The sequence below is a fragment of the Cyclopterus lumpus genome, chromosome 13 (assembly GCF_009769545.1).
Source record: "Cyclopterus lumpus isolate fCycLum1 chromosome 13, fCycLum1.pri, whole genome shotgun sequence".
Taxonomy (NCBI): domain Eukaryota; kingdom Metazoa; phylum Chordata; class Actinopteri; order Perciformes; family Cyclopteridae; genus Cyclopterus; species Cyclopterus lumpus.
In genome coordinates, this window is record NC_046978.1 from 17,806,608 (window position 1) to 17,868,535 (window position 61,928).

Below are 61,928 nucleotides of genomic sequence, written 5' to 3' on the forward strand. Positions count from 1 at the left end.
GGTATGTTTTCACAAGCCATTTGAAGAATCTTTAATAAATCAGACTTCAACTTTTCAGCTTTAGGGCCAAATTACCTTTTTTTACACTGTAGACAACTGGTGCTTCATTAAATCGATAGCTGAGATTGTTATGCAATTTTTTTAATGTATATCACATGTATCAAATGCAAGTACCTCTAAAAAAAAAAAAGAGGTGAATTAAAAAAATTATGTAAAGGGGGTTAAATTGTATGCTCATACACGTAGTATTGAATGTATTCAGTGGATACCTCCATGTTTACGTATAAACACACAGAATTTACCCTCATTTGCATATTACGGAACACGGTGATGTCACAGGCTGTGACCTCAAAGGCCCGGAATGTACAGCACTTGAACATTCCGTGCCAGTTCCATTATATATAGTCCATCCAGCCTTGCAGCAACAAACACTAACGTTTTTACGAAAGCTCTTCAGCCATCTTCAGTTATAATGGGTAAAGTATTTGGAAAGCTCTTCACAGCTGTGGAGAAGGAGAAGGAGTTGCCTTCAAACTCAGAAGACATTGGTGTCGTCGCTGGAGGAGGGAAGAGGAAACGGACAGAAGATGGGGAAAGCCTACCGAGGAAAAGAAGTAGGAAACGGGACTCCTCCCCGCAGAACGATGAGTTGCCGTCCAGCTCAGAAGACATTGGTGTTGTCGATGGAGGAGGGAAGAGGAAACAGACAGAAGATGGGGAAAGCCCACCCTGGAAAAGAAGCAGGAAACCGGGCCCCTTCCCGTGGAGCGGTGAGTTGTTCAGCTCAGAGGACACTGGTAAGCTTTATGCCGATATTTTAACCATTATTCTGCTATAAATGATTTAAGAGACATTGAATGATTGTCTTGTCTTTTAGTTTGAGGGACTCTTTGTCCTCGCTCGTGTTGTGAATGCCGGTAAATTCATGTCGTGATGTTTTTTCTCCCATCTCTAGAAAGCAGAAACACACCCGAGGCGGCTCTGAGCGAGGGAAGCGCTAAGAGGAAGGCGGTCGACGATGAAGGACCGGTTGAGAAGAAGTACAGGCTTCTAGACGAGTCAGACGTGTTTAAGGCCAAGTACCAGCAGCTGAAGAAACTTGGCCAAGGATCGTTTGGATGCGTGTTTGCTGGCTACCGCAGAGCGGATAATCTACCCGTAAGTGTTCCTCACATTTTCTTGCACACACATGCAGACACACACATGCAGACACACACATGCACAGTACGGTCAGAAAGTGTAACCAAAAAGTCTTGTTTCTATCTCTTAGGTCGCCATCAAGCATATCGACAGGAAACACCATCTCACCCTTTACCAAGAAGATGATGGGTACACGATCCCCATGGAGGTCGCTGTCCTAGAGCATCTACAGGCCAACTCAGAGCGGCATTCAGCACCAGTTGACCTACTGGACTGGTACGTTGAGGAACAGGGGCTGATCCTGGTGCTGGAGAGACCGTTGCCGGCCGTAGACCTCGCCAACTACATCCAAGGCAAAGGAGGCCACTTGATAGAAACGGAAGCCAAGGTAAGCTGCTGTAGTCATCTCAGAGTCACAGCCATGAAAACATGTCCAAGCATCATCTCTGATCCCTCAACTCTCTCTTTTTGTCTTTCAGATTATAATTAATCAGCTGCTGGATGCAGCCATTGACCTCAAGCAGAAGCACATTTTCCACCGTGACATTAAACCCGAAAATCTTCTTATTGAGACCTGCATGAAGTCGCCGCGAGTTCGCCTCATCGACTTCGGTTTGAGCTGCTTCGACGGAGACGGAGACACCTATAGCAACTTTTATGGTAAGAAGTCCAGCTTCACTCCTGCTCTTTATTAACATTATTTATCGGTGACTTTTACATTGAAACAAAGCTCCTCCTCCTCCTCACTGTCTCTTTATTATGTCTGTATATTTTAGGTTCTTTCGTCCCCCCAGAGTGGCACCGTCGGCAGGAATACGAAGCCGGACCCTCGACAGTATACCAGATCGGAGTGGTCCTGTTCGCCATGCTCCAAGGCGTGGCATCTAGCGGGCACCTGTCCTTTCAGAAGCTGAAGAACAGTTGGTGGCTTTCCGAATGTAAGAGAAACATACACAAATATGTCGGCAGACACAAATCTATTCACGTTGTGATGGATCACAGGACCTCACCCTTTCTTCTCTTTCTTTCTCTCCAGATTGCAAAGATTTCTACAAGGCGTGCATGCATGTGAATCCGGATCAGCGGTTCACCCTGGAGCAGATGAGGAATCACCCGTGGCTGAGATAGTATCACACTACACCCACACACACACAAACACACGCATACATTGAAATGTCCAAGTGTCCTTGAGCAAGACACTGACCCTAAATTGCTCCCGAGGGTTGAGCCCTCTGTGTTTTAAATTGGAACATATGTGATATATGTGATATATATGATATATGTGATCTTATGATTAACATAATTAAGAAGTGTGTGACGAAAGAGAGGTGTGACGAGGACCAAACTTTAACTTTAACGTGATGCATGCATACGGACCCGGATCAGCGGTTCCCCCTGGAGCAGCTGAGGAATCACCCGTAGCTTAGATAGTATCACACTTAACAAACACCTACATTTAAATTTAAACATAAACTACACAAACGTAGATTTAAATGTCCAAGTGTCCTTGAGCAAGACACTGAACCTAAATTGCTCCCGAGGGTTGAGCCCTCTGTGTTTTAAATGGGAACATATGTGATATATGTGATATATATGATATATGTGATATATATCATATATGTGATCTGGTGCCACCTTGTGTGACAGTTATTAGTTCAATCACTTCACACAAACAAACGCCTACATTTAAATATAAACTACACACACATAGATTTAAATGTCCAAGTGTCCTTGAGCAAGACACTGACCCTAAATTGCTCCCGAGGGTTGAGCCCTCTGTGTTTTAAATTGGAACATATGTGATATATGTGATATATATGATATATGTGATCTTATGATTAACATAATTAAGAAGTGTGTGACGAAAGAGAGGTGTGACGAGGACCAAACTTTTACTTTAACGTGACACATGCATACGGACCCGGATCAGCGGTTCCCCCTGGAGCAGCTGAGGAATCACCCGTAGCTTAGATAGTATCACACTTAACAAACACCTACATTTAAATTTAAACATAAACTACACAAACGTAGATTTAAATGTCCAAGTGTCCTGGAGCAAGACACTGAACCTAAATTGCTCCCGAGGGTTGAGCCCTCTGTGTTTTAAATTGGAACATATGTGATATATGTGATATATATGATATATGTGATCTGGTGGCACCTTGTGTGACAGTTATTAGTTCAATCACTTCACACAAACAAACGCCTACATTTAAATATAAACTACACACACATAGATTTAAATGTCCAAGTGTCCTCGAGCAAGACACTGAACCTAAATTGCTTCAAGTTAAACACCCCAAAAGATAGATAAGGCCCATAAGTCAAGTTTTAGATCAGGAACTAGGGATTAAGAAGTGGTCCCGTTGGACCAGGAAAAAAGACGTGTGACGAGGACCAAACTCTAACTTTACGTGACGAGGTCCAAACTTTTAATTTAATGTGTCGAGATCCGAACTTTTACATTAATGTGACGAGGTCCGAACTTTTAAGGTGACGAGGTCCGAACCTTTAATTTTACTTTAACGTGATGCATGCATACAGACCCGGATCAGCGGTTCCCCCTGGAGCAGCTGAGGAATCACCCGTAGCTTAAATAGTATCACACTTTACACAAACAAACGCCTACATTTAAATTTAAACATAAACTACACAAACGTAGATTTAAATGTCCAAGTGTCCTTGAGCAAGACACTGAACCTAAATTGCTCCCGAGGGTTGAGCCCTCTGTGTTTTAAATTGGAACATATGTGATATATGTGATATATATGATATATGTGATCTGGTGCCACCTTGTGTGACAGTTATTAGTTCAATCACTTCACACAAACAAACGCCTACATTTAAATATAAACTACACACACATAGATTTAAATGTCCAAGTGTCCTGGAGCAAGACACTGAACCTAAATTGCTCCCGAGGGTTGAGCCCTCTGTGTTTTAAATTGGAACATATTGGAACATTCAAGTTAAACACCCCAAAAGATAGATAAGGCCCCTAGTCAAGTTTTAGATCAGGAACTAGGGATTAAGAAGTTGTCCCGTTGGACCAGGAAAAAAGACGTGTGACGAGGACCAAACTCTAACTTTAACGTGACGAGGTCCGAACCTTTAATTTTACTTTAACGCGATCCATGCATACAGACCCGGATCAGCGGTTCCCCCTGGAGCAGCTGAGGAATCACCCGTAGCTTAAATAGTATCACATACAAACAAACGCCTACATTTAAATTTACACACACACTACACACACGCCTACATTTAAATGTCCAAGTGTCCTGGAGCAAGACACTGAACCTAAATTGCTCCCGAGGGTTGAGCCCTCTGTGTTTTAAATTGGAACATATGTGATATATGTGATGTATATGATATATGTGATCTGGTGGCACCTTGTGTGACAGTTATTAGTTGAAACAAACACGTACATTTAAATATAAACTACACACACATAGATTTAAATATTGAAGATTTAAAACGTGTCCTTGAGCAAGACACTGAACCTAAAATGCTCCAGAGGGTTGAGCCCTCTGTGTTTTAAATTGGAACATATTATTATTAACATTAACATAATTAAGATGTGTGTGACGAAACTTTAACGTAACGAGATCCGAACTTTAACTTTAACGTGACTTTTTATTTACCTACCTACCTCCCGACAGCCCGGAGCTGCTGCTGCTGCTACCTACCTACCTAGCTATCTACCGACCGACTGACCGGAGCTGCTGCTGCTTCTACCTGCCTGCTGCTGCTACCTAGCTACCTAGCTATCTACCAACCGACTGACCGGAGCTGCTGCTGCTTCTACCTACCTGCTGCTGCTACCTAGCTATCTACCGACCGACTGACCGGAGCTGCTGCTGCTTCTACCTACCTGCTGCTACCTACCTACATACCTAGCTATCTACCAACCGACTGACCGGAGCTGCTGCTGCTTCTACCTACCTGCTGCTGCTACCTAGCTACCTAGCTATCTACCGATCGACTGACCGGAGCTGCAGCTGCTTCTACCTGCCTGCTGCTGCTGCTACCTACTTACCTACCTACCGGAGCTGCTGCTACTTCTACCTACCTGCTGCTGCTACCTACCTACCTACCTAGCTATCTACCAACCGACTGACCGGAGCTGCTGCTGCTTCTACCTACCTGCTGCTGCTACCTAGCTACCTAGCTAACTACCTACCGGAGCTGCTGCTGCTTCTACCTGCCTGCTGCTGCTGCTACCTACTTACCTACCTACCGGAGCTGCTGCTACTTCTACCTACCTGCTGCTGCTACCTACCTACCTACCTACCTAGCTATCTACCAACCGACTGACCGGAGCTGCTGCTGCTTCTACCTACCTGCTGCTGCTACCTAGCTACCTAGCTATCTACCGACCGGAGCTGCTGGTGCTTCTACCTGCCTGCTGCTGCTACCTACTTACCTACCTACCGGAGCTGCTGCTACTTCTACCTGCCTGCTGCTGCTACCTACTTACCTACCTACCGGAGCTGCTGCTACTTCTACCTGCCTGCTGCTGCTACCTACTTACCTACCGGAGCTGCTGCTACTTCTACCTACCTGCTGCTACCTACCTACCTACCTAGCTATCTACCAACCGACTGACCGGAGCTGCTGCTGCTTATACCTACCTGCTGCTGCTACCTAGCTATCTACCGACCGACTGACCGGAGCTGCTGCTGCTTATACCTACCTGCTGCTGCTACCTAGCTATCTACCAACCGACTGACCGGAGCTGCTGCTGCTTATACCTACCTGCTGCTGCTACCTAGTTACCTAGCTATCTACCGACCGACTGACCGGAGCTGCTGCTGCTTATACCTACCTGCTGCTGCTACCTAGCTACCTACCTGCCTACTGCTGCTTCTACCTACCTGCTGCTCCTATCTACGTACGTACCTACCTACCTGCCTGCTGCTGCTACCTACCTACCGGAGCTGCTGCTGCTTCTACATACCTGCTGCTGCTACCTACCTAACTACTGGAGCTGCTGCTAGTTCTACCTACCTGCTGCTGCTACCTACCTACCTACCTACCTACCGACAGACTGACCGACCAACCGGAGTTGCTGCTGCTACCTATCTAATAGAGGTATTGCTGCTTCTACCTACCCTCTGCTGTTACCTAGCTACCTACCTACCGACCGACCGACCGGAGCTGCTGCTGCTTCTACCTACCTGCTGCTGCTACCTACCTACCTACCGACAAATTGACCGACCAACCAGAGTTGCTGCTGCTACCTATCTAACGGAGCTGCTGCTGCTTCAACCTGCCTGCTGCTGCTACCTACCTACCTAGCTATCTACCGACCGACTGACCGGAGCTGCTGCTGCTTCTACCTGCCTGCTGCTGCTACCTACCTAGCTACCTAGCTATCTACCAACCAACTGACCGGAGCTGCTGCTGCTGCTACCTACCTAGCTACCTAGCTATCTACCAACCGACTGACCGGAGCTGCTGCTGCTTCTACCTACCTGCTGCTGCTACCTAGCTACCTAGCTATCTACCGATCGACTGACCGGAGCTGCAGCTGCTTCTACCTGCCTGCTGCTGCTACCTAGCTACCTACCTACCGGAGCTGCTGCTGCTTCTACCTGCCTGCTGCTGCTGCTACCTACTTACCTACCTACCGGAGCTGCTGCTACTTCTACCTACCTGCTGCTGCTACCTACCTACCTACCTAGCTATCTACCAACCGACTGACCGGAGCTGCTGCTGCTTCTACCTACCTGCTGCTGCTACCTAACTACCTAGCTATCTACCGACCGACTGACCGGAGCTGCAGCTGCTTCTACCTGCCTGCTGCTGCTACCTAGCTACCTACCTACCGGAGCTGCTGCTACTTCTACCTGCCAGCTGCTGCTACCTACTTACCTACCGGAGCTGCTGCTACTTCTACCTACCTGCTGCTACCTACCTACCTAGCTATCTACCAACCGACTGACCGGAGCTGCTGCTGCTTATACCTACCTGCTGCTGCTACCTAGCTATCTACCGACCGACTGACCGGAGCTGCTGCTGCTAATACCTACCTGCTGCTGCTACCTAGCTATCTACCGACCGACTGACCGGAGCTGCTGCTGCTTATACCTACCTGCTGCTGCTACCTAGTTACCTAGCTATCTACCGACCGACTGACCGGAGCTGCTGCTGCTTATACCTACCTGCTGCTGCTACCTAGCTACCTACCTGCCTACTGCTGCTTCTACCTACCTGCTGCTCCTATCTACGTACGTACCTACCTACCTGCCTGCTGCTGCTACCTACCTACCGGAGCTGCTGCTGCTTCTACATACCTGCTGCTGCTACCTACCTAACTACTGGAGCTGCTGCTAGTTCTACCTACCTGCTGCTGCTACCTACCTACCTACTGGAGCTGCTGCTAGTTCTACCTACCTGCTGCTGCTACCTACCGACAGACTCACCGACCGACCGGAGTTGCTGCTGCTACCTATCTAATAGAGCTATTGCTGCTTCTACCTACCCTCTGCTCTTACCTTGCTACCTACCTACCGACCGACCGGAGCTGCTGCTGCTTCTACCTACCTGCTGCTGCTACCTACCTACCTACCTACCTACCGACAGATTGACCGACCGACCAGAGTTGCTGCTGCTACCTATCTACCGGAGCTGCTGCTGCTTCAACCTGCCTGCTGCTGCTACCTACCTACCTAGCTATCTACCAACCAACTGACCGGAGCTGCTGCTGCTGCTACCTACCTAGCTACCTACCAACCGACTGACCGGAGCTGCTGCTGCTTCTACCTGCCTGCTGCTGCTACCTACCTACCTACCGACAGATTGACTGACCAACCAGAGTTGCTGCTGCTACCTATCTACCGGAGCTGCTGCTGCTTCAACCTGCCTGCTGCTGCTACCTACCTACCTAGCTATCTACCGACCGACTGACCGGAGCTGCTGCTGCTTCTACCTGCCTGCTGCTGCTACCTACCTAGCTACCTATCTATCTACCAACCAACTGACCGGAGCTGCTGCTGCTGCTACCTACCTAGCTACCTAGCTATCTACCAACTGTCTGACCGGAGCTGCTGCTGCTTCTACCTACCTGCTGCTGCTACCTAGCTACCTAGCTATCTACCGATCGACTGACCGGAGCTGCAGCTGCTTCTACATACCTGCTGCTGCTACCTACCTAACTACTGGAGCTGCTGCTAGTTCTACCTACCTGCTGCTGCTACCTACCGACAGACTGACCGACCGACCGGAGTTGCTGCTGCTACCTATCTAATAGAGCTATTGCTGCTTCTACCTACCCTCTGCTCTTACCTTGCTACCTACCTACCGACCGACCGACCGGAGCTGCTGCTGCTTCTACCTACCTGCTGCTGCTACCTACCTACCTACCTACCGGAGCTGCTGCTGCTTCTACCTGCCTGCTGCTGCTACCTACTTACCTACCTACCGGAGCTGCTGCTACTTCTACCTGCCTGCTGCTGCTACCTACTTACCTACCGGAGCTGCTGCTACTTCTACCTACCTGCTGCTACCTACCTACCTACCTAGCTATCTACCAACCGACTGACCGGAGCTGCTGCTGCTTATACCGACCTGCTGCTGCTACCTAGCTATCTACCGACCGACTGACCGGAGCTGCTGCTGCTTATACCTACCTGCTGCTGCTACCTAGCTATCTACCAACCGACTGACCAGAGCTGCTGCTGCTTATACCTACCTGCTGCTGCTACCTAGTTACCTAGCTATCTACCGACCGACTGACCGGAGCTGCTGCTGCTTATACCTACCTGCTGCTGCTACCTAGCTACCTACCTGCCTACTGCTGCTTCTACCTACCTGCTGCTCCTATCTACGTACGTACCTACCTACCTGCCTGCTGCTGCTACCTACCTACCGGAGATGCTGCTGCTTCTACATACCTGCTGCTGCTACCTACCTAACTACTGGAGCTGCTGCTAGTTCTACCTACCTGCTGCAGCTACCTACCTACCTACTGGAGCTGCTGCTAGTTCTACCTACCTGCTGCTGCTACCTACCGACAGACTGACCGACCGACCGGAGTTGCTGCTGCTACCTATCTAATAGAGCTATTGCTGCTTCTACCTACCCTCTGCTCTTACCTTGCATCCTACCTACCGACCGACCGACCGGAGCTGCTGCTGCTTCTACCTACCTGCTGCTGCTACCTACCTACCTACCTACCTACCGACAGATTGACCGACCGACCAGAGTTGCTGCTGCTACCTATCTACCGGAGCTGCTGCTGGTTCAACCTGCCTGCTGCTGCTACCTACCTACCTAGCTATCTACCGACCGACTGACCGGAGCTGCTGCTGCTTCTACCTGCCTGCTGCTGCTACCTACCTACCTACCTAGCTATCTACCAACCGACTGACCGGAGCTGCTGCTGCTTCTACCTACCTGCTGCTGCTACCTAGCTACTTAGCTATCTACCGACCGACTGACCGGAGCTGCAGCTGCTTCTACCTGCCTGCTGCTGCTACCTAGCTACCTACCTACCGGAGCTGCTGCTGCTTCTACCTGCCTGCTGCTGCTACCTACTTACCTACCTACCGGAGCTGCTGCTACTTCTACCTGCCTGCTGCTGCTACCTACTTACCTACCGGAGCTGCTGCTACTTCAACCTACCTGCTGCTACCTACCTACCTACCTAGCTATCTACCAACCGACTGACCGGAGCTGCTGCTGCTTATACCGACCTGCTGCTGCTACCTAGCTATCTACCGACCGACTGACCGGAGCTGCTGCTGCTTATACCTACCTGCTGCTGCTACCTAGCTATCTACCAACCGTCTGACCGGAGCTGCTGCTGCTTCTACCTACCTGCTGCTGCTACCTAGCTACCTAGCTATCTACCGATCGACTGACCGGAGCTGCAGCTGCTTCTACATACCTGCTGCTGCTACCTACCTAACTACTGGAGCTGCTGCTAGTTCTACCTACCTGCTGCTGCTGCTACCTACCGACAGACTGACCGACCGACCGGAGTTGCTGATGCTACCTATCTAATAGAGCTATTGCTGCTTCTACCTACCCTCTGCTCTTACCTTGCTACCTACCTACCGACCGACCGACCGGAGCTGCTGCTGCTTCTACCTACCTGCTGCTGCTACCTACCTACCTACCTAACGGAGCTGCTGCTGCTTCTACCTGCCTGCTGCTGCTACCTACTTACCTACCTACCGGAGCTGCTGCTACTTCTACCTGCCTGCTGCTGCTACCTACTTACCTACCGGAGCTGCTGCTACTTCTACCTACCTGCTGCTACCTACCTACCTACCTAGCTATCTACCAACCGACTGACCGGAGCTGCTGCTGCTTCTACCTGCCTGCTGCTGCTACCTAACTACCTACCTACCGGAGCTGCCTAGCTATCTACCGACCGACTGACCGGAGCTGCTCCTACTTCTACCTGCCTGCTGCTGCTACCTACCTACCTAGCTATCTACCGACCGACTGACCGGAGCTGCTGCTGCTTCTACCTACCTGCTGCTGCTACCTACCGGAGCTGCTGCTGCTACCTACCGGAGCTGCTGCTGCTTCTACATACCTGCTGCTGCTACCTAGTTACCTAGCTATCTACCGACCGACTGACCGGAGCTGCAGCTGCTTCTACCTGCCTGCTGCTGCTACCTACCTACCTACCTACCGGAGCTGCTGCTGCTTCTACCTGCCTGCTGCTGCTACCTACCTACCTACCTAGCTATCTACCAACCGACTGACCGGAGCTGCTGCTGCTTCTACCTGCCTGCTGCTGCTACCTACCTACCTACCTAGCTATCTACCGACCGACTGACCGGAGCTGCTGCTGTTTATACCTACCTACCTGCTGCTGCTTCTACCTACCTGCTGCTCCTATCTACCTACCTACCTACCGGAGCTGCTGCTGCTTCTACATACCTGCTGCTGCTACCTACCTACCTACTGGAGCTGCTGCTAGTTCTACCTACCTGCTGCTGCTACCTAACAACAGACTGACCGACCGACCGGAGTTGCTGCTGCTACCTATCGCTACCTATCTACCAGAGCTATTGCTGCTTCTACCTACCCTCTGCTGTTACCTAGCTACCTACCTACCGACCGGAGCTGCTGCTGCTACCTACCTACCGACAGATTGACCGACCGACCGGAGTTGCTGCTGCTACCTATCTACCGGAGCTGCTGCTGCTTCAACCTACCTACCTGCTGCTGCTACCTACCTACCGACCGACCGGAGCTGCTTCTACCTTCCTGCTGCTGCTACCTACCTATCTACCGACCGACCGGAGCTGCTTCTACCTTCCTGCTGCTGCTACCTACCTACCTACCGACCGACCGGAGCTGCTTCTACCTTCCTGCTGCTGCTACCTACCTACCTACCGACCGACCGGAGCTGCTTCTACCTTCCTGCTGCTGCTGCTACCTACCTACCGACAGACTGACCGACCGGAGCTGCTGCTGCTACCTACCTACCTGGTGCTGCTACCTACCTACCGACCGACCGGAGCTGCTTCTACCTTCCTGCTTCTGCTACCTACCTACGTACCTACCGACCGACCGGAGCTAATTTTGCTTCTACCTACCTGCAGCTGCTGCTCCTAGCTACCGACCAACCGACCGGAGCTGCTGCTGCTACCTACCTACTGACCAACCGACTGACTGGAGCTGCTTCTACCTACCTGCTGCTGCTTTTGCTACCTACCTACCGACAGACCGACCGGAGCTGCTGCTGCTTCTACCTACCTGCTGCTGCTACCTACCTACCTACCTACCGACAGACTGACCGACTGACCGGAGTTGCTGCTGCTACCTATCTACCTGAGCTGCAGCTGCTTCAACCTACCTACCTGCTGCTGATACCTACCTACCTACCGACAGACGGACAGACTGACCGGAGCTGCTGCTGCTTCAACCTACCTACCTGCTGCTGCTACCTACCTACCGACCGACCGGAGCTTTTTCTACCTTCCTGCTTCTGCTACCTACCTACCGACCGACCGGAGCTAATTTTGCTTCTGCTGCTCCTACCTACCTACCTACTGACTGACTGGAGCTGCTTCTACCTACCTGCTGCTGCTTTTGCTATCTACCTACCTACCGACCGACCGGAGCTGCTGCTGCTTCTGCCTATTTGCTGCTACCTACCTACCGACCAACCAGAGCTGCTGCTGCTACCTACCTACCGACCAACCAGAGCTGCTGCTGCTACCTACCTACCGACCAACCAGAGCTGCTGCTGCTACCTACCTACCGACTGACCGGAGCTGCTGCTGCTTTGAAAATAATAAAATGGAAACTAAATAAATGTATCTTTTCTTTTGAAATGTTTTACTTGAAATGTTTTAATACTGTTAATCTTGCACATGTTGAAACATGTCAATAATCCTGGAAGGTCGGTATCAAAAAGGTCTGTATTTCACATCAACTGTGACGGACGACGAGGGCAAAGAGGAGAGTGGGAAAGAAGATGAGTCTGCGAAGGGGGAGGAGACGGGCAGAGGGCGAGGATCCGAGTGGGAATCGGCAAGACGTGACGAGGGGCAAGCGGGAAGATGGACGGACTCTATGCACGGAAGGAGAAGAGGATCACAGATGATCGTAGAGTGGCCCCCTTCATGGGTCATAACCCTCCTGGGACGAAAACCACCGGCAGAGATCCCTCTATTCTAATAGTCCATACTGTTCGAGAGCACCGAGTATTATTATTATTATTATTATATTTATATGGGAGCAAATAATAGTTAAAGCTGTTTGGAGGCTATTAGGTTTTGTACGGTGCAGCATGAGTTTGATTTGTAAAGATTTTTTTAATACGCAAATTCTTTGATTTGTAAATATTAACATGAAAGTAATAAATGAGCAAAAAAAGAGGACATTAATAAAACCGATTAACAGTTTTGATTCCCTCTTAATTCCATTTGCAGCAGCAGCTCTGTCTTTTATTATTATTATTTGCATACATCACATGATGCTTGATCTGTAATATGAAGTCATTCCTCAGTCCCATTTTATCCCAGTCCCTCTCACATTTGGTGAAAGTAGAACACTTTTACCCAAAAAAACGATTAAAAGAAATTTGGTTTTAGACATTTATTACATGTATTTACTATTGTATTCATATATTCCACGACTTTTGTGAACCTAAGGTTTTTTCGTAAACCAGTTTCCAGCACCAAAACAGTTCATCCACATGAGTAAAGGTATGTTTTCACAAGCCATTTGAAGAATCTTTAATAAATCAGACTTCAACTTTTCAGCTTTAGGGCCAAATTACCTTTTTTTACACTGTAGACAACTGGTGCTTCATTAAATCGATAGCTGAGATTGTTATGCAATTTTTTTAATGTATATCACATGTATCAAATGCAAGTGCCTCTAAAAAAAAAAAAAGGTGAATTTAAGAAATTATGTAAAGGGGGTTAAAGTGTATGCTCATACACGTAGTATTGAATGTATTCAGTGGATACCTCCATGTTTACGTATAAACACACAGAATTTACCCTCATTTGCATATTACGGAACACGGTGATGTCACAGGCTGTGACCTCAAAGGCCCGGAATGTACAGCACTTGAACATTCCGTGCCAGTTCCATTATATATAGTCCATCCAGCCTTGCAGCAACAAACACTAACGTTTTTACGAAAGCTCTTCAGCCATCTTCAGTTATAATGGGTAAAGTATTTGGAAAGCTCTTCACAGCTGTGGAGAAGGAGAAGGAGTTGCCTTCAAACTCAGAAGACATTGGTGTCGTCGCTGGAGGAGGGAAGAGGAAACGGACAGAAGATGGGGAAAGCCTACCGAGGAAAAGAAGTAGGAAACGGGACTCCTCCCCGCAGAACGATGAGTTACCGTCCAGCTCAGAAGACATTGGTGTTGTCGATGGAGGAGGGAAGAGGAAACAGACAGAAGATGGGGAAAGCCCACCCTGGAAAAGAAGCAGGAAACCGGGCCCCTTCCCGTGGAGCGGTGAGTTGTTCAGCTCAGAGGACACTGGTAAGCTTTATGCCGATATTTTAACCATTATTCTGCTATAAATGATTTAAGAGACATTGAATGATTGTCTTGTCTTTTAGTTTGAGGGACTCTTTGTCCTCGCTCGTGTTGTGAATGCCGGTAAATTCATGTTGTGATGTTTTTTCTCCCATCTCTAGAAAGCAGAAACACACCCGAGGCGGCTCTGAGCGAGGGAAGCGCTAAGAGGAAGGCGGTCGACGATGAAGGACCGGTTGAGAAGAAGTACAGGCTTCTAGACGAGTCAGACGTGTTTAAGGCCAAGTACCAGCAGCTGAAGAAACTTGGCCAAGGATCGTTTGGATGCGTGTTTGCTGGCTACCGCAGAGCGGATAATCTACCCGTAAGTGTTCCTCACATTTTCTTGCACACACATGCAGACACACACATGCACAGTACGGTCAGAAAGTGTAACCAAAAAGTCTTGTTTCTATCTCTTAGGTCGCCATCAAGCATATCGACAGGAAACACCATCTCACCCTTTACCAAGAAGATGATGGGTACACGATCCCCATGGAGGTCGCTGTCCTAGAGCATCTACAGGCCAACTCAGAGCGGCATTCAGCACCAGTTGACCTACTGGACTGGTACGTTGAGGAACAGGGGCTGATCCTGGTGCTGGAGAGACCGTTGCCGGCCGTAGACCTCGCCAACTACATCCAAGGCAAAGGAGGCCACTTGATAGAAACGGAAGCCAAGGTAAGCTGCTGTAGTCATCTCAGAGTCACAGCCATGAAAACATGTCCAAGCATCATCTCTGATCCCTCAACTCTCTCTTTTTGTCTTTCAGATTATAATTAATCAGCTGCTGGATGCAGCCATTGACCTCAAGCAGAAGCACATTTTCCACCGTGACATTAAACCCGAAAATCTTCTTATTGAGACCTGCATGAAGTCGCCGCGAGTTCGCCTCATCGACTTCGGTTTGAGCTGCTTCGACGGAGACGGAGACACCTATAGCAACTTTTATGGTAAGAAGTCCAGCTTCACTCCTGCTCTTTATTAACATTATTTATCGGTGACTTTTACATTGAAACAAAGCTCCTCCTCCTCCTCACTGTCTCTTTATTATGTCTGTATATTTTAGGTTCTTTCGTCCCCCCAGAGTGGCACCGTCGGCAGGAATACGAAGCCGGACCCTCGACAGTATACCAGATCGGAGTGGTCCTGTTCGCCATGCTCCAAGGCGTGGCATCTAGCGGGCACCTGTCCTTTCAGAAGCTGAAGAACAGTTGGTGGCTTTCCGAATGTAAGAAAAACATACACAAATATGTCGGCAGACACAAATCTATTCACGTTGTGATGGATCACAGGACCTCACCCTTTCTTCTCTTTCTTTCTCTCCAGATTGCAAAGATTTCTACAAGGCGTGCATGCATGTGAATCCGGATCAGCGGTTCACCCTGGAGCAGATGAGGAATCACCCGTGGCTGAGATAGTATCACACTACACCCACACACACACAAACACACGCATACATTGAAATGTCCAAGTGTCCTTGAGCAAGACACTGAACCTAAATTGCTCCCGAGGGTTGAGCCCTCTGTGTTTTAAATTGGAACATATGTGATATATGTGATATATGTGATATATATGATATATGTGATCTGGTGCCACCTTGTGTGACAGTTATTAGTTCAATCACTTCACACAAACAAACGCCTACATTTAAATATAAACTACACACACATAGATTTAAATGTCCAAGTGTCCTCGAGCAAGACACTGACCCTAAATTGCTCCCGAGGGTTGAGCCCTCTGTGTTTTAAATTGGAACATATGTGATATATGTGATATATATGATATATGTGATCTTATGATTAACATAATTAAGAAGTGTGTGACGAAAGAGAGGTGTGACGAGGACCAAACTTTAACTTTAACGTGATGCATGCATACGGACCCGGATCAGCGGTTCCCCCTGGAGCAGCTGAGGAATCACCCGTAGCTTAGATAGTATCACACTTAACAAACACCTACATTTAAATTTAAACATAAACTACACAAACGTAGATTTAAATGTCCAAGTGTCCTTGAGCAAGACACTGACCCTAAATTGCTCCCGAGGGTTGAGCCCTCTGTGTTTTAAATTGGAACATATGTGATATATGTGATATATATGATATATGTGATATATATGATATATGTGATCTGGTGCCACCTTGTGTGACAGTTATTAGTTCAATCACTTCACACAAACAAACGCCTACATTTAAATATAAACTACACACACATAGATTTAAATGTCCAAGTGTCCTGGAGCAAGACACTGAACCTAAATTGCTCCCGAGGGTTGAGCCCTCTGTGTTTTAAATTGGAACATATTGGAACATTCAAGTTAAACACCCCAAAAGATAGATAAGGCCCCTAGTCAAGTTTTAGATCAGGAACTAGGGATTAAGAAGTTGTCCCGTTGGACCAGGAAAAAAGACGTGTGACGAGGACCAAACTCTAACTTTAACGTGAAGAGGTCCAAACTTTTAATTTAATGTGTCGAGGTCCGAAATTTAACTTTACGTGGCGAGGTCAAACTTTTAAATTAATGCGTCGAGTTTCGAACTTTTAATTTAATGTGTCGAGGTCCACACTTTTAACGTGGCGAGGTCCGAAATTTTAGTTTGCGTGACGAGGTCTGAACTTTTACTTTAACGTGACACATGCATACGGACCCGGATCAGCGGTTCCCCCTGGAGCAGCTGAGGAATCACCCGTGGCTTAGATAGTATCACACTTAACAAACACCTACATTTAAATTTAAACATAAACTACACAAACGTAGATTTAAATGTCCAAGTGTCCTGGAGCAAGACACTGAACCTAAATTGCTCCCGAGGGTTGAGCCCTCTGTGTTTTAAATTGGAACACATGTGATATATATGATATATGTGATATATATGATATATGTGATATATATGATATATGTGATATATATGATATATGTGATCTGGTGCCACCTTGTGTGACAGTTATTAGTTCAATCACTTCACACAAACAAACGCCTACATTTAAATATAAACTACACACACATAGATTTAAATGTCCAAGTGTCCTCGAGCAAGACACTGACCCTAAATTGCTCCCGAGGGTTGAGCCCTCTGTGTTTTAAATTGGAACATATGTGATATATGTGATATATATGATATATGTGATCTTATGATTAACATAATTAAGAAGTGTGTGACGAAAGAGAGGTGTGACGAGGACCAAACTTTAACTTTAACGTGATGCATGCATACGGACCCGGATCAGCGGTTCCCCCTGGAGCAGCTGAGGAATCACCCGTAGCTTAGATAGTATCACACTTAACAAACACCTGTTATGTGCAGCTCGACAGGAACACTGGACCCAAACGCCGTCAACGATGGCAAAGCAACTTTTATTGCTAAACAGGATTCCAAAACAGGATTCCAAAAAACCAGGATACAAAACATGCACACAAGATCTTCCACGATCTAGACAAGACGAACCGACAAAGGGGAATGACATGAACAGGACTTAAATACAGAGGGCTGGTGCAGGTGATTGGACACAGGAGGAAACAATCAGGAACAGGGCAGACAATCACAGGGACAGGAAGTGAAGAGAAACAGAGGACACGAGAGACAAGGACTTCAAAATAAGACAGGAAACACGAAACAACACTACAGATCCTGACATAACCCCCCCCTCAAGGGGCGGATTCCAGACGACCCAACACAGTCCCCCAGGGTGGGTGGAGGGGAGCCGGAGGCGGGACCAAAAGCCTGGCAGAAGAAGTCCGGGGGACGGGCCGGAGGACGACCACCAGGAGGACTGACCTGCTCCGGAGGACGGGCAGGAGGACGGCCACCAGGAGGACTGACCTGCTCCGGGGGATGGGCAGAAGGGCGACCACCAGGCGGACGGAAGGGCTCTGGGGGACGGGCTGAAGGACGGCCACCAGGCGGACGGAAGGGCTCCGGGGGACGGGCAGAAGGAGGACAGGCAGAAGGGCGACCACCAGGCGGACGGAAGGGCTCCGGGGGACGGGCAGGAGGATGGCCACCAGGCACATAGACCTGCTCCGGGGAACGGGCAGAAGGGCGACCACCAGGCGGACGGAAGGGCTCTGGGGGACGGGCTGAAGGACGGCCACCAGGCGGACGGAAGGACTCCGGGGGACGGGCAGAAGGAGGACAGGCAGAAGGGCGACCACCAGGCGGACAGACGGGCTCCGGGGGAACCCCAGGAACAGAAGCCGGAAGCGGCCATGGTGGCGACCGAACACAGGGAGCCTGAGTCGGCCGGGGCGGCGACGTGACCCGGGGAACCGGGGTCTGCCGGGGCGGCGACGTGACCCGGGGAACCGGGGGCGGCGACAGGACAAGGGGAGCCGGGGACGGCCGGGGCGGCGACGGGACACAAGGAGCCGGGGTCGGCCGGGGCGCCGACGGGACACGAGGAGCTGGGATCGGCCGAGGCGCCGACGGGACACGAGGAGCTGGGGTCGGCCGAGGCGCCGACGGGACACGAGGAGCTGGGGTCGGCCGGGGCGCCGACGGGACACGAGGAGCTGGGGTCGGCCGGGGCGCCGACGGGACACGAGGAGCTGGGGTCGGCCGGGGCGCCGACGGGACACGAGGAGCTGGGATCGGCCGGGGCGCCGACAGGACACGGGGAGCTGGAGTCGGCCGGGGCGCCGACGGGACACGAGGAGCTGGGATCGGCCGGGGCGCCGACGGGACACGGGGAGCTGGAGTCGGCCGGGGCGACGACGGGACAGCAGGAGCCGGGGTCGGCCGGGGCGCCGACGGGACACGAGGAGCTGGGATCGGCCGAGGCGCCGACGGGACACGAGGAGCTGGGGTCGGCCGGGGCGCCGACGGAACACAGGGAGCTGGGGTCGGCCGGGGCGCCGACAGGACACGAGGAGCTGGGGTCGGCCGGGGCGCCGACGGGACACGAGGAGCTGGGGTCGGCCGGGGCGCCGACGGGACACGAGGAGCTGGGGTCGGCCGGGGCGCCGACGGAACACAGGGAGCTGGGGTCGGCTGGGCCGCCGACGGGACACGAGGAGCTGGGATCGGCCGGGGCGCCGACAGGACACGAGGAGCGGGGGTCGGCCGGGGCGCCGACAGGACACGGGGAGCTGGAGTCGGCCGGGGCGCCGACAGGACACGGGGAGCTGGAGTCGGCCGGGGCGCCGACAGGACACGAGGAGCTGGGGTCGGCCGGGACGCCGACAGGACACGGGGAGCTGGAGTCGGCCGGGGCGCCGACAGGACACGAGGAGCTGGGATCGGCTGAGGCGCCGACGGGACACGGGGAGCTGGAGTCGGCCGGGGCGACGACGGGACAGCATCGGCAGGAACCGGCGGGGACTGCGGCCGAAGCAGGACCCTGTCTAACGCCTGGAGGGACTCCATCATGTCCCGGAAAGCGTCCTGGGACAAGGCAAAGGAAGCAAGGGCCGGCCGGAAGTCCAATAGGTCCCAGGAAGTTGGGGTTGGCCGGAACACGGAGGCGGCAACAGGAACAGGCGAGGGCTGCAGCACGGAGGCGACTGCGGGAACCGGAGTAGTCTGCGGCACAGAGGCGGCAGCCGGAACCCTCCACCGACACGGTCCGGAGGTTTGCGCCCCCCACTCCGGGGCTGGGCCTGCGTGACCTCTGCCACTGGGGCTACGAGCCCAACGGGTCCCTTTGAAGGGGTCTGGTGCCGAGACCCTATGGGGGTTGTAGTTCCCCTTCTGCAGGCTACGAGGGCCCCCATAGGCCAAGCGGGTCCCTTCGAATGGGTTTGGTGCCGAGACCCTATGGGGGTTGTAGTTCCCCTTCTGGAGGCTACGAGGGCCCCCATAGGCCAAGCGGGTCCCTTCGAAGGGGTTGTAGGCTGGGTCCATCTTTGGTCGGTTCGTTCTGTTATGTGCAGCTTGGAACACAGGACCCAAACGCCGTCAACGATGGCAAAGCAACTTTTATTGCTAAACAGGATTCCAAAACAGGATTCCAAAAAACCAGGATACAAAACATGCACACAAGATCTTCCACGATCTAGACAAGACGAACCGACAAAGGGGAATGACATGAACAGGACTTAAATACAGAGGGCTGGTGCAGGTGATTGGACACAGGAGGAAACAATCAGGAACAGGGCAGACAATCACAGGGACAGGAAGTGAAGAGAAACAGAGGACACGAGAGACAAGGACTTCAAAATAAGACAGGAAACACGAAACAACACTACAGATCCTGACAACACCTACATTTAAATTTAAACATAAACTACACAAACGTAGATTTAAATGTCCAAGTGTCCTTGAGCAAGACACTGAACCTAAATTGCTCCCGAGGGTTGAGCCCTCTGTGTTTTAAATTGGAACATATGTGATATATGTGATATATATGATATATGTGATCTGGTGGCACCTTGTGTGACAGTTATTAGTTCAATCACTTCACACAAACAAACGCCTACATTTAAATATAAACTACACACACATAGATTCAAATGTCCAAGTGTCCTCGAGCAAGACACTGAACCTAAATTGCTCCCGAGGGTTGAGCCCTCTGTGTTTTAAATTGGAACATATTGGAACGTTCAAGTTAAACACCCCAAAAGATAGATAAGGCCCCTAGTCAAGTTTTAGATCAGGAACTAGGGATTAAGAAGTGGTCCCGTTGGACCAGGAAAAAAGACGTGTGACGAGGACCAAACTCTAACTTTACGTGACGAGGTTCAAACGTTTAAGGTGACGAGGTCCGAACCTTTAATTTTACTTTAACGCGACCCATGCATACAGACCCGGATCAGCGGTTCCCCCTGGAGCAGCTGAGGAATCACCCGTAGCTTAGATAGTATCACACTTCACACAAACAAACACCTACATTTAAATTTATACACACACGTCTACATTTAAATGTCCAAGTGTCCTCGAGCAAGACACTGAACCTAAATTGCTCCTGAGGGTTGAGCCCTCTGTGTTTTAAATTGGAACATATGTGATATATGTGATATATATGATATATGTGATCTGGTGGCACCTTGTGTGACAGTTATTATAAACACGTACATTATTAAATATAAACTACACACACATAGACTTAAATATTGAAGATTCAAAAAGTGTCCTTGAGCAAGACACTGAACCTAAATTGCTCCAGAGGGTTGAGCCCTCTGTGTTTTAAATTGGAACATATTATTATTAACATTAACATAATTAAGATGTGTGTGACGAAACTTTAACGTAACGAGATCCGAACTTTAACTTTAACGTGACTTTTTATTTACCTACCTACCTCCCGACAGCCCGGAGCTGCTGCTGCGTCTACCTCCCTGCTGCTGCTGCTGCTACCTAGCTACCGACAGATTGACCGACCGACCGGAGTTGCTGCTGATACCTATCTACCGGAGCTGCTGCTGCTTCAACCTACCGACCGACCGGAGCTGCTTCTACTTCTACCTACCTGCTGCTACCTACCTACCTACCTACCTACCTAGCTACCTAGCTATCTACCAACCGACTGACCGGAGCTGCTGCTGCTTCTACATACCTGCTGCTGCTACCTACCTACCGACAGACTGACCGACCAACCGGAGTTGCTGCTGCTACCTATCTACCAGAGCTATTGCTGCTTCTACCTACCCTCTGCTGTTACCTAGCTACCTACCTACTGACCGACCGACCGGAGCTGCTGCTGCTTCAACCTACCTACTGCTGCTACCTACCTACCGGAGCTGCTTCTACCTTCCTGCTGCTGCTACCTACCTACCTACCGACAGACCGACCGGAGCTGCTTCTACCTACCTGCTGCTGCTACCTACCTACCTACCTACCGACAGACTGACCGACCGGAGCTGCTGCTGCTACCTATCTACCGGAGCTGCTGCTGCTTCAACCTACCTACCTACTGCTGCTACCTACATGCTGACCGACCGGAGCTGCTTCTACCTTCCTGCTGCTGCTACCTACCTACCTACCAACCGACCAGAGCTAATTTTGCTTCGACCTACCTGCAGCTGCTGCTCCTACCTACCGACCGACCGACCGGAGCTGCTGCTGCTACCTACCTACTGACCGACCGACTGACTGGAGCTGCTTCTACCTACCTACTGCTGCTTTTGCTACCTACCTACCGACCGACCGGAGCTGCTGCTGCTTCTGCCTACCTGCTGCTACCTACCTACCTAGCTACCTAGCTATCTACTAACCGACTGACCGGAGCTGCTGCTGCTTCTACCTGCCTGCTGCTGCTACCTACCTACCAGAGCTGCTGCTGCTTCTACCTGCCTGCTGCTGCTACCTACCTACCTACCTACCAGAGCTGCTGCTACTTCTACCTACCTGATGCTGCTACCTACCTACCTACCTACCGGAGCTGCTGCTGCTTCTACCTAGTTACCTAGCTATCTACCGACTGACTGACCAGAGCTGCAGCTGCTTCTACCTGCCTGCTGCTGCTACCTACCTACCGGAGCTGCTGCTACTTCTACCTGCCTGCTGCTGCTACCTACCGGAGCTGCTGCTACTTCTACCTACCTGCTGCTACCTACCTACCTACCTAGCTATCTACCGACCGACTGACCGGAGCTGCTGCTGCTTATACCTACCTGCCTACTGCTGCTTCTACCTACCTGCTGGTCCTATCTACCTACGTACCTACCTACCTGCCTGCTGCTGCTACCTACCTACCGGAGCTGCTGCTGCTTCTACATACCTGCTGCTGCTACCTACCTACCTACTGGAGCTGCTGCTAGTTCTACCTACCTGCTGCTGCTACCTACCTACCAACAGACTGACCGACCGACCGGAGTTGCTGCTGCTACTTATCTACCAGAGCTATTGCTGCTTCTACTTACCCTCTGCTGCTACCTACCTACCTACCGACAGATTGAACGACCGACCGGAGTTGCTGCTGCTACCTATCTACCGGAGCTGCTGCTGCTTCAACCTACCTACCTGCTGCTGCTACCTACCGACCGACCGACCGGAACTGCTTCTACCTTCCTGCTGCTGCTACTTACCTACCTACCGACCGACCGACCGACCGACCGACCGGAGCTGCTTCTACCTACCTGCTGCTGCTACCTACCTACCTACCTACCGACGGACTGACCGACCGGAGCTGCTGCTGCTACCTATCTACCAGAGCTGCTGCTGCTTCAACCTACCTACCTACTGCTGCTACCTACATGCTGACCGACCGGAGCTGCTTCTACCTTCCTGCTGCTGCTACCTACCTACCTACCAACCGACCAGAGCTAATTTTGCTTCTACCTACCTGCAGCTGCTGCTCCTACCTACCGACTGACCGACCGGAGCTGCTGCTGCTACCTACCTACTGACCGACCGACTGACTGGAGCTGCTTCTACCTACCTGCTGCTGCTTTTGCTACCTACCTACCGACCGACCGGAGCTGCTGCTGCTTCTGCCTACCTGCTGCTACCTACCTACCTAGCTACCTAGCTATCTACTAACCGACTGACCGGAGCTGCTGCTGCTTCTACTTGCCTGCTGCTGCTACCTACCTACCAGAGCTGCTGCTGCTTCTACCTGCCTGCTGCTGCTACCTACCTACCTACCTACCAGAGCTGCTGCTACTTCTACCTACCTGATGCTGCTACCTACCTACCTACTTAGCTACCTAGCTATCTACCAACCGACTGACCGGAGCTGCTGCTGCTTCTACCTACCTGCTGCTGCTACCTAGTTACCTAGCTATCTACCGACTGACTGACCAGAGCTGCAGCTGCTTCTACCTGCCTGCTGCTGCTACCTACCTACCTACCTACCTACCGGAGCTGCTGCTGCTTCTACCTGTCTGCTGCTGCTACCTACCTACCGGAGCTGCTGCTACTTCTACCTGCCTGCTGCTGCTACCTACCGGAGCTGCTGCTACTTCTACCTACCTGCTGCTACCTACCTACCTACCTACCTAGCTATCTACCGACCGACTGACCGGAGCTGCTGCTGCTTATACCTACCTGCCTACTGCTGCTTCTACCTACCATCTGGTCCTATCTACCTACGTACCTACCTACCTGCCTGCTGCTGCTACCTACCAACCGGAGCTGCTGCTGCTTCTACATACCTGCTGCTGCTACCTACCTACCTACTGGAGCTGCTGCTAGTTCTACCTACCTGCTGCTGCTACCTACCTACCAACAGACTGACCGACCGGAGTTGCTGCTGCTACTTATCTACCAGAGCTATTGCTGCTTCTACTTACCCTCTGCTGCTACCTACCTACCTACCGACAGATTGACCGACCGACCGGAGTTGCTGCTGCTACCTATCTACCGGAGCTGCTGCTGCTTCAACCTACCTACCTGCTGCTGCTACCTACCGACCGACCGACCGGAACTGCTTCTACCTTCCTGCTGCTACCTACCTACCTACCTACCGACAGACAGACTGACCGACCAGAGCTGCTGCTGCTACCTATCTACCGGAGCTGCTGCTGCTTCAACCTACCTACCTGGTGCTTCTACCTACCTACCGACCGACCGGAGCTGCTTCTACCTTCCTGCTGCTGCTACCTACCTACCTACCTACCTACCTACCGACAGACTGACCGACCGGAGCTGCTGCTGCTACCTATCTACCGGAGCTGCTGCTGCTTCAACCTACCTACCTGGTGCTGCTACCTACCTACCGACCGACCGGAGTTGCTTCTACCTTCCTGCTTCTGCTACCTACCTACCTACCGACCGACCGGAGCTAATTTTGCTTCTACTTACCTGCAGCTGCTGCTCCTACCTACCTACCTACTGACCGACCGACTGACTGGAGCTGCTTCTACCTACCTGCTGCTGCTTTTGCTATCTACCTACCTACCGACCGACCGGAGCTGCTGCTGCTTCTGCCTACCTGCTGCTACCTACCTACCTAGCTACCTAGCTATCTACCAACCGACTGACCGGAGCTGCTGCTGCTTCTACCTGCCTGCTGCTGCTACCTACCTACCTACCTACCGGAGCTGCTGCTGCTTCTACCTGCCTGCTGCTGCTACCTACCTACCGGAGCTGCTGCTACTTCTACCTGCCTGCTGCTGCTACCTACCGGAGCTGCTGCTACTTCTACCTACCTGCTGCTACCTACCTACCTACCTACCTAGCTATCTACCAACCGACTGACCGGAGCTGCTGCTGCTTCTACCTACCTGATGCTGCTACCTAGTTACCTAGCTATCTACCGACCGACTGACCGGAGCTGCTGCTGCTTATACCTATCTACCTGCTGCTGCTACCTAGCTACCTACCTGCCTACTGCTGCTTCTACCTACCTGCTGGTCCTATCTACCTACGTACCTACCTACCTGCCTGCTGCTGCTACCTACCTACCGGAGCTGCTGCTGCTTCTACATACCTGCTGGTGCTACCTACCTACCTACTGGAGCTGCTGCTAGTTCTACCTACCTGCTGCTGCTACCTACCTACCGACAGACTGACCGACCGACCGGAGTTGCTGCTGCTACTTATCTACCAGAGCTATTGCTGCTTCTACTTACCCTCTGCTGTTACCTAGCTACCTACCTACTGACCGACCGACCGGAGCTGCTGCTGCTTCTACCTACCTGCTGCTGCTACCTACCTACCTACCGACAGATTGACCGACCGACCGGAGTTGCTGCTGCTTCAACCTACCTACCTGGTGCTGCTACCTACCTACCGACCGACCGGAGCTGCTTCTACCTTCCTGCTGCTGCTACCTACCTACCTACTTACCTACCTACCGACAGACTGACCGACCGGAGCTGCTGCTGCTACCTATCTACCGGAGCTGCTGCTGCTTCAAGCTACCTACCTGCTGCTGCTACCTACCTACAACCCGACCGGAGCTGCTTCTACCTTCCTGCTTCTGCTACCTACCTACCTACTGACCGACCGGAGCTAATTTTGCTTCTACTTACCTGCAGCTGCTGCTCCTACCTACCTACCTACTGACCGACCGACTGACTGGAGCTGCTTCTACCTACCTGCTGCTGCTTTTGCTATCTACCTACCTACCGACCGACCGGAGCTGCTGCTGCTTCTGCCTACCTGCTGCTACCTACCTACCGACCAACCGGAGCTGCTGCTACCTACCTACCTACCTACCGACCGACCAACCGACTGACCGGAGCTGCTGCTGCTTTGAAAATAATAAAATGGAAACTAAATAAATTCATCTTTTCTTTCGAAATGTTTTACTTGAAATGTTTTAATACTGTTAATCTTGCACATGTTGAAACATGTCAATAATCCTGGAAGGTCGGTATCAAAAAGGTCTGTATTTCACATCAACTGTGACGGACGACGAGGGCAAAGAGGAGAGTGGGAAAGAAGATGAGTCTGCGAAGGGGGAGGAGACGGGCAGAGGGCGAGGATCCGAGTGGGAATCGGCAAGACGTGACGAGGGGCAAGCGGGAAGATGGACGGACTCTATGCACGGAAGGAGAAGAGGATCACAGATGATCGTAGAGTGGCCCCCTTCATGGGTCATAACCCTCCTGGGACGAAAACCACCGGCAGAGATCCCTCTATTCTAATAGTCCATACTGTTCGAGAGCACCGAGTATTATTATTATTATTATTATATTTATATGGGGGCTGCACGGTGGTGTAGTGGCTAGCACTGTCGCCTCACAGCAAGAGGGCCGCGGGTTCGATTCCCGGTCGGAGCGGTCCTTCTGTGTGGAGTTTGCATGTTCTCCCCGTGGCAGCGTGGGTTCTCTCCGGGCTCTCCGGCTTCCTCCCACAATCCAAAGACATGCTGCAGGTTAATTGATCTCTAAATGTCCCGTGAGAGTGAATGGTTGTATGTCCCTACATGTGCCCTCGATGGACTGGCGGCCTGTCCAGGGTGTCCCCTGCCTTCGCCCTATGTCAGCTGGGATAGGCTCCAGCGCCCCGCGACCCTAATGAGGATAAGCGGTATTGAAAATGGATGGATGGATGGATATTTATATGGGAGCAAATAATAGTTAAAGCTGTTTGGAGGCTATTAGGTTTTGTACGGTGCAGCATGAGTTTGATTTGTAAAGATTTTTTTAATACGCAAATTCTTTGATTTGTAAATATTAACATGAAAGTAATAAATGAGCAAAAAAAGAGGACATTAATAAAACCGATTAACAGTTTTGATTCCCTCTTAATTCCATTTGCAGCAGCAGCTCTGTCTTTTATTATTATTATTTGCATACATCACATGATGCTTGATCTGTAATATGAAGTTATTCCTCAGTCCCATTTTATCTCAGTCCCTCTAACATTTGGTGAAAGTAGAACACTTTTACCCAAAAAAACGATTAAAAGAAATTTGGTTTTAGACATTTATTACATGTATTTACTATTGTATTCATATATTCCACGACTTTTGTGAACCTAAGGTTTTTGGTTAACCAGTTTCCAGCACCAAAACAGTTCATCCACATGAGTAAAGGTATGTTTTCACAAGCCATTTGAAGAATCTTTAATAAATCAGACTTCAACTTTTCAGCTTTAGGGCCAAATTACCTTTTTTTACACTGTAGACAACTGGTGCTTCATTAAATCGATAGCTGAGATTGTTATGCAATTTTTTTAATGTATATCACATGTATCAAATGCAAGTGCCTCTAAAAAAAAAAAAAGAGGTGAATTTAAGAAATTATGTAAAGGGGGTTAAATTGTATGCTCATACACGTAGTTTTGAATGTATTCAGTGGATACCTCCATGTTTACGTATAAACACACAGAATTTACCCTCATTTGCATATTACGGAACACGGTGATGTCACAGGCTGTGACCTCAAAGGCCCGGAATGTACAGCACTTGAACATTCCGTGCCAGTTCCATTATATATAGTCCATCCAGCCTTGCAGCAACAAACACTAACGTTTTTACGAAAGCTCTTCAGCCATCTTCAGTTATAATGGGTAAAGTATTTGGAAAGCTCTTCACAGCTGTGGAGAAGGAGAAGGAGTTGCCTTCAAACTCAGAAGACATTGGTGTCGTCGCTGGAGGAGGGAAGAGGAAACGGACAGAAGATGGGGAAAGCCTACCGAGGAAAAGAAGTAGGAAACGGGACTCCTCCCCGCAGAACGATGAGTTGCTGTCCAGCTCAGAAGACATTGGTGTTGTCGATGGAGGAGGGAAGAGGAAACAGACAGAAGATGGGGAAAGCCCACCCTGGAAAAGAAGCAGGAAACCGGGCCCCTTCCCGTGGAGCGGTGAGTTGTTCAGCTCAGAGGACACTGGTAAGCTTTATGCCGATATTTTAACCATTATTCTGCTATAAATGATTTAAGAGACATTGAATGATTGTCTTGTCTTTTAGTTTGAGGGACTCTTTGTCCTCGCTCGTGTTGTGAATGCCGGTAAATTCATGTCGTGATGTTTTTTCTCCCATCTCTAGAAAGCAGAAACACACCCGAGGCGGCTCTGAGCGAGGGAAGCGCTAAGAGGAAGGCGGTCGACGATGAAGGACCGGTTGAGAAGAAGTACAGGCTCCTAGACGAGTCAGACGTGTTTAAGGCCAAGTACCAGCAGCTGAAGAAACTTGGCCAAGGATCGTTTGGATGCGTGTTTGCTGGCTACCGCAGAGCGGATAATCTACCCGTAAGTGTTCCTCACATTTTCTTGCACACACATGCAGACACACACATGCACAGTACGGTCAGAAAGTGTAACCAAAAAGTCTTGTTTCTATCTCTTAGGTCGCCATCAAGCATATCGACAGGAAACACCATCTCACCCTTTACCAAGAAGATGATGGGTACACGATCCCCATGGAGGTCGCTGTCCTAGAGCATCTACAGGCCAACTCAGAGCGGCATTCAGCACCAGTTGACCTACTGGACTGGTACGTTGAGGAACAGGGGCTGATCCTGGTGCTGGAGAGACCGTTGCCGGCCGTAGACCTCGCCAACTACATCCAAGGCAAAGGAGGCCACTTGATAGAAACGGAAGCCAAGGTAAGCTGCTGTAGTCATCTCAGAGTCACAGCCATGAAAACATGTCCAAGCATCATCTCTGATCCCTCAACTCTCTCTTTTTGTCTTTCAGATTATAATTAATCAGCTGCTGGATGCAGCCATTGACCTCAAGCAGAAGCACATTTTCCACCGTGACATTAAACCCGAAAATCTTCTTATTGAGACCTGCATGAAGTCGCCGCGAGTTCGCCTCATCGACTTCGGTTTGAGCTGCTTCGACGGAGACGGAGACACCTATAGCAACTTTTATGGTAAGAAGTCCAGCTTCACTCCTGCTCTTTATTAACATTATTTATCGGTGACTTTTACATTGAAACAAAGCTCCTCCTCCTCCTCACTGTCTCTTTATTATGTCTGTATATTTTAGGTTCTTTCGTCCCCCCAGAGTGGCACCGTCGGCAGGAATACGAAGCCGGACCCTCGACAGTATACCAGATCGGAGTGGTCCTGTTCGCCATGCTCCAAGGCGTGGCATCTAGCGGGCACCTGTCCTTTCAGAAGCTGAAGAACAGTTGGTGGCTTTCCGAATGTAAGAAAAACATACACAAATATGTCGGCAGACACAAATCTATTCACGTTGTGATGGATCACAGGACCTCACCCTTTCTTCTCTTTCTTTCTCTCCAGATTGCAAAGATTTCTACAAGGCGTGCATGCATGTGAATCCGGATCAGCGGTTCACCCTGGAGCAGATGAGGAATCACCCGTGGCTGAGATAGTATCACACTACACCCACACACACACAAACACACGCATACATTGAAATGTCCAAGTGTCCTTGAGCAAGACACTGACCCTAAATTGCTCCCGAGGGTTGAGCCCTCTGTGTTTTAAATTGGAACATATGTGATATATGTGATATATATGATATATGTGATATATATGATATATGTGATCTGGTGCCACCTTGTGTGACAGTTATTAGTTCAATCACTTCACACAAACAAACGCCTACATTTAAATATAAACTACACACACATAGATTTAAATGTCCAAGTGTCCTGGAGCAAGACACTGAACCTAAATTGCTCCCGAGGGTTGAGCCCTCTGTGTTTTAAATTGGAACATATGTGATATATGTGATATATATGATATATGTGATCTTATGATTAACATAATTAAGAAGTGTGTGACGAAAGAGAGGTGTGACGAGGACCAAACTTTAACTTTAACGTGATGCATGCATACGGACCCGGATCAGCGGTTCCCCCTGGAGCAGCTGAGGAATCACCCGTAGCTTAGATAGTATCACACTTAACAAACACCTACATTTAAATTTAAACATAAACTACACAAACGTAGATTTAAATGTCCAAGTGTCCTGGAGCAAGACACTGAACCTAAATTGCTCCCGAGGGTTGAGCCCTCTGTGTTTTAAATTGGAACATATGTGATATATGTGATATATGTGATATGGTGGCACCTTGTGTGACAGTTATTAGTTCAATCACTTCACACAAACAAACGCCTACATTTAAATATAAACTACACACACATAGATTTAAATGTCCAAGTGTCCTGGAGCAAGACACTGAACTTAAATTGCTCCCGAGGGTTGAGCCCTCTGTGTTTTAAATTGGAACATATTGGAACATTCAAGTTAAACACCCCAAAAGATAGATAAGGCCCCTAGTCAAGTTTTAGATCAGGAACTAGGGATTAAGAAGTGGTCCCGTTGGACCAGGAAAAGAGACGTGTGACGAGGACCAAACTCTAACTTTAACGTGAAGAGGTCCAAACTTTTAATTTAATGTGTCGAGGTCCGAAATTTAACTTTACGTGGCGAGGTCAAACTTTTAAATTAATGCGTCGAGATCCGAACTTTTAATTTAATGTGTCGAGGTCCACACTTTTAACCTGGCGAGGTCCGAAATTTTAGTTTGCGTGACGAGGTCTGAACTTTTACTTTAACGTGACACATGCATACGGACCCGGATCAGCGGTTCCCCCTGGAGCAGCTGAGGAATCACCCGTGGCTTAGATAGTATCACACTTCACACAAACAAACATCTACATTTAAATTTAAACAAAAACTACACAAACGTAGATTTAAATGTCCAAGTGTCCTTGAGCAAGACACTGAACCTAAATTGCTCCAGAGGGTTGAGCCCTCTGTGTTTTAAATTCGAACATATGTGATATATATGATATATGTGATATATATGATATATGTGATCTGGTGGCACCTTGTGTGACAGTTATTAGTTCAATCACTTCACACAAACAAACGACTACATTTAAATATAAACTACACACACATAGATTTAAATGTCCAAGTGTCCTCGAGCAAGACACTGAACCTAAATTGCTTCAAGTTAAACACCCCAAAAGATAGATAAGGCCCCTAGTCAAGTTTTAGATCAGGAACTAGGGATTAAGAAGTGGTCCCGTTGGACCAGGAAAAAAGACGTGTGACGAGGACCAAACTCTAACTTTACGTGACGAGGTCCAAACTTTTAATTTAATGTGTCGAAATCCGAACTTTTACATTAATGTGACGAGGTCCGAACTTTTAAGGTGACGAGGTCCGAACCTTTAATTTTACTTTAACGTGATGCATGCATACAGACCCGGATCAGCGGTTCCCCCTGGAGCAGCTGAGGAATCACCCGTAGCTTAAATAGTATCACACTTTACACAAACAAACGCCTACATTTAAATTTAAACATAAACTACACAAACGTAGATTTAAATGTCCAAGTGTCCTGGAGCAAGACACTGAACCTAAATTGCTCCCGAGGGTTGAGCCCTCTGTGTTTTAAATTGTAACATATGTGATATATGTGATATATATGATATATGTGATCTGGTGGCACCTTGTGTGACAGTTATTAGTTCAATCACTTCACACAAACAAACGCCTACATTTAAATATAAACTACACACACATAGATTCAAATGTCCAAGTGTCCTCGAGCAAGACACTGAACCTAAATTGCTCCCGAGGGTTGAGCCCTCTGTGTTTTAAATTGGAACATATTGGAACATTCAAGTTAAACACCCCAAAAGATAGATAAGGCCCCTAGTCAAGTTTTAGATCAGGAACTAGGGATTAAGAAGTGGTCCCGTTGGACCAGGAAAAAAGACGTGTGACGAGGACCAAACTCTAACTTTACGTGACGAGGTTCAAACGTTTAAGGTGACGAGGTCCGAACCTTTAATTTTACTTTAACGCGACCCATGCATACAGACCCGGATCAGCGGTTCCCCCTGGAGCAGCTGAGGAATCACCCGTAGCTTAGATAGTATCACACTTCACACAAACAAACACCTACATTTAAATTTATACACACACGTCTACATTTAAATGTCCAAGTGTCCTCGAGCAAGACACTGAACCTAAATTGCTCCCGAGGGTTGAGCCCTCTGTGTTTTAAATTGGAACATATGTGATATATGTGATATATATGATATATGTGATCTGGTGGCACCTTGTGTGACAGTTATTATAAACACGTACATTATTAAATATAAACTACACACACATAGATTTAAATATTGAAGATTCAAAAAGTGTCCTTGAGCAAGACACTGAACCTAAATTGCTCCAGAGGGTTGAGCCCTCTGTGTTTTAAATTGGAACATATTATTATTAACATTAACATAATTAAGATGTGTGTGACGAATTTTTAACGTAACGAGATCCGAACTTTAACGTGACTTTTTATTTACCTACCTACCTCCCGACAGACCAGAGCTGCTGCTGCTGCTACCTACCTACCTACCGACCGGAGCTGCTTCTACCTTCCTGCTGCTGCTACCTAGCTACCTAGCTATCTACCGACCGACTGACCGGAGCTGCTGCTGCTTCTACCTGCCTGCTGCTGCTACCTACCTACCTACCTACCGGAGCTGCTGCTGCTTCTACCTGCCTGCTGCTGCTACCTAGCTACCTAGCTATCTACCGACCGACTGACCGGAGCTGCTGCTGCTTATACCTACCTGCTGCTACCTACCTACCTACCTAGCTATCTGCCAACCGACTGACCGGAGCTGCTGCTGCTTCTACCTACCTGCTGCTGCTACCTAGCTATCTACCAACCGACTGACCGTAGCTGCTGCTGCTTATACCTGCCTGCTGCTGCTACCTACTTACCTACCTAGCGGAGCTGCTGCTACTTCTACCTGCCTGCTGCTGCTACCTACTTACCTACCGGAGCTGCTGCTACTTCTACCTACCTGCTGCTACCTACCTACCTAGCTATCTACCAACCGACTGACCGTAGCTGCTGCTGCTTATACCTACCTGCTGCTGCTACCTAGTTACCTAGCTATCTACCGACCGACTGACCGGAGCTGCTGCTGCTTATACCTACCTGCTGCTGCTACCTAGTTACCTAGCTATCTACCGACCGACTGACCGGAGCTGCTGCTGCTTATACCTACCTGCTGCTGCTACCTAGCTACCTACTTGCTTACTGCTGCTTCTACCTACCTGCTGCTCCTATCTACGTACGTACCTACCTACCTGCCTGCTGCTGCTACCTACCTACCGGAGCTGCTGCTGCTTCTACATACCTGCTGCTGCTACCTACCTACCTACTGGAGCTGCTGCTAGTTCTACCTACCTGCTGCTGCTACCTACCTACCTACCGACAGACTGACCTACCGACCGGAGTTGCTGCTGCTACCTATCTAACAGAGCTATTGCTGCTTCTACCTACCCTCTGCTGTTACCTAGCTACCTACCTACTGACCGACCGACCGGAGCTGCTGCTGCCTCTACCTACCTGCTGCTGCTACCTACCTACCTACCTACCGACAGATTGACCGACCGACCAGAGTTGCTGCTGCTTCAACCTACCTACCTGCTGCTGCTACCTACCTACCGACCGACCGGAGCTGCTTCTACCTTCCTGCTGCTGCTACCTACCTACCTACCGACCGACCGGAGCTAATTTTGCTTCTACCTACCTGCAGCTGCTGCTCCTACCTACCTACCGACCGACCGGAGCTGCTTCTACCTTCCTGCTGCTGCTACCTACCTACCTACCGACCGACCGGAGCTAATTTTGCTTCTACCTACCTGCAGCTGCTGCTCCTACCTACCGACTGACCGACCGACCGAAGCTGCTGCTGCTACCTACCTACTGACCGACCGACTGACTGGAGCTGCTTCTACCTACCTGCTGCTGCTTTTGCTACCTACCTACCTACCGACCGACCGGAGCTGCTGCTGCTTCTGCCTACCTGCTGCTACCTATCTACCGACCAACCGGAGCTGCTGCTGCTACCTACCTACGACAGACCAGAGCTATTGCTACTTCTACCTACCCTCTCTTGTTACCTAGCTACCTACCTACCGACAGACCGACAGGAGCTGCTGCTGCTTCTACCTACCTGCTGCTGCTACCTACCTACTTACCTACCGACAGACTGACCGACCGACCGGAGTTGCTGCTGCTGCCTATCTACCAGAGCTATTGCTGCTTCTTCCTACCCTCTGCTGTTACCTAGCTACCTACTTACCGACAGACCGACCGGAGCTGCTGCTGCTTCTACCTACCTGCTGCTGCTACCTACCTACCTACCTACCTACCTACCTACCTACCTACCTACAGATTGACCGACCGACCAGAGTTGCTGCTGCTACCTATCTACCGGAGCTGCTGCTGCTTCAACCTACCTACCTGCTGCTGCTACCTACCTACCGACCGACCGGAGTTGCTTCTACCTTCCTGCTGCTGCTACCTACCTACCTACCGATCGACCGGAGCTGCTTCTATCTTTCTGCTGCTGCTACCTACCTAACTACCTACCTACCTACCGACAGACTGACCGACCGGAGCTGATGCTGCTACCTATCTACCGGAGCTGCTGCTTCAACCTACCTACCTGCTGCTGCTACCTACCTACCGACCGACCGGATCTGCTTCTACCTTCCTGCTGCTGCTATCTACCTACCTACCGACCGACCGGAGCTAATTTTGCTTCTACCTACCTGCAGCTGCTGCTCCTACCTACCTACCTATTGACCGACCGACTGACTGGAGCTGCTTCTACCTACCTGCTGCTGCTTTTGCTACCTACCTACCTACCGACCGACCGGAGCTGCTGCTGCTTCTGCCTACCTGCTGCTGCTTTTGCTACCTACCGACCAACCGGAGCTGCTGCTGCTACCTACCTACGACAGATCAGAGCTGCTGCTGCTTCTACCTACCTGCTGCTTCTACCTACCTACCTACCTACTGACAGACTGACCGACCAACCGGAGTTGCTGCTGCTACCTATCTACCTGAGCTGCTGCTGCTTCAACCTACCTACCTGCTGCTGCTACCTACCTACCGACCGGAGCTGCTTCTACCTTCCTGCTGTTGCTACCTACCTACCTACCGACAGACTGACCGACCGACCGGAGCTTCTGCTGCTACCTATCTACCGGAGCTGCTGCTGCTTCAACCTACCTACCTGCTGCTGCTGCCTACCTACCGACCGACCGGAGCTGCTTCTACCTTCCTGCTTCTGCTACCTACCTACCTACCGACCGACCGGAGCTAATTTTGCTTCTACCTACCTGCAGCTGCTGCTCCTACCTACCTACCTACTGACCGACCGACTGACTGGAGCTGCTTCTACCTACCTGCTGCTGCTTTTGCTATCTACCTACCTACCGACCGACCGGAGCTGTTGCTGCTGCTTCTGCCTACCTGCTGCTACCTACCTACCGACCGACCAACCGACTGACCGGAGCTGCTGCTGCTTTGAAAATAATAACATGGAAACTAAATAAATTTATCTTTTCTTTCGAAATGTTTTACTTGAAATGTTTTAATACTGTTAATCTTGCACATGTTGAAACATGTCAATAATCCTGGAAGGTCGGTATCAAAAAGGTCTGTATTTCACATCAACTTAGAAATTGTACAGCATGTTGATTTTGAATTGAGGGATTTTTCCAACTGTCACGTTAGACCAGCATATACGAAAAGTCACGTTCGGCCAGGAAATTAAGAAAAGGTTATGTTAGAACAGGACATTAGTTTATATTATATATATTATATGTATAAACTACCCCCAAAGAAAGAAAATAATTAAATATATATATATATAAACTAGCTCCACGTTTGTTAAAAATAAATATATATATTTCTGTTTTCTTGGGTGGATATATATATATATATATATATATATATATATATATATATATATATACCAAGGCCAGCCTGTCCTCGGTCTTCCCCGGGGCCTCCTACCAGTTGGACGGGCCCGGAAAACCTCTAATGGGAGGCGTCCAGGAGGCATCCTGACTAGATGCCCGAACCACCTCAGCTGACTCCTTTCGACACGAAGGAGCAGCGACTCGACTCCAAGCTCCCCCCTGATGTCCGAGCTCCTTACCCTATCTCTAAGGCTGAGCCCGGCCACCCTACGGAGGAAGCTCATTTCGGCCGCTTGTATCCGAGATCTCGTTCTTTCGGTCACGACCCAGAGTTCGTGACCATAGGTGAGGGTTGGAACGTAGACCGACCAGTAAATGGAGAGCTTTGCCTTCCGGCTCAGCTCCCTCTTCACCAAGACGGACCGGTACAGCGCCTGTTTTACTGCTGCAGCCGCACCGATCCGCCTGTCGATCTCCCGCTCCACCTTACCCTCACTCGTGAACAAGACCCCAAGATACTTGAACTCCTTCGCTTGGGGTAGGCAGTTTGCCCCCACCTGGAGGGAGCAATCCGCCGGTTTCCGGCAGAGCACCATGGCCTCAGATTTGGAGGTGCTAACTCTCATCCCTGCCGCTTCGCACTCGGCTGCAAAACGCCCCAGTGAATGCTGGAGGTCACGGTCCGAGGAGGCAAACAGGACCACATCATCCGCAAACAGCAGAGAGGCGATCCCGAGACTCCCGAACCGGATCCTCTCCGGATGGTTTGCCAGAACTTCCTTGAGGCCAACCGAAAGTCCTTCTCCATGGCCTCCCCGAACTCCTCCCATGCCCGAGTTTTAGCCTCCACGACCATCGCCGCTGCAGCCCTTCTGGCCCGCTGGTACCCGTCAGCTGCTTCAGGAGACCCCTGGGCCAGCCAGGTCCGAAAGGCCTCCTTCTTCACTTTGACGGCTTCCCTCACCCCCGGTGTCCACCACCGGGTTCTCGGGTTGCCGCCACGACAGGCACCGATGACCTTCCGGCCACAGCCCCGAGCAGCCGCGTCCACAATAGAGGCTTTGAACAAGGTCCACTCTGATTCCATGTCCCCAGCCTCCCTCAGGATTTGTGAGAAGTTCTTCCGGAGGTGTGAGTTGAAGACCTCCCGGACAGGATCCTCTGCCAGACGTTCCCAGTTCACCCTCACTACACGTTTGGGCTTGCCAGGTCTTTCTAGCCGACTCCCCCGCCATCTGAGCTAACTCACCACCAGGTGGTGATCAGTTGACAGCTCTGCTCCTCTCTTCACCCGAGTGTCCAAGACATACGGCCGCAGATCAGATGATACGATTACAAAGTCGATCATTGATCTCCGGCCTAAGGTGTTCTGGTACCAGGTACACTTATGAGCCACCTTATGTTCGAACATGGTGTTCGTTATGGACAAACTGTGGCTAGCACAGAAGTCCAACAACAAAACACCATTCGGGTTCAGATCGGGCAAGCCGTTCCTCCCAATCACGCCCCGCCAGGTTTCTCTGTCATTGCCCACGTGAGTGTTGAAGTCTCCCAGGAGAACTATGGAGTCGGCAGGCGGCGCCCTTTCCAGGACCCCTCCCACCGACTCCAAGAAGGCCGGATACTCCGAAATGCTGTTCGGTGCATAAGCACAAACAACAGTCTGAGCCTTACTCCCCACAACCCGTAGGCGCAGGGAGGCGACCCTCTCATTCCCCGGGGAAAACTCCAACACAGCGGCGCTCAGCCGGGGGCTTGTGAGTATCCCCACTCCCGTCCGGCGCCTCTCACCCTGGGCAACTCCAGAAAAGGACAAAGTCCAACCCTTCTCCAGGAGCTTGGTTCCAGAGCCCATGCTGTGCGTGGAGGTGAGCCCAACTATATCTAGCTGGTACCGCTCCACCTCCTGCACCAGCTCCGGCTCTTTCCCCGCTAGTGAGGTGACGTTCCACGTCCCTAGAGTTAGTCTATGCCGCCGGTGATCGGCCCGCCCAGGTCTCCCGCCTGGCCCGCCGCCCCGTCTACATAGCACCCGACCCCGATAATTCTCCCTGCGGGTGGTGGGTCCACAGGGTGACTGCTGCTCCATGATGTTTTTTCGGGCTGAGCCCGACCGGGCCCCATGGGCGAAAGCCCGGCCACCAGACGCTCGCCGACGAGCTCCCCTCCTGGGTCTGGCTCCGGGAGGGTGCCCCGGTTTCCCTTGTCCGGGCAAGGTAGCTTCAGTCCGTGGGCTGCTTATCATCAGGGTTTATTGAACCGCTCTTAGTCTGGGCTCTCCCCCGAGACCTGTTTGCCTTGGGAGACCCTACCAGGGGCTGATGCCCCGGACAACATAGCTCCCAGGATCACTGAGCCACTCAAACTCCTCCACCACGTTAAGGTGGCGATTCATAGGAGGAGTACCCCCAATATATATATATATAACTTTTTTGGGCATATTTTAATATCTCTATATAATATCTCTATATAAATAAATGGGGGTAATTTATATATATATATATATATATATATATATATATATATATATAATTGGGGTAGTTTATATATATATATATATATATATATATATATATATATATATATATATATATATATATCCATCCTAGAAAAAATAAATATTTATATTTGCGGGACATAAACTACCCCCCAAAAAAGAAAGAAAAAGAAATATACATATATAAAGAAAAATGTAACCCTTTGATAAAGAACTTCTTTGAAAAGGTGCCTCAAACTATCTTATTAAAGATTTTTTTAGGTACCTTTTGAGGGTTCTCCAAAGAGCTGCTTCAGGAAATGGTTCTTCAGATAACTCTGGTCTGAAAGATTTTTCGTGGAACCAGAAATGGTTCTTTAGATAACTCTGGTCTGAAAGGTTTTTCGTGGAACCAGAAATGGTTCTTCAGATAACTCTGGTCTGAAAGGTTTTTCGTGGAACCAGAAATGGTTCTTCAGATAACTCTGGTCTGAAAGGTTTTTCGTGGAACCAGAAATGGTTCTTCTGTAGAATCATTCAAGAACCGGTTTATTCTTTGTACGTTTCTCAGGACTTACACGAATACGTGTGTCGCCTCTCTGCACCACTAGAGGGCAGCATTAGACAGTGTGTCTCCTTGAATGTTGTTGCATTCACAGTTAGCAGAATAATCACAGGTTTGATTTTTAATTCATGGAATGCGTACTGCATTTATACTTTGTAGATATATTAAATGGAAACAAATACATGTTAAATCTTCCTTACATTACTATCATTCATTGTGTTTTTTTAAGGATGTCATAATAGAGTTGAAGTGGTCGTATATGAAGTAGGTGTGTAGGTGTTGACGTCACCAAAAAGGGCTGAAACGTATAGGAGATAAAGATGAAGCTGAAAGGACTCGAGAGATGACAATTGATGGACAACAGCTGAACATTAAAAGGAGTTGAACGAAGAGGTTGAGACTCTTAAAAGTTCCTTAAATTGTCGCTGATAAAGTCTGAAAATGACAGCAAAGAATTTTAAGGAGGAGAAGTGATCCCGAAGTGAAGCTTTTTAAAGGCGTTAGAAGTTCAAAACACTTACGAGGAAATATAATTTACTGTAAAGGAGTGGATTATTGTTTTATTCTGCTCTTTTTTAAAATATATTTAAAGATTTTATCTATTGTTAAATTGCCTGCTCTCTTCTTTTTTACATTTTTTTTTAAATTCAAGGTGTTGTTTTGACACCGTTTTCAGAAGACATGGTTTAATGTCTTCAGATAACTGAAGTGGCGCTGAAAGCAACTGAAGTGGTGTAACGAATCCCGACAAGAAGCGCCCTCAAGTAAGTCTGCAGGTTGAAGTGGAGGAAAAGGAACTGAAGTGGCAGTTGAAGGTAAAGTGAGAGCAAAGGTTAAAATAAATGAAGCTGCACACAGTGAAACACTAATAGGAGTTTGTAGGAAGTGAATTAACAATATTTTAGTGCAATTTGCCATTTAAGAGTTTGTTTTCTTGTACAATTTCATATAGTAGCGATTTTACGTCGTTCTTTTTATTGATTTATTTTTGCATTACTATGTATTCAAGAGCCTGCAACATCAAATATTAACAAAATAGATAATGAATGCACATACATCAGGCATGAACACATGTAAATAGTTATACAGGGGGCCTCCTATGTAAATGCACACACACACACACACACACACACACACACATATGGAACTGTATCATCGCTGCATTCTAAATGACCGAGCCAATCAAATTTGCCTAATGAGACATCTGGCATTCTGCCTGCATGTTGATGTCAAACCTAGAAACAGCTGGGCCTTTATATACACACACGCACACACACACACACACACAGTCACACACACTCTCTTTTCCTCTCTCCTCCCACACTTTGTCAGATCTGGTGGAAGAGTGAGATAGAAACACTGTGATACGTGATGGATCACACATTTATTGGACACACACACACAGGACACACACGCACACACACACACACACACACAGCAGAATTCAGGGACGCACTGAGGATGGAGTTGTGGTCAAGATTGTGTCGCACACTCGTTCTCCCAGTTCTTTTACACATGTGATATATTATGCATACATGAGTGTGTGTAACGCACTCACCGTGGTCATAAATTAGATATATGGTGGTGGTGGAAGGGGGGGGGGGGGCTCGGAGAGGAGTGTGTGTATTTGTGTGCATGCGAAATGAAGAGAGGCGGAAGAGGGTGTGTGTGTGTGTGTGGGGGGGGGGGGCACAGATGGCTGTGGCCTGAGGCATTCGAGGTACTGCAGCTAAACATGGAGACTGCAGCACGCGCACACACACACGCACACACACAGACACGAGATTAGGTGTTTGGGGGCTGCTCACACATACAAACACTTCAACATATATAGGAGGAGAAATAGAAGTGTGTATTACATACAGGGTCACTATTTCCTCAGTGTCCATATCAGAAATACAGTAAACCTCTCTAAAAGTATAAAATATTAGTAAAAACTGTTCGATTAATGATTGATTTTGCTCATCTTCCGTGGCGGATGTATATTTAGCATTGTATTTAAGTACAAATGTGAGGTGCTTGCCACATCAAGCTTTATACTTGTACTCTAATTAAATTAAAGGTCAAACATTGTGCTTTTTGCTGCACTGCATTCATTACTTTACAGATTAACACGTACATACTGTATGATTTTCATGTTTATTTGTAGCATTTCATCGGCCCGTTAGTCGTGTTCTCGAACTAACGGACACATAAACTCCATGATCCATACTCCGTAAACTAAACTGTGACCAAACTGTACATTAAGCCGTTTATGAATGTAAAAAAAAAAAAAAAAAAGCTCTCAAAGAAACCATTCCTCTAAATTAAGCTGCTTTTTACTTACAATCGTAAAATAAAACACACAATAAGTTCCTATCTTACCTTTAAAATGCAGGACTACTATGTGCACATAGCACTAAAGTATATAATATAGTATACTATTTTATTTCCTGGCTGCACAAAAAGGTAAATCACATTCACATCTTGAAAATGCAGAAAACATACACTAGTATATTTTTTTTTTCTCCTGAAAAGTTAAAGAAATGCAACCACATGAATTTATTATTATCGTTATCATTTGTATTGTTCCTCTCTTGACTCGGGATGGAGAGCGCCGGGCGGCCTCGGCCTCCTCCGTCACTCTGATTCATGGAGGTGTCTTTCTGTCTTCACCGAGGCCTCCGTCACGTGACACGTTCACCCCTTTCTCTTTCTCTTTTTAACCCCCCATGTCCTCTTCTTCTTCTCTCTCTCTCTCTCTTTACGCTGCAATCCCCCATCCCTTTCTCTCTCTCCCCTCCCTCCCCTCTTTTCCCTCCCTCCCCACCCTCTCTCCCACTTGTCTGAACTCTGACAGGTGTGTAATTGAATGATTAATGACCGCCACAGTAACCCCTCCCCTCTCCCCCCTCCCCACCCTTCCCTCAAACACACACTTTATGCTAAAATGCAATTGTACATATTTATGCGCACACATATTCACATTACACACACACGTGTATGCATTTTGCATTCAAAATTCAAACCAGACATTATAGCGTATGTATTATCCATGCACTTTTTTTTGTTTTTAAATGACACTGTTTATCATTTATACAAAGCGTTTCAAACTTGTGAAAAATACATTTCCCACAACAACAAAAAAGACATTTTTTCATATTAATTTTCAAAAAATTCTGCCAAAAACACTACAGCTCTGATTATGTGAAGGTGCGTTCTATCCTATAAGCACAGCGCACACAAACAATGAAACACAATGCACATAAATACATCCAGACCCCCCCCGCCCCCCTTCATTTGTCAACATAAAGGCAGATTTTATGCAGTGTAATTCCCGCCGTCTAATTGGGGTCCGTGTTGGCTGTCAGTCGATCTGAACCAATAACACGCCGCGGCTACGACTGTGAATGATGGTGCGCGAGAGACGGCTGAACACTGATGTATGAATAAAGTATGTCGATTCTTTTCTTTTTTTCTTCTTCTGTGCTGCAGGAGCACGTTTCTCAAATGGCTGCAGAGAAAGAGGAAAAGAAATGATGCAGATCAATACATATATATACATATACGACTGATTTGTTGTTTTCTTGAGCACTGATAACTATACTGACTAGTTTTTTGTGTTAAACGTGCATTGTTTTGTTTTTTTAAAGTTGCGTAACACTTATTTTGTTGGTAAAAAACCAATGTGGTACTTTGGAGACTTCCATTCTTTCTTCTTTCCTTCAATCGTGGCCCTTTTAAATAAGAGATACAAAAAAAAAAACTGTTGTATGACACTCGTGCTTGAAATGTACTTATTGAGTGTGGGCCGCGTTTCTTGTTGGCGATCGGGGCGCTACACATATTTCGGGGAAGCCGGCCCTCTGCAGCCCACTCAGTGGGTAGATTGATCGTCCGATCCATTAAATTCTGTCGCTAATTAAATCTGCACACCGAGCTTCCAGTTCCTATTAATCTTGCTCAGAGGGACGGTCGGTTCTCCGTGCACAGAACAAAAGCCTTCATACGCGAGAACTTCATGTCGAGAGGCCTCCCTACAACCCAGAGAGTCGTGAGAGAGAGAGACCCTTCGAGAGGACGGCGCTGTCCCCTCGGACGTCTCGCTGTTACGCAACATTTTTTTTGCCCAGGCATTCATGGTCCCCAGAGGATGCATCTTCTTTGGTTGTCCTTTGACTTCGACGTGAGGTCGACGTTTGTAATATCGAGCGGCATATCCTGACTGCCGTTAGATGCACTGCTGTGAGATATTTCAGTAATTCACGTTCCCTTCAGTATGATTTTTAATGAGCGCTGCCGGCTCTTTCAAAACATTTATTTCAAAGTTTGCAACTTTGAAATAAATGTTGGGCTCTAATGTAATTTTTATTTATATATATAATTTTTATACATATAACATTTTTATTGATATAGATATAAATATACATACATATAACATTTTTATTAATATATATATATAAATAAATCTATAAATCTATTTTTTTATTTATATATATAATTTTTATATAAATACAAATTTTATTTATATATATATATATATAAATATATTTATATATATATATTTATATATATTTTTTTTTTTAATATATATATATATATATATATATATAAATAAAAATTACATTAGAGCCCAACTGATAAACATTTATTTAAAAGTTGCAAGATAATTTTGATGGCTTAGAATGCGTTAAAAAAAACCATATTTATCACTTTGCTTTTCCCCGTCTTTCTACGAGGGACCGATCCTGACCATGAGTGAGTGTGTGGAGGCACCCGGAGAAAGGAAAAGTTGAAGGATGCCGAGGTCAGGACCCGGGTGCCAGGAAGAACGGCCATTTCCTGTTGACCTCTGTGTGAACTCTGGCCCCCTGACCCCTCCCCACCCCGCTCCGGGCAGGACAGGGTGAGGGGGGTAATCAGTGTTTGTGGTGTTTGGGGTGCTGCAGGGGTGGAATTCCAAAAGGATGTACATGAGAGACGATGGTGAAGGTCACGGATATGGACGCGTATTCGCTTTGAGTGTTTGTCCGTCTCCTTTCTTTGGGCGATAAATAAGTAGGAAAGAAGAACGAAGTGGAAGTGTGATGACGGATCACTGCAGCCCGAGGCCGCCGTCAGAGGAGGGGAAGGAGCGACGCGACAAAGAGAAAGAGATTACACCTATTTGTCAAGAAAAGGCCCCGTGAAGGTGAGCGGCCTTTTATCGTGGTTTATTTAAAGTGCTTGAACTTCACACAAAGGAGTCTAAATATTGGGAACGTCGTAAAGCGTCTGCTTTTGGACTTTTTGTACCTCCCATCGAGCCCTCTTGAAATTGAGATGTGCATCTCGAGGGGGGTTTTATTTACCCTCTAATTCAAATGTGAAAATTAGATTATTTTTTTTTATTGTTGATTGCACATGAAGGTAGAGAAGAGTGAAAGAAAACATTTGACATGGCTTTGTATAAAGTTAGAGGACGAATTGCCACATTAAATGCAATTATTATTATTATTAACCAAACTGACTTCCACACATCCTAGACAAATACTATACAGTATAAACCTCATACCTGTGTAGGAGTTCATAAGTATACATAAGTTAGTAGTACTTGTATGTGCAAGTTGCTCATTAATTATTTAACGTGAAACATTTTTTTGGAGCCAGCGAACCAAAATCTCCCATTTTTCCTTTTTTTTAATCAACTGCACACTCATTAATTATTAATAATTTTTAAGTTCAGAGCTTAACTTTGAATGTGTGATTGTGTGCTCAATGGTCTTATTGTTTTTATTGTAATTTTAGCCAATTTTATTGTATAGCTTTTAGGATGTTTTAAATATGTAAAGTGTCTTTGAGTACCTTGAAAAGCGCAATACATAAATGAAATGCATTAATATTATTATTATTATTTAGATATATGCATAGTGGATAGTTAATAAAAAGCTGTACTCTCAGAATCAGACAACACGCACAAACTGACAGCCGGTGACGAGTCTTACAAAAACGAAGAAAACAAAAACATTTTAATACTTTAACTGTATTTCCCATCGTCATTCAGAAATATGTTTCGAGCGGAGCGGAGAGGGAGCCGAATGTTTAGAAAGTCCTTTGGCTGCAGCTCCCCTCGCACACCGCTGCGACACACACACACACACACACACACAAAAATGGACTAGAAATGCTTGCAGAAAATTGTATGTGTGTGTGTGTGGAAATGGCTTTCAGTGTAGTGTATGTTGATGTGTGTGTGTGTGTGTCTAGGTAAAGTCCTACGGTCACGGACACCTGTTGGCGTCTTAAGGAGGTCAGTGGTACGAAAGCGAGGCAGACTGGAAGTCATTCATAGTGTTTAGCTTCATGCTGAGGAAGGAGCACTAATATTTAATCCGCCTGCAGTGGCACACATAAATATAAAAATAGAATAAGAAAAAAATCAGCTTTAAGTAAAGTGTGTGTGTGTGTGTGTGTGTGTGTTTCTTTGACAGTCAAGCGTGAGCAGGAAGACAGGGTGAGTCGTGAAGAAGGCGTGTTCACAGGATCGAGTCCCACTCAGCAGCGTTTCCGTGCGCCGTCTTCCTGCGGTGCAGCAGGAGGCATGATGGGAAGTGTAGTTTTAAAAAGCGTGTGCCCGTCTTCCTGCGGTGCAGCAGGAGGCATGATGGGAAGTGTAGTTTTAAAAAGCGTGTGCCCGTCTTCCTGCGGTGCAGCAGGAGGCATGATGGGAAGTGTAGTTTTAAAAAGCGTGTGCCCGTCTTCCTGCGGTGCAGCAGGAGGCATGATGGGAAGTGTAGTTTTAAAGCGTGTGTCTCACCCACGGGGACACAGTGAAGAGACATTTGGAGAGGAGGAAGCACTTCTACTCTGAAAGAGGTATGGCTTAAACCTGTGGGTCTAGACGGTGTGCGTGTGCGTGTGTGTGTGTGTGTGTGTACAAGTGTAATGTTTATGTCTACTTGTGTGTGTGTGTGTGTGTGTGTGTGAGTGGAACAGCTACATTGAGGTCAGGGTCTTTCAGTGAGGAATGTAAACTTTCGTGGGCGATGTGTCTTTTTTTTCTTCTTTTCTTTAAATAGTGTTCAGTTTGCATCATTACACATACACACACACACACACACACATACATACATACATATCTCACCGTGCACAGTCACACACACAGTCATACAGTAATTTTTCCCTCTCTCACACACACACACACACACACACACACACTCCAACTCCCCCCACCACCACCACAACTAGTGTGCGTGTATGTCCAGTCCCTGGGCGAGGAGCGGCTCTGCGGGGTGTGCATGTGGCGGTGGGTGGAGCAGCATGGCGGGGTGGGGGTGTGGGCCCGGGTAGGGGTGGAGGGAGGGACCCGGGTGGGGAGGGTAGCCCGGTTGGGACAGCAGAGCGCCGGGGTAGTCGCCCTGAAGGGAAGACATCCCCTGGAGACCTGGAGGGGGAGACGCAAAGACGTTCACATTGTGATGATATACGATATTTATGAACGGTTAGGCTCCTTTAAAAGTTAACAAACAATGTAAATTTATTTTATATTTTTTAATTACTCCGTTCAACTCCAGAGGATAATATCAGGCTTTGATACACACTTTCTTTTTATTTATATAATTATTGACAGTGAAAAAAATAAAAATAAGCCTAATCCAGGTGTATGTTCAGTGTGTATTTTGTACCTGCTCGGAGCCCCAGGTGGGCCTGTCCGTCGAGGCCGTAGCCCCCGAGAGCTGCTCCCTCTGGGCTGTAAGGACCACCCTGACCTGTGAGACAACACACACACTGTGAGGCTCAAATATACAACACACACACACACACACTCTCGTATATATATACACACACACAGTCGTTTACGGAGCGGCCGACCAGCTGACTGACTTATAAACACCGACCTGAGCGATTCGACTGGTCAATCATCGGCTGAACTATTCTCCTCCTGGCGTTGATGAACCTGCACGAGGGAGAGAGACATAGAGAAAGAGTGTGAGAGAGAGAGAGAGAGAGAGGCGGACAGGGCCACCCATTAATGGAGGAAAAGGCTGACCGGGAGGCTATTAACCTTTTACATTTTACAACCACTTAACCCTTTCAGAGGGCAGAGTAAATCAACGTTAGGGCAGCAGCAGGTATTGATCGGGCCTGTGATAATTGATTGATCTGAACAGGTCACCCTCTGTGTGTGTGTGTGTGTGTGTGTGTGTGCGTGCTGCAGGCAGGGGTGCAAATAAAAAGTGAGTAATCAAATTACAACATCTATTATTTAACATTTCGCGCAGCCTTCATAATTTGTTTGTTTTTTTGTATGTGTTTCCGTGTCAATATCTGAGGTAACGAAATTGAACATTAGGAAAGAAGAAAAATTGATCAGCTACGTGGAAATGTGCTGTGTGTGCGTGTGTGTGTGTGTGTGTGTGTGTGTGTTTTGCCAGTGCAGATACATGTGCGCCCGGGCAGTGAATGGGGGCAGTAAACCATCTGATTATTGGATATTGATTTGACTGTTTTATGAACAAGTGGATTTCACTCTTTACGCTTCGCAGGACATTTCTCCCTCGGCTTCCCCCTTTCTCCAATAAAGCGGATTACAGTCTTTCTCTCGTAAAAAAAAAAAAAAAAAAAAAAAACCCTGCGACCTTTCATTTAACTCGACGTTTATTTGCACAAATTAGTCACGCCGAGCAGAGAAACCGTGACTTGTAAAAAAAAAAAAAAAATTCAGATGACATTTCTTCTCGCGTTATCGCCGGCGGTTAAATTGAAAAAAGTTGACGCTTTTACAATTCGAAACGTGACAGTTTAACTGATTATTGACTCATGGAATCGGTGTATTGATTGAGGATGTGCACTGACCAGTTGTTGACCTGTAAGATGGTCAGTCCCGTGTCCAGGGACAGCTGCTTCTTCTGCTCCTCGGACGGGTACGGGTGCTGGGAGAGGACACACACGACTCACAGCGTCAGCCTCGGTGAAACACCTTCCATCCCTCGCTCTGTATTTATCTCTCTCGCGCATACTGTAATAATTGCCGTGGAGCAACATTTGACCTGCCTCATTTAGGAGCTAATTGCCATTTCTACCTCTCTTCCGCAACTATTCAACGGCGAGCATATTCACGTGATCACTTAATCCCTTTTTATTTTTTTCATTTTAATTGACCTCTATTACACACTCGGTTCGGCCTGGCCTCTCGCTGAAATCTTCTCTTTCAGTGATTGGTCTCTCACACCAGCTTTTTTATTTTGTTTCACGGGTTTGGGCGCTCTCGCTTTCAATTATTCTGCAAATTCAATATTTCCGCGCGTGATAATTCTCACCGACAGGTGCTGGAAGAGCCACGCTCGCATGATGTTCGTGGCCACTTTGGGGAAGATGCCCCTCTTCTTGTTGTTCCTCCGGTCTCGGTCCGAGTCGTCGTCGTCCCCCGTGCTCGGGGAGGCCCCTTCTCCGTCCAGACCGTCGCCTGCACATCATATCTCTCATTAAAATGCATAAACAATACAGACTTTTCCTCATATTTAATACAGTGTTTTTCTCACGAATAACATTGTGTGTGTGCGTGTGTGTGTGTGTGTGTGTACCTGGGTCGCTACAGTTGTCCGCTGTGCTGTGCGAAGGCAGGCCGCAGGTGCCCGGCGTTCCCAGGGGGGTCGTGGCGCATTCGTCCGGCTCCCGTAACCACGATGCATTCTGCAGGGGGGGAGAAGAGATGGAGAGGAGGTTGTGACGGGGAAGATGGAGGACGCGACACCATTCAAGGGCCTCAGGCGGATGCAGTGCAGCGGGTGGAGGGGGGGGGAGGGCGAGTCTCACCTGCTCCGACAGACTGGTGCAGGATCCGGTGAAGTCCTCCATGTCGGACTTGGAGCCGCCCTCCCGGTCGTCCATGATGAGGTCCGTGGGCATTTTGCCCTTCAGACAGGTGATGTAGCGATGGCAGAAGTTATCGCACAGGTCGTGCACCTTCGGGCCAAAAAAAAAACAAAGAGTCACACTCGTTGGCACGTCGCCCGCGACCTAATCGTCGTCGTCGCCCTAGAAAGGTCACGGCGGCGTCCGTGAACGTCGAACATTAAAGGGCGGCTTCGCTCATGAAACGATGTGCACGCGCCCGAATGTTTATCGAAGCGGCCGCAATCATTTCTCCTCCCGGCCATTAAAAGTCAAAACATTTATAATTAACTTTTAAGATTCCCTCAACATTTTAATGACGCGCAGCATATGATTATAGTTGACCTTTAGGCCCCTGAAGGTCAAACCTTCCCATAAGCACGAGAACACACTGTGTCCATAACAATAGAGAAAGTAAAACAATAAAAACATGACTAACTAACCTTCTCCAGCTCCAGTAAATGAAAGCGAAGAACCTGTATGGCCTGGATCATCTGCGGAGAGGAGAATATGGATTATTAAAGGCGTATCCCACAATGCACCTGTGGGGGAAAAAAAAGCATGTTTATTTGTTTTTCACATCGTACCAAGTTGTCGAGCTCGGGATTGGACGAAAATATGGGCTTCTCGGATCGTATCTGCGAAAAACACAAAAAATATTGTAAAGGATTGTTACAAATCTGAGGACACGCCCCCTCTCGTCGACGTCCGCCCTGCGATTGGCTCGTCGCCTCACCTGCTTGGCGAACGCGGCGATGTCGTCGTTGAAGGATTCGGAGGAGCAGACGTCGCTGTGGTTGGTCATGCCGGGGAGGTGGGAGGTGGCCGAGAGGGAGGCGGGGTCTCGAGGGGAGCAGGTGGCGAGCTCACACTTTTCAAACACTAAGGCCAGCAGTGGAAACAGTGGGTGACTGCACACACACACGCACACACACACACAACACACACACACACACACACACACACACAACACACAGTTAACATACTATACATAAACACAGAAACAGTTGACACGGTGTACACACGATACATTCACAGAAGGTGATACACAAATATAGACTGTACATTAATCTGCTGAAGGTGCACATATAATTTTAAACACACACACACACGCACGCACACACACACACACGCTTACCCGTAGATCTGGTCTTTGTGGTGTTTGAGGGAGTCGGGGATGGTGGGTCCGTAGTGCGGGGGTGGAAGCGGCCTGACGTCGTCCCCGTACCCCCCCAACACCATGCCCTCCGACCCCGAGTAGTGCACCAGCTCTTCATACTGAAACGCGATTAGACGGAGAGAGACGGAAAAACATGAGACGCGTTCGACATCTGCGCCGCCTGACATCAAATCTGATTTTATTACGCGGCTGAAGTGTGTGTGTGTGTGTGTGTGTGTGTGTGTGTGTGTGTTTTTTTTATTGCCGAGTAATCTGATAATATTTAATTTTCTTGTTCTGTCTGACCAACCTTCCAAAAAGCCCAATTTTCTATCATAGAAAACAAAGAAAATGTGCAAATATTCACATTAAAAAAAGTAGAAACCAGAGAATCTTGCCTTAAATTAATTAGTTTCAGCTCGTGCACGTCGACGTGCACGTGTGTCGGTCAGTTGTAGTTACAGTGGAGTTGCCATGGGAACGTGCCTCAATCGTTGCAAGCTAAAACAAAACGCCAATATCAATAATCAAAAATAAAAAGAGAAAGAACTTCTTTTTACTCGAATCAGTTTCTCGTGTTTACAACGGTACAATGTGTGTGTGTGTGTGTGTGTGTGTGCGTGTGTGCGTGTGCGTGCGTGCATGTATGTGTGTGTGTGCTAGTCTATCCCCATTCCCTCATGAAGGAACTCCTTGTTTTCTCAGTTCTTGGGAAGTCTGGTGTTTTTCGGCGCTTAGAGGACGAAGTGTGGAGGAGACGAGGAGAGGAGAGAAGGGAAGGGGGTGGCGAGATCCAAGCAGAGCCCTTAGCTGCTAATATCGTCTCCTCCCTCCTCGACTCCGACTAGACGGGAGCCGTGCTGAGACGTCCCTCACAACCCGCTGTGGCGGCCTCACTGGGGCCCCGCTCACGCACACACAGTCTAACACACTGAGTCAGACGCCACATATGGCACACACACACACACACACACACACACACACACACACCGCTTCTCGTACCCATAGCATCATGAATATACATGTCTCACTCCCTGGTTAACCCCCCCCCCCCTCTCTCTCTCTGTGTGTGTGTGCTATGGAGCTAATGTGTGTTTCTCTGCAGCTTCACGTCTCAGGTCAGCAGATCTGCTTCTGTTCCCTTTCTGATGGATTATTGAAGGGGTCCTCAGGGCCACTGGGATCTCTCAGACAGGCCGGGGCCCGGACGCCTCTCACTTTTGAGTTATTTTAAACAGACCATAGAACACTTATTGTCTGCTTAGTTTTCCCGTGGACGTCATATTCCCCAGAGAGGCTGTGATCTACAGACGTGTGGAACTGCAGGAAAAATAAAAGCAGGGAAAGTGACTCTTTTATTTTTGTTCTCTCTGATTTGCAGTAATTGAAACTATATGTTTATATTTATTTTAAATATTAACAGTGTCCATATAACTCGGACACTTTTGAAGAAGAACATTTAGTCAGTTATTCTTAGATATTCTCTCTTGACCCCTGTGAATGTAATAAAAATGTAAAATTAAATAAATCCTCCTTTAAGGTGCATGCACTGTTCTCCTGCAGGACCCCTCTGCAGGACCCCCTGGACCTTACTTTGGGAACCACTGTCCTATAATGGTTGTATTCCAGAGTCCCACATGGCCACCTGGATATCACAGAAAGCACCTGCTTCTGACCTTCTAGTTTTTTTTTATTATGAAGGCTGACTATTAACACAATCACCGCTATCGGATTGCGCGTCTCTCTTTACGCACGCGGCCCCTTCTCGGGTGTCAAAGCGGATCAAAGCGCACAAATTCCGCACATTTTCCTTCCTTTTCTTTTCTTTCTATGTCGCGGAAGCTGGTAAACATGGCATCAGATGGCAGGACAACAAGTTGTTGTTTATTTTCCACCGACGCAGAAAAAAAAGTTGTTGAAGGCTTTTAGGGCACATGCACGTTGCGCCGCTTAAGTTTTGGAGCACACACGCACTTTATATTGTGTAAAATAAACGGAGTTCGGTGGAGAGATTAAAAGTAATTGAATTAATAAACCTTTACAGTTCATTACGACGGGTCTATATAACTTTGTGACACATTTTATTTGAACATTGCTATTATAAAACTAAAGCCAGTAGAAAGAAATCAATGCACATGTCGAACTCAGGAAAAGAGAAGTTAAATGTGAATGTGCTTAAAAGTGTCGTCTCTCTGAACTTTAATAAGACATCATAAAGTTGTAACACACTAACGACGGCTGATATAAACACAATGTATATGAAAAGTAGTTTTTTTTTTTTAAGAAGGACTCGTGCTTATTGCAAATAAAACGAAACTAAATACAACTTTTAAACTCGGACCCATCTCCATTTATTACAACAATGTCACCCCGTCAGAACAGAACTATATGAAGTTCTGCGTCACTTTTTAACATCCAGTACACAACATGTGGCTGCACGTGCACCCATAAAAGTACATGTACATGACTAATAAGAGCAGAAAGGTATATACTTGTTTCTTGAATTGTGTGTTTGTAAGAAAGCTGCTATGGAGTTGGTGTTTTACAGTGTGTGTGTGTGTGTGTGTGTGTGTGTGTGTAGAGATGGTCCTCTCCTCTCCTGCTCTGTTTTCACACAGCAGTGGTTTTTAAATTGCTCTCCTCCACTCAGCCCCTGTCTGTCTGTGCATCTGAATCACTATATAGCAAAAAATAAAATGAATACAAACTTCAAGCTGCATCTCCTCTCCCTCTGCATGACCCACACCACTCTGACCCTCATCGGACCGTCATAACGCCTGACTGGCATTGCACAGCGTAATTATGTTTAGGGGCAGGATGACGTATTAGATCCAAATCAACGTGTTTTGAGAAATTGCTGATGACGACTCACACGCGGACCTCCATTGAAGTGCACTTCACCTCGTGGATTATAGGGCTCGTGGCTGTTTAAGGTTATGTCTTTGCAGCGCCATAACAAAACTCTTAAATATTGACATTTGAGGAATATTTCTGAATAGTTTCCCCCGTTTTGCTGTTGTTTTTGCCCCAAACATGCAGCCGGTGCTAACAGCCTGCAGTCCACTAGTCTGTTAGTGGGCCTTGTGTTGTGGCTGCACCCGACCAGCAGTGCAAAGAGGGGTTTTTCAACCATATGCTCTTATTAATATGCTCTTTTATAATGACCTCTTCTCCATGCCAGGGATAATATGTGTTATCCCGTCAGGCTCTGGTCCAAACCACCAACATAAATACAATTAGACCTACCCTCTTCTCCATGCGACTCGACAGCCAGTCCTACACCGGAGATGGTGATGCGCTGCTCGGGTTAGTCCAGCGAGCGTCTGCTCCCTTCCTCGGTCCCTGGAAATAAAAGTAAAAAAAAAAAATATATGTTTTTTACATTTTTTAATTTATAACAATAAGAATGTAAACACGACTAACACCATGCAAAACCCTCCAATCAACAACAACATGAGGCTGTGGGTTGAAAAATACAGTGAAGACCTGCTTCGCATGTGTGTGCGTGTGTGTGTGTGTGTGTGTGTGTGTGTGTGTGTGTGTGTGTTTACTCCGATCGCGTTTTTAAATTACAACATTATGATGGGGCCGGAGAGATTTTTATGGACGTTAATATCCTCGTATACGATGTAGTCGATGTGAACTTAATGGTGTATATAATACACTCAGCGCCAATAAACGCCATAATAATAATAAAGCTCGCAGCCTATTAAATGCTGATGGTGTTTGTGCGAGGCTGACACACACACGCACACGGACACACACGCGCACGCGAGGCTCCGTTAAATGGTGTAAAAAAACAAAAATGTCCCACCGAGACGAGTAAATATCCAGTCCTTGCTCGGTGTCCGGTGTAGTCCAGAGCCCCGGTAGAGAGGACGGAGCGGCGGGTTGTTTCTCCTGCAGCCTCCGCCCGGTGCGCCTCGCTCGCTCCGGCTCGCCGTCGGGGATGCTCGGTGCTGCGGGAGGGCAGACGGAAAGCGTCCCTTTCCTTCCTTCTCCTTCTCGTGCTGTGGGCTCCGTGTGCTCCGCTGTCCGCGCAGCATACGGCGACGGGCTGCAAAATGTCACGGCCGGGAGTGAGAGATGGTGTTTTCTGTCTCAAGAGGAGAGGAGGAGGTGAAGAAGAAGGAGGAGGAGGAGGAGGAGGAGGAGGAGTGGTGATGGTGGTGGTGTGCGGTGTGCAGGGAGGTTTCGGAGGGTCAAAACGCGACGGGGTCTCATGGCCCCCCTCCTCCTCCTCCCTCCCTCCTCCCTCCTCTTTTACTCCTCCTCCTCCTCCTCCTCCTCCTCCTTATCGCACACACAAACGCTAGAGAAGAAGAACAAGAAGAAGAAGAAGGAAAAGAAGAAGAAGACCCCCCCCCCCCCCCCCCCCCCTCGGTCGTTTTTTTTTTTATCTCGGCTCTCCTCTGAGCTGATATCGCTCCTCCATCGCTCTCTCTCTCTCTCTCTCTCTCTCTCTCTCTCTCTCTCTCTCTCTCTCTCTCTCTCTCTCTCTCTCTCTCTCTCTCCAGATCCCCGCAGCCGCAGTTTGCGCTATAATCTCGGGATAACCCGGGAGAGTAATCGTGCTAAGTCTCGTTCCAGCGGGTTCGGAGCACGTTAAACAGTCTATTAAACTCCTAACAGCCAATTAAGGCGATAAGAAGAACCACAATGTCAGATATTGAATCCCTTACTTACACATACACACACACATATATATATATATATATATATCCTCTATTTATCTATATGTATTTATTTTAAAGATGGCATGGTAATTTTGGTCTCAAAATCTCAAATCTAATTAAAGTGCATTTGGAAATATGTATTTATAAACGCGACGAGTCCACCTGCATGTTGTTTTACCTGCAGGAGAGTTCATTTTAGGGGCAAAAACAACGCGTCACTCCTCATAAATGAGTCGTAAATAAGTTCGAAGCGTGCTAAATGACAATAAATGCACTGGCTGATAATAGCTTTCAAAGTGTTTGATTGTTTTTTGTCAATCAGTTGTAACTCAGCCTTTTGACGGAGCCCAAATGTCCCCCTTTTGTCCCTCTTTGTGTTGATTGGGAGAAGAGAGAAAACAAAGCTTCCTCTCTTTTCTTTTTTTCTTCTTTTGGTCGTGAGAAAGTTTAATTCTAAAGAGAGAGAGAGAGAAAAAAAAGATGCTTTTTTTTTCACGTGTTGGTGGAATAGCTAAACACCCACCCCCAAGTCTTGTGTTGTAAATGTCACCTAAGTAACATCATAATTATCCCCTTTCCCCGGTCCCGCAGCGAGAGGGGGGGGGGGGGGGGGGGACACCAGGCGGCTGCACTTCAATCGGAAGGGCCGGGACAGGCGCGTCTCCGTGGGCGGCGTGGAGTTTGACCGTCCCGTACAGCCAGGGGGGTCTTTTAACTCTGCAGGGTGCATGGTTTCCTGCAGGGGGTGATCACAGCGCCCCCCCCCCCCACCCACCCACCCTCACCCCCCACCTACACACTGAGCCGGTAATACAGCCATGACGCAGCGTCAATGGGCTGGAAACGACGACGCAGAAAGACTTGTTTTCACCGAGTTAACAGGTCGAAGGAGAAGGATTAACACTGAAGTGTGCGTCATCTGAGGAATTCATGTCGGGGGGCGGATTTCCTCATTTCTCTTCATGCAAAAAAAAAAAAAGCTTTACAATCCACAAAATGAATACTCATGGCTACTTAAATGTAATTGAGAGTGACTTCTCTCAGTGTCTCTTCGGGCCACTTTAACGAGGGGGAACCATAAATCTCAAACTCTCTGTAACTATTTATCTAAACATGCAGATTAACAGCTCATTTGCATCACAACGCACTGGAAGGATCTGTCATTTTCAGCACATCTCCTTGTGTCCTGGGGGGGGGGGACACACACCATGCATACCTTCTTTTTTTCTTTTTTTTCTGCTCTGCATATGTTAATGAGGAAAAAAAACAAAAAACTAATTTTAACACGACATATGTTGTCATACATGTGCTGACTGTTCCAAAAGAAGACGTAAAATTGTCCTATGATGTCTCACCCAAATAAAGATACATGGCTTTTAAATGTGAGGTGAAATGATTCATTTTTGATATTCATCTTATTTTGAGTTGTGCTGCTTTCCGTCTGTTCATGTGTTTAATGTTGACTCCCCCCTCCCCCTCCAAAATCCCCCCAAAAAGTTCCTGGAGCTCAGTTTGTTCAGAAGACCTCAGAGAGTCTCCGGGGTCAACATCGATACACACCCACACCCACACACACACACACACACACACACACACACACACACACAACATGTACATATATATTTGTGTGTGAATGCCTTTTGATAATACATGAATCTAATATATTTATAGCAATCGTTGAAGCTCATTTGCGTTTTGTTTTTTTACGATCAACAAATTGTGCAAACCCAGTTTGTTTCAAAGGGTTTTGACAGTAAGCAGGAACACTTTGGATGATTTTTGCAATCATTCTTATTATTAAAAACAGTTTTACACACACACAGTCTAGCAGTGGGATCGATGGGACCCCGAAGGAAACATTAAAGTTTCACTCCATCTGCTGCAACATGAAATAGATTTCCCTTTGATGCCTCGAGGAGACTTTCCTTATGTCAAACTAAGTGAAAATCTACAACCTCAATCATCTAAAATCTGCACGTTTTGAGCACCATGTTGCACGACACATGACATCTACACACTTTTCCTCTCCTGCGGTAAGAAGCGGGCTCCTTACTTGCTCCTGGTTGAGCACCGGTGGGTCACGTTCACTCTGCACGTTCACTCTGCACGTTCACTCTGCACGTTCACTCTGCACGTTCACTCTGCACGTTCGAGGCTGCTGCAGTTATTCGTCACTCCTCTGCACCCCGTCGAGGCCTCGCACTAGCAAACAGAGTGTGTCGCAAAACAAAAGATGGCGTAACGCGGTGGTGTTTTGGTTGCACGTTGAAATGCATCACGTGCACGGGGCCAACAGAAGCCTCAACAAACAAACGTCTAGTTCACTTGAGTCCACCAGAGAGAGAGAGAGAGAGAGAGAGAGAGATGGAGGGAGGGGTGAAGGCCACCCGGCCTTGTTGACTTCGGCGACTCCGCCATTAAAGAAAATACGTGACCTCTGGCGCGAACCGCCCGATACATCAGAGGGCCGTGACCCTCCGTCACCACCGCCTGCATGAGAGGGAGAGAGAGAGAGAGAGAGAGAGAGAGAGGAAGGCAAGTGATGGAGGGAGGTACAGGGAGAAAGGAAACAGAGAGGGGTATATAGACAAGGGGGTGCAGAGTGCATTTTTATGAGGCCTGTGCCTCTCCAGTTTCTGGGTCGTCTGGCCGCATGGACATAAATTCTCCCCCCTCCTCCCCCCTCCCTCCCTTCGCACCATCTAGCCTGTTTTCAAACTTTTCCCTCACGTCCTCGCGGGTCATTCTTCTTCCTTTACCTGCAAAAGCCTCTCACCATCCTTCCTTCCTTCCTTCCTCTGCCTCCATCTCTCTCTTTTTGTTTATTGTAAGCCAACACTACCTTTCTCCCTTCTGTTATTTTCTTCCTCTCCCTCTCCAGCCCTCCTCCACTCGCCCCCCCCCCCCCCCCCCCCCCCCCCCCCCACCCCTCGCCCCCTTCTTATAGATGGAGATTAACTGGGGGAGCGCAGCACCATCCGTCCTCCTGACTGTTTGTTGTTAAGGAGATGGATGGAGGCTCCCTCTGCCAGCCCCACGCAGCCGCAATTACACCAGCCGCCATGATGGATGGAGGGGAGGGAAAGGGGGTGGTGGTGAGTGTGTGTGTGTGGGGGGGGGTGCAGCTAGGGAGATACAGAGAGGGGCATCTATCACGCCCCTTAATCTACCTGTCACTGCTAGGGCTTGGGTGGAGGAGGGAGAGGGGTGAGGGGTGGGGGTGTAAAGGGAGGAGGAGAGTCAGCTTCAACGGTTTAATTCTTTTCTTTTACTCTGAATTTGTTTCTTTTGCCATCCGGAGAATTAAACCTCCGAGTACCGGACTCATTAAATGTCCCGATCACTCCAATTGATTTCCAGCAGCTTTTATTGGATTCTGTTGAAAACACTGTGTGTGCGTGTGCGTGTGTGTGTGTGTGTGTGTGCATGTGTGTGTGTGTCAGGCATTAACATTAGTGCGGTAAAGGGGGGGGGGGGGGGGGGGGGGGCGCGGGGGGGGGGGGGATGCTGCTGTGGCCAGAGAAACAATCTCTGATAAAAAACAAAATGATGTCAACAGTTTTCTTTTTAAGTGCTTTTGGATGCTTTATTCTGTTGCAGTTAAAGTACAAAAACAACATGTGAAAAGAGAAAATAAACGTGTATGTTTTTCTACCTAGTAACAAAGACTGTGTGCCTTCACGTTAGCTCAGACTGAAGACACACAACTACAATAAAAGGTTTCTTTGCTCACCAACAGGTGATACGATGCTGTCTCTGTTGCACGTTTCGCTTACAGACACATCTTTATTGCATAAACCTCATTGTGGCTCATATACTTACACACACACACACACACACACACACACACAGTGAGTTGTTGTTCATCCCATCTGGAGCTATTGCCTCAGCATCTCATCCTCGTACCTGTTGAAGCTACCAAAGCAGGGAGCTGTCATCCTGTACATCAGCATACTTTACCCGTAATGCCCCCTCCCCCCCCCCCCCCCATGCTACAGAAATATTATGAAAAGTAATCTGGAGGTCTCCCGTCCTCTACCCCTCCTCCTGCTCCTCTTCCTCCCCATCTCCCTCCTCCTCATCTGTCCAGAGGAGTGAGAGATGGGACGGAGGGATTAATACTCTTCCGCCCAAGCCAACCCTGGGAATGATAGATGGACAGATGCAGGAAGGGAGAGGAGGAGGAGGAGGAGGAGGAGGAGGAGGAGGAGGAGGAGGAGATTAAAGGAGAGAAGTCTTGAGGGTTCATAAATCCAAAGTGAGACCTGGTCCGCATCACACACTAATAAGATCTGCGAGAAATCCATGATGAGGGGAGGAGAGAGAGAGAGAGAGAGAGAGAGAGAGGGAGAGAGGGAGAGACGGGAGCGGTGTAATAGCATTAGATGTAATCTAATTACGGCAATAAGATGTGAATGGATGAGTGTGAGCATGGTGATTATGCAGGGAGGAGGGGGGGCGGCGCGTTGATGAAGCTTTTTTCGAGGCGCGAGGACAGGACGCCGTTATTGGACAACAGATCATCGGCGTCGCCGGGTCCTCACCGGGGGGAGAGTTTTAATTCAGTCTGGTTCTGTGGCTCCCAAACCGCCGACATGTAGATGTGAATCGGGGGACACAATGTGTGTGTGTGTGTGTGTGTGTGTGTGTGTGTGTGTGTCGGTCATGAAAACCCGTTTGTGTGTGTGTGTGTGTGTCATCATTATAGTAAGAATCAGCTGTAAGTGCACAAAGTGCAGTCGTGCAGCCGTGACCTGACTCGGATCGGATAGAGTGCTCCCTCACCTCCCACCCATCTCCTCCTCGACCCCTCCACCCTAAACTACACCCCCCCTGCCGCCCCCAACCCCAACCCAACCACAACCTCCCCTCCATCCACCCGGGCCACATTTTTCATGGCCCAGCTGTCGGAGGGCCGTGATTGGTTGGCTTCTGCGGACAGATAGCCGATAGGCTCTGATTAATAGTCGAGGCCCAAGAACTTCCCCATTGATCAACAGGACAGGCTGGAGGTGGCGGAGGAGGAGGAGGAAGAGGAGGAGGAGGAGGAGGAGGAGGAAGAGAGGGAGAGAGAAAAAGCATGCCCTGTCGCTCTGCAAGTGCTGGCTGATAACCCTGATAGTGCCTCTTGCAGTGTGTGTTTGTGTGTGTGTGTGTGTGTGTGTGTGTGTGTGTGTTTGTGTGTGTGTGTGTGTGTGTGTGCTTGTTTACAATAGCAAAGAGATGAGCGGATGAAATGGAGGCACTGCAGTAAAAAAAAAAGAAAGAAAATCGCTTGAGGTTCATTCGCTCTCTTTCCATCTTTAAAGCTTTGTCTCTGGGCTGAAGGGTGAGATAGCATCTGTGAGTTCCCATGAATAAGAAAAGCACGTATGTTATCAAACAGAACACACAGCCTCTTTGGCTGGCAGCTGATGTCCGAGGGGCGAGCGTGTGTGTGTGTGTGTGTGTGTGTGTGTGTGTGTGGGCTGAATCATTTAATATGTGTTTACTATCTACTATATTCAATTCATCATGCTTCTTTGATCCAAATGTGCTTTTGGTGTATTTTATTATGTAGTATATTTATTTCCCAGGTACATCTGAAGAGTGTACGTGTTACAGTATCTATGTGTGTGTGTGTGTGTGTGTGTGTGTGTGTGTGGTTGTGTGTGTGTTTGTGTGTTTGCGTGTGCCCCCCCCTCCTGCTGCTCTGTCCAGCCCCTAGTTGATTGATGATCTCCACTCCCATGGGGGTCAGCGGGGTCATGACCTCCCACTTTTGACCCCCTACAGGGAGGGTCACGCACACACACACACAGAGACACACACACACACACACACACACACACACACACACACACACACACACACGGAGCAGCCCACAGCAAACAGATGGCCTCAGGACAACTGGTGTTCCCTCACCTTTTTCTCACACACAAACACTGTTGCAACACAACAGCACGACACGGTGACGCAACACACTCGGTGTCCCGTTAACCGATGCCGCATAACGCTGAATATTAATTAATTAATTAATTAATTAAAGTGGTCTAAATGTGTTCCTTTCTCATCATGAACGACAGGGAGACAAACTCTTCTGAGTTTTGATTCTCAATGTTTGTGTTTTACGTTGAGTGAGGATCAATAAACGTGTTTGAAGCACGTGCAGCAATATCGCCCCCTGGTGGTCACACAGGGATATGACAACCGATGAACAGTCGTTAAAAAAAAATAGATAATGCTAATATAGGAAACAGGGTTTATATATCAGGGTAATTATAAGCATTAACACTGGGTAGACATAAAGATCCTCCATATATATAAAATCTAAGACGACAAGTAAAATTAAAATAAAGAAACGGTAAATTAATATGAATATTCAAAACAGGAATAACATTTGTAGAGACGCATAAAAAAATACTTAAAAGATAAAAAAACCAAAACACACAAAAGCACAGATAGTTATGGATAGAGGAGGGGCAGAGAGGAAATAGAGGACGATGAAGATGACGATGACGAAGCAGAGTTGCCATGCACACCATGCTCCTGAATCTGTTTCAGGGAACAGTGATAAGAGCTGATCAGGTTATAATGTGATGGGATCAGACCGTTTCCTCCAGGGCGGCCATCTTCAGCCAACGCACCACATGTTTCTCGATCTCCTGGGAGGAGAAAATAAGGTTTTTTTATTTAATGAGAAATGTGTTAATTAAAAAAAATGTGTGCAGATGACGTGCATACGTACCCGTCTGGCCTCCTTGAGCGAGCGGCGGTCCGCGACTCTCCTCCTCATCATGTCGGCACAGTGAGCGGCGTCCTCGATGAAGACGGTCCGGCCTTCTCCTCCTTCTTCCTCGGCCGTCTCCTGAACCACCGACAGCTCCTTCCAGGGGTCGACTCCCCCTGTGGCGACGACGCTTGTCATGTTCGGCTAACGGCACACAGAACTACCAGTACACACACCGCCGAGCACCTCTCGGGACCAACGACCCACTTGAGTGTAGCTGGTTGTGATTTTCGAGACTCACCGTTGACATAGAGGACCCTGTCGTGTGTGTGCGTGGCTTCTCCT

The 61,928-nt window shown here is 48.2% G+C and overlaps 4 protein-coding genes across 4 annotated transcripts; 3 read left to right on the forward strand and 1 right to left on the reverse strand.

Moving 5' to 3' along the window:
• Nucleotides 1-431: 431 nt before the first annotated feature.
• Nucleotides 432-2,294, forward strand: LOC117742014 (serine/threonine-protein kinase pim-1-like). The gene is made up of 6 exons (XM_034549341.1): nucleotides 432-797; nucleotides 956-1,158; nucleotides 1,271-1,528; nucleotides 1,620-1,800; nucleotides 1,917-2,078; nucleotides 2,177-2,294. The coding sequence occupies exons 1-6, from the start codon at nucleotides 473-475 to the stop codon at nucleotides 2,266-2,268; spliced, it is 1,221 nt and encodes a 406-aa protein (XP_034405232.1). The 5' UTR covers nucleotides 432-472; the 3' UTR covers nucleotides 2,269-2,294.
• Nucleotides 2,295-13,786: 11,492 nt separating this feature from the next.
• LOC117741823 (serine/threonine-protein kinase pim-1-like) lies at nucleotides 13,787-15,594 on the forward strand. The gene is made up of 6 exons (XM_034549052.1): nucleotides 13,787-14,111; nucleotides 14,270-14,472; nucleotides 14,571-14,828; nucleotides 14,920-15,100; nucleotides 15,217-15,378; nucleotides 15,477-15,594. The coding sequence occupies exons 1-6, from the start codon at nucleotides 13,787-13,789 to the stop codon at nucleotides 15,566-15,568; spliced, it is 1,221 nt and encodes a 406-aa protein (XP_034404943.1). The 3' UTR covers nucleotides 15,569-15,594.
• A 12,349-nt stretch (nucleotides 15,595-27,943) lies between these two features.
• LOC117741688 (serine/threonine-protein kinase pim-1-like) lies at nucleotides 27,944-29,792 on the forward strand. Its single transcript, XM_034548884.1, has 6 exons — nucleotides 27,944-28,309; nucleotides 28,468-28,670; nucleotides 28,769-29,026; nucleotides 29,118-29,298; nucleotides 29,415-29,576; nucleotides 29,675-29,792. The coding sequence occupies exons 1-6, from the start codon at nucleotides 27,985-27,987 to the stop codon at nucleotides 29,764-29,766; spliced, it is 1,221 nt and encodes a 406-aa protein (XP_034404775.1). The 5' UTR covers nucleotides 27,944-27,984; the 3' UTR covers nucleotides 29,767-29,792.
• Nucleotides 29,793-46,389: 16,597 nt separating this feature from the next.
• Nucleotides 46,390-54,092, reverse strand: meis3 (myeloid ecotropic viral integration site 3). Its single transcript, XM_034548555.1, has 13 exons — nucleotides 54,013-54,092; nucleotides 53,445-53,540; nucleotides 50,178-50,317; nucleotides 49,776-49,950; nucleotides 49,627-49,677; nucleotides 49,483-49,533; nucleotides 48,962-49,111; nucleotides 48,730-48,838; nucleotides 48,466-48,611; nucleotides 48,002-48,078; nucleotides 47,044-47,102; nucleotides 46,831-46,914; nucleotides 46,390-46,589 (listed from the first exon to the last, which is right to left on the reverse strand). Exons 2-13 carry the CDS (start codon nucleotides 53,454-53,456, stop codon nucleotides 46,390-46,392), a joined length of 1,254 nt encoding a protein of 417 aa, XP_034404446.1. The 5' UTR covers nucleotides 53,457-53,540; nucleotides 54,013-54,092.
• Between the last annotated feature and the right edge of the window lie 7,836 nt (nucleotides 54,093-61,928).

What these genes read in the sequence shown, in the direction of transcription:
- LOC117742014 (XM_034549341.1), top strand. Translation starts at nt 473, where the DNA reads ATGGGTAAAGTATTTGGAAAGCTCTTCACAGCTGTGGAGAAGGAGAAG. An exon ending in GCAGAGCGGATAATCTACCC is followed by an intron (nt 1,159 to 1,270) that starts GTAAGTGTTCCT and finishes TCTATCTCTTAG; the next exon opens with GTCGCCATCAAGCATATCGA. An exon ending in CACCTATAGCAACTTTTATG is followed by an intron (nt 1,801 to 1,916) that starts GTAAGAAGTCCA and finishes TGTATATTTTAG; the next exon opens with GTTCTTTCGTCCCCCCAGAG.
- LOC117741823 (XM_034549052.1), top strand. Translation starts at nt 13,787, where the DNA reads ATGGGTAAAGTATTTGGAAAGCTCTTCACAGCTGTGGAGAAGGAGAAG. An exon ending in GTTCAGCTCAGAGGACACTG is followed by an intron (nt 14,112 to 14,269) that starts GTAAGCTTTATG and finishes TCCCATCTCTAG; the next exon opens with AAAGCAGAAACACACCCGAG. An exon ending in CAGTTGGTGGCTTTCCGAAT is followed by an intron (nt 15,379 to 15,476) that starts GTAAGAAAAACA and finishes CTTTCTCTCCAG; the next exon opens with ATTGCAAAGATTTCTACAAG.
- LOC117741688 (XM_034548884.1), top strand. Translation starts at nt 27,985, where the DNA reads ATGGGTAAAGTATTTGGAAAGCTCTTCACAGCTGTGGAGAAGGAGAAG. An exon ending in TGATAGAAACGGAAGCCAAG is followed by an intron (nt 29,027 to 29,117) that starts GTAAGCTGCTGT and finishes TTTGTCTTTCAG; the next exon opens with ATTATAATTAATCAGCTGCT. An exon ending in CAGTTGGTGGCTTTCCGAAT is followed by an intron (nt 29,577 to 29,674) that starts GTAAGAAAAACA and finishes CTTTCTCTCCAG; the next exon opens with ATTGCAAAGATTTCTACAAG.
- meis3 (XM_034548555.1), bottom strand. An exon ending in GCACCAGTCTGTCGGAGCAG is followed by an intron (nt 48,839 to 48,961) that starts GTGAGACTCGCC and finishes CCCCCCCTGCAG; the next exon opens with AATGCATCGTGGTTACGGGA. An exon ending in CCACCTGGGGCTCCGAGCAG is followed by an intron (nt 46,590 to 46,830) that starts GTACAAAATACA and finishes CTCCCCCTCCAG; the next exon opens with GTCTCCAGGGGATGTCTTCC.